The sequence below is a fragment of the Lepisma saccharinum genome, chromosome 13 (assembly GCF_977018435.1).
Source record: "Lepisma saccharinum chromosome 13, izLepSacc3.1, whole genome shotgun sequence".
NCBI classification, from domain to species: domain Eukaryota; kingdom Metazoa; phylum Arthropoda; class Insecta; order Zygentoma; family Lepismatidae; genus Lepisma; species Lepisma saccharinum.
Window position 1 is genome coordinate 4,032,394 of NC_139241.1, and position 72,089 is coordinate 4,104,482.

Consider the following 72,089-nt stretch of genomic DNA (forward strand, 5'->3'; position numbering starts at 1 on the left):
AAAATGATCCGCTAGAGGCGCTGGTGTTGACCCCAGTGCTTGGGGTTCGACTGCTTATAATGGAAGTAAATGGGGTTTTTGCTGCAACGTCTGATTCTTTTCCTTGTAACATTTCTTTGTATCAGAAAATTGTTATCATACTTGGTTCAGTAGTCGCGAAAATATTAAAGAATATTATGAACCGTCGATCATGACCTGTCCTTGAGTTTTTTTTTATTAACAATACGGAAGAAAACATAGGTATGGATTGTAACACGTAACATGACAATTGCTGCGAGAATTAGTATTGTGTATGCATTATCCTGAAAGGTTCATTAATATTGTCATTGTCGCAAATATTATTTTTATGGAAATTCACACAGACAATACTCGTTTATTTTTCAAAGATTGTTTTACATCCACTCGCGGGTTGTCCAACTTACCACCCAAAAACTCGCAAGTGTGAAATATGACACTTTTCGTTTCCCGCTTACTGGAAAAATGTAAACAACGCGTTGGTTGAGTTATATTTTCACCATGTCTGGAAACTGTCGCCACTGTTTTGTGCCTGGTTGTTCTAGTGGATATCGTTCAAGTAAAGAAAAGGGTATTTGTATATTTAGTGTTCCCAAACAAAAAGATAAATTAGCCGAGTGGAATCGTGCAATTCCCAGAGCTGACAAGGAACTCTATGACACAGCTGGTGTTTGTGAATTGCATTTCGATGAACAATACATTATCAGAGATTATGTTCACGTAATAAATGGTAAGGAGGTAAGGTTGCCAAGGATGCTTAACAAAGGATGCAGTGCCTACGAAGTTTCCAAATCTGCCAAATTATTTCACAAAAACTGTTCCTAGAAAGAGAAAATGCAGAGAAATGTGTGGATCAAGTGCAAAAAAGCCAAAGAACAGTTTGACATTTAATGAAAGTTTGTCCATTCCCTCGCTTAAAGAAAACCTCACGGTACCCACAGAATTTTGGGGAAGGCATGTATTTGAAAATTGTGCTCATATTATTGCATTTTTTCTCCTTCATGACACTATTTCAATTTTATTAGTATACGAAAATAAACTTGTGTACACAATCCAACGTTTGACGTCCAGCCTCACATGAGATATGTTGATGCTCGTGTTGCGTTGCACATAAAACGTATTTATGTTACTTTTCTGTGTAAATTAATGCCATTTCGTGACTGCAAATCACTCCAAAAATATAACTGTTTCCATCAATTCACTTACCGCCTTTCTAGAGAAACAAATCTATACAATATATTCCAAAAACTAACTAAGCCGCATTACTTTCATAACAAAATTAGCACCGGGGTCGATCGCACTGCCATCTATTTGCCATCGTCTCGGGGAACCAGTTTCTTGGGTCGTCTTCCACACTACGTTATTCAAGGCGCTGTAGCCTAAGTTAGTAAACAGTAAAAAGTATTAGGTGAGCTACGTCATATCAAGTTCGAATTCTTTGATCTCTTGGGCCACGCTAATCACGGTCAGAGTGATCCGGAAACTGATATTTTCTTTATTTGATCCCCCCCGCTTGATCCACAGGTCATCAAAGTTCCCATCTTCTCTGTTTAGCTTATTACTCCTATCTTTGCAGAAAGATGCCGCTTCGTAAACATTCTGACTTATCGGTTTATCATCATCGTGACAGTCTCAATTGTGTGCTGTTCTTCAATTATATGTTCCGATAACCCAGTTCTTGGTATCCCTTCCTGAATATCTTTATCGTGTTCACCCCATCAGGATTTCATGCTTCTCCCGGTTTGCCCTATGTATTCTTTATTACAAACACACTTTATGCTATAAACCCCTTTTTTGTCATCTTCTTCATTCTCCTTTTCCTTACAGTCTTTCTTTTATTCCGTGAAATACTTCTCTACGTTGCACCGGGTCCTCATCCCACATTTGATACCATATTCTTTGACCACTTTTTCTATCTTTTCGGATACTCCGTTGAAGTAAGGGATGCCTATGTACTTGTACTGCTTTTCTTCTCCATCAATTCCATTCTCTTTCCTCTCCCCCTTCCAATCCTTATCTTTAATTTCCCTGTCTTTTCTACATATTTTGTGGGCTTCTGTACAAATCCTATTTAGGTCATTCTCCTTATATCCGTTCTTTTTTCCCACTTTATAAATACATTCCTCTTCCTATTTCTTTTCATCCTTTTGGTTGCACAATCTTATGCCCCTTATAAAAAAGTTGAGGAACACGTTATTTTTAACCCTTCTAGCATGCTCTGATTTATTGTGGATAAACATATCTCCAGCTAAGGTTTTATGGAATACCCCTGTCTTAATTTTCGTTCCCGTTTTAACGATCCTCAAATCCAAAAATCCAATTTCATTTCCTACCATTTCTTCTTTTGTGAATTCGGTCCTATTGTTCTCCTAGCAACTCGAGCATTTTGTGAGGTCTGTATTCCTCCCGATTACCAAGATATCAGCAACGTATCTTCCGAAGTATTTGGTGTTTCCTCCCACTTGTTCGTAAACTGCCATCTCATGGTAATGCATAAAAATCCCCGATGCTATCCCGGAAATTAGGTTACCCATTGTTAGTCTTTCCTTCTGTCTGTAAACCTCTTTATTGAAACTAAAATAGTTGTACCTAGTGCATAGATCGAACCATGTTATTTTCTTGCTCTTGTATTCGTGTATTGCCAGTTATTTTTTTTTATGCTATTCATATTATCGTGCGAGAGTGATGATAATGTCTCACTGTGCTGTAAGCGCATGTCTGCACTATCTCAAGGAAATGAAAAATACTAATATTTTTACTATATATTTCCGTCCAATGAAAAGTTCCGAAAAATTTGCAGAGCAAAGGCTATCGAAAATACAACATTTCAGGTTGCTAATATTTTTTTACGGGAATGTTTGGAACGTGATTTACAATCCGGATTACTAGGAATTACACCAAAGAAGAGGCGGAAGTAAGGTGCCGTTCTTACATTGATAATTCCAGGTACACGTGAACAGGTCAGTTATATAACAGCGTTCTTGCAAGATGTGTGAAGTAGGGATGGCCAAATCAGGATTTCTTACAAGGGAGTATATGATAGTGAAATGAAGAACACAAAACTTAAAAAAACAGCTTCGATAATATATTCTACTTGAAAAAATGGAAAAATTTATTTAAACCTCTCTCCAATATTCAGATTGTCTCAGAAACCCGGTAGTAAAATTTCTGAATTAAGATTTTAAATTTTCTTGAATGCAGATATTCTTGGCCATCCGTAGTGTGAAAGCGATGTCAGGAAGACGGTTCTGCTTTGTGCAGAAAACGAAACAATTCTTATCACAAGACAACAGGAAATACTTTGTGTCTTGTAATATAAAAGTTGTGGCGATTGGGTGCCAAAACTGGGGGGCAAGAACAATTTACTTTCTATTGTTGCACAATGCATTAAGAGGCCATTGAGAAGTATGAGTTTTGGTTTTAAGTCCACTTTATGCACAGTAAGGCTAATCGGGACTGGACCTACAGTTTAAAGTGGGATCCGAACCACTTGTGCCTCCACCGGGTATCAAACCCGGGACCCCTTGATTACAATCCAATGAAGCTACCACTACTCCATCGGGGAGGCCCATTAAGAGGACTTACTGCAGGAGAAAGAATATAAGAAAAATTGGGGGGAATTCCTCCCTATGTCTCCTTCTAATCGCCGCCACTGTTTGTAAAGCAAGGGCATTTTTTTCCCAAATTCTATATTTGAACAGCAGGATTAAAAATGTAAAGGAGAAATACCATGAAGCAATCCCCATGAAGCTGCTACTTTTATTTTACAAAACATGAAGTACTTCCTGTTAACAATTGGCTCCAAAGCTGCTGTTTATACTGTTTGCTTACTTACATTTTTTCTATCCACAATTACATTCATGTATTCTATGTAAGTTGTATTGTCAAGCTCTTTAATATGAATTTCTCCTCTTAAAACAAGGGTGTTGCAGGCTTTACAATGCTGGAAACACCAGACACTCTGAGAAGTTTCATCCTGATGACGTCACAGAAATCCTGCTGGGGTTGTAAACATGGGGGCTGAAAAAAGGCAGTGTTATGACCAGACCTTCAAGAGCGGGAGAAACTAGCGGTCGACGGACCTTGCTATGTACTATTGTATTATTTACATTCGTTGCAGAATATGAAAGTAATTTCTATGAGAAAAATACTGCATAAAAGAAGAAAGCAGGCAAATACTGGTGTTTTATTTCAGTTAATTTTGTTCAACGGAATTCTGCTTAACAAAAAAAAAATCTACATTTTCCAGTACTGACTTGTTCAAAAAATTCCACACTTAAGGGGGTAAAGAGGAAGAGGGATGCATGCATACGAAAAAACACAAATCACTTACGAGGTGCAAAGCGGAAAACTGAAGACGTGAACCTCGTGAATGTATTCGGAAGGCCTTTGGACAACCAGCCAGCGAATGCTCTCTGCTCAAAGGGGGATAACTTGTAGGTGATAATCCCCCGTATGTAATACAACTGGCCAAAATGCTTACCCATCTTGATGCTGTAAGAGAATCAATTTATAAAAGGTGAGAAAATCTACTTTATCATGTTAAATATACATATTATCTTAAGTTTAATGTATAAGCCCAAACACTAGCAGACACATTTTTTTTGCTTTACAGAAGGGGACTGGATATTACATGATCTTCTAGGGCGTCATTTTACGCTAAAAAATATTTCATAATTACCTTCTGAACATGTTGACCGGCACAATAGAAAAAAAATGCCTTGGGGTCCCAATGCAGCATTACAATCAATGCATGCTACGTGTATATAATTTGGCTCACAGCAAATTTATTGTCTTTCGAGCATTGTTATTGTTCTCTGAGCATTGAGTCCTTTGTTATTTGTAACATTACACTGCTGTATATTGTTGTACCGATATCCTTTCAGGAACTGGCCAGCAATAATTCAAAGCCAAACGCACAATCGAAAAAACTTGAAAACAGTTCACAAGTATTTCTTTTTTTGTTTACTTGTCAGATTTGAGAGAAATTTAAGGCAAAAATAAATATAAAAGAAGTTAATGTACATCTATTCATGTGATCCAATTTTTTAACATTGTTTGTATTAATTGTAACAATTACAGCATCACTAAATTAGATTTTCAGGAACCATCAACAGAATTTTGTCCATGGAGCCCCTCTTCATGTAACATGTATGTTATAGCATTGTGCTGTGATTTGCCTGTGCACCACGAGGCTCCCAAGGTAAACAGACATAGAGATATAAATATGCTTCACAAGGCCACAGGCGTAAAACTAGCATGAGTTGAATACAATGTTAACCTTTGTTTGAAAAGTTGTTCAAAGAGAAAAATGGCAATCAGGGATCTTTTTACGGAGGATTTGCAAATATTACTCTGGTTTTACTGAATTCTTTACTACTTTCATTTAAAAAATTGGTAATGGTTCTGAATGTTTAATTTTTGCAAGTCTTGTATCAGGTGTGCCGGTTAATAATTCTTAATTTTGTCGCTGGATGACGCTTAAAGCAAGGGTTGGTGCACAGTCTCAACTGTTACGTCAGTGTATTGCCAGGACAGTACCTATCAAAATGCCGTGGATGTACAACCGAGTGTGAATGATCGAGATATTAGGTTTGTGTGGGAAACATGTTGACCTTCAAACCAAATAAGGAGCATGTGCGGCACATCCTGCTTTTCTTGTTCAATCAAAAGAAAAATGCGAGTGAAAGCCAGTGTATCCTTGTGGAAACGTACGGTGACAATGTCCTAACGCAAAACGTGTGTGTGCGTTGGTTTCGACAATTCAAAAGTGGTGATTTCGACTTGAAAGACAAAGATCGCCCGGGCCAGCCGAAAAAATTCCAAGACGCTGAATTGCAAGCACTGTTGGACGAAGACGATACACAAATGCAACAACAACGGGCAGAGAAGTTAAATGTTGGTCGCCAACATTTAACTTCTGATGATCTGATCATCTTCATGCCGTGGGAAAGATCCAGATTGGGCGACAAGAGACGGAAAAGTGATTTTGCAGCACAACAACGCCTCATCACATGCAGCAAAAGGCGTCAGAGACACCATTTCTGCACTTGGCTGAGAATTCTTGACCCACCTGCCATACGCACCAGACTTAACCCCTTCGGACAACCACTTGTTTTCATCAGTGTCTCACTCACTTTCCCAGCAACATTCCAACAATTACGAAGATATCGAACAATGGCTTGCTGACTGGATCACCTCAAAATGTGAACGATTTTTCTGGTAGGGCATCCACAATTTGACGGACAGATGGGTAAAATGTATAGTTATCAATGGCGCATACTTTGAATAAAGCATTTGTTACCTTTCTCCCCAGATACACTTGTTTTCTTTCGGATCAATTAAGAATTATTAACCGGCACACCTGGTAGAAGTGCTTTAGAATACTGGGTAACACTTTGATATTGTCCCAATGGATTTCTTCATTTTACACAAGAAACTATTTACGGAAATGAGTTTCTGTAGCATTTATAAGTTCATGGAGGTATTTTCTTTCATCATGGAATCTATTTCACCGGGAAATCATGTATTTTTGTAACAGCAATATATCTCTGATGCACAATTGCCCTTGCTTTCATTAGCTTGCACTAGGTGAACCAAATGTTTGATGACGTAACTCCCTGTCAATATTTCCAACCACGCCGTTTTTTTGCAAGATGACAATTTTAACTATGTTTGCCTAACCTAACCGAACCTTGCCGTGAATGGTTTGTGGGGCTATCCGAGCATGGTTCGTGGGGCTATTCATGAATTGGGGCTATCCGTGAATGGTTTGTGGGGATTTTTCGGTTTGTGGGGCTATCCATGCATGTTTTGTGGGGCTATTCATGAATTGGGGCTATCCGTGAATGATTCGTGGGGATTTTTTAGTTGACAAGGTTGGAAAGACTGCATACCCACTGATGATCTACCACGCTAGTCAAGTTGTCTCGCCATATTGTGTCTTAGGTAAGCGAAAAAAGGAAGAACAATAATTACTCCTCATGTCACAAACTGAAATTAATTTTGTGAAAAAACCAAAATAACACCTTGAAGAATCTTTCGCAATGCAGAATACGTAAGTACGAATGTTAAAAATCACGAAATATACGAGTGAGAGGTGTTGGGACAATATCGAAGTAGTAATGAATACTGGAAACAACTGTGGAAGTTCAATGACTGGACAAACAAATTAGCACAGCTAAAAGCTTCACTAAGTATTATTTACTGGAGAAATTATGATTTAAAATGTAGCTTGCCTGAGAAGTTGATCTTATTTTCTGGTCGACTGGGAATTAAACAATATTTTCTGGTCAACTGGGAATTAAACAATCTGAATTTGGGCCAAAAAATTGTATTTTTGTCAAAATTTCAGGAGGGGCTGTACTCCCATCATCTAGTGTCTCCAAAGAAATATACAAACAAAGCATTTTCATTTCGTCAAATATTGGACCACAAGGGCAATAAATTGTTAGCTTTGACTTGTTGCAATATGTACCCATTTTACCTTAAGTGGCAGAGGGTACAGGAAATTGCATTAGCTGTCTCTGCTACGACTTGTGCAGTGGAAAGGTTATTTAACACCTTAGTGTACAGTGAAGATACAGTTGTAGTAACAATGACTATGGATGTGCTGAAAGGGTGGGGCATGATAGGTGTTCATCAAAAAAGGATTGTCATGGATTTGAGTGCATATTATGGATTGGCTGTAAATCGATTTGTCCAGCAATTAAAATTATTGTATTCTGTCTTACTGGAAATGAAATAAACGTTTGTTCACATGTTAAAATACAGCAAATTTACATTTTAAAAATACATTAATGTATCACATTGTAACTTATCCCCATCTTCACTGAAAAGAAGTTTCAGTACGTCCATCTGAGGTATTTCTAGTTCAAAATATGTCAACAGTTTGTTATATCGGAGACACATTAAAATCGGATACTTTCTGTTTTGCATGGTTCGTACTTACCAATTGTATATTGCGGAACATAGTTCAAGGTGCCATTATGCTTTATACACGTAAACAAACAAAATTTTTTACATAGAGAGTAGTTTTTCTTATTCCATTTTATTTGCTTCCGTAACACACAATATGGCGGGCAGAGGTTGACTAGCATTGTAGGTATCCAGTGTTTCCAACCTCCTTCACCAAAAAATACCTATTATCGTTTTCGTCACGTGTGCAAATTGTACATTATGCACGGGTAACTGACGGATAGCCACCGGAACCATTTCCGATAAGGTTAGGTTAGGTTTGGTTAGACAAGCATAGTTAAAAAAGGGGGGTTGGAAACACTGACAGGGGGTTACGTCATCAAACGCATGCAGCATCCGGTTCACGTAGCGAAAGCAATGGCACTTATGCGTCTGTGAGACATTTCTCCTGAAAAATACATGATTTTCTGGTCAAATAGATTCCATGATGAAAGAAAATACCTCGACAAATGTTGGAAGCCTTAGAGAAATTCATTTACGTAAGTAGTTTCTTCTGTAGAAATGAAGAAATGTGTCTCCGATATAACGAACTGTTACCCAAAATATAGACCAAAATGAAGGATTAAAACATCCACAAACCCAACACTAGGAATGCCTTGGTTCAGATGGTTTTCTCAAACTTTAATACCCATATTGGCCAAAGTTTATTTTCTTTTATTGCGATTTCATCATGCTACGATTGCAATTTTAACATGGTTCGATTTCGATTTACTTCTGTTAACACATACTGCGGAGTTTTCGCAATTACTTAAGATTTTGTTCAATATATGCTTCCGTAGTTAGGTTAGGCAGGCCAGGTTTGGTTCTCTTAGCATTAAAATAAAGTCCCTAAATGCATTCTACTAAGGTTCCGATTGACTTCTACATTAATTCCCACTAGTCTACGATATTTACAATCGCTTGTTAACGGAAAAAACATTGTCCATGGGAAGCGCGCTAAGTTGTCTGTAAAAAAGGTAAAGTGTTCCCCTGTGCATAGCACAACGCCATGAAGGCGTATAGGGGGTGTGGGGGTAACGCCCCACACTTTCTTGATCCGGTCGTGACTGGGGGTGATGTGATCAGCATCACGCCCCTGACCGCCTTTACCCCCCAGGGTTTCCCCCAGGTACCCATGTTATTCGACGCTGGGTGGGCGCCGGGGCCGCTTCCAACGTTAGAAAAGTTGTCTGTAAATTTGAAGAAATCGTTCGTCCGATACGAGAAATTTACCTTGTTATTTTTCAACATAAATAACTTTTCTTGAAATCCAAACAGTGCGCATTACTTTAAGGAAGGTTCTAATTTCGTGTGACAATGATTGCCAAAATTCTACGATTCTTAGTGTTCCTGCTAGAATAATTTGAAAAAAAAATCATAAAATAATTGGAACCGTTACCCCGATATTTAATCTATAAATGTGGCTTCATTGTTACTTGTTCTCAACCTAACAGAAAATCTTGTTATACCTATAATTTAGATATAATTTCTCGTAGAGTTTTAATACGCAGATGGAACCTCGAAAAATGTATCCAAAAAATGCATTCTGCATCCGATTCTGAAGAAGTAATGTTTGGATGAGATTCAAGAAAAGAGGATAAGGAATGCTCAAACTAGTTATAAATCGTTAGTGACCAAACCTAAATGAATAATTTCAAACAATGAATTCAATTATTAGAACTAAAAATATTTATATTAGCTTACAAGGAAGAAATATTATTTCCTAGCCTCAATATCCAATTCTAACTCACCCGCTGCAATACACCACAGATTACTGTTCTATATGAATTTTGTTGAATACCCTGCACGTTTCATGGTTCCCTGTAAATAAGATCATATTGAAAAATTAGAAAATAATGGTAAATAACGTATAAATCCGAAAGTAAAGGAAAGTGTCTTCATTCTAGTAGCTTAGACTACTTGCTGTTTGTGTAAAATTTACTATTTGAGAGTGCAATGCCATCTTTCGCTGTCTGTGGACTATTTACAATACAGTGAGTCCGCCAGTAGAAATCGGCTCATGGTAAGTTTTGTATGACTTACGATGACCGGACCCCTCTCCGATTTTCTTCATATTTGACATACTTACTAATTGAGGCCTGCTAATGACTAATCTGAAGTTAAAATTTGTCGGAAATGTCTAGAAATTGCAAAATACTTGCGAACCATTGACGCTAGCCCCACAAACCATTGGCGCTAGCTCCAGGAACCATTGACGTGTGGTTAGGTTAGGCGAACATACCTAGTTAAAATTTGGCGTCGTGGTAGTATCAAGTATCAGGAATATATATATTTCCTTGTGAAACAAAAAAATTCGCGAAAATCGACGGTTTCCATTCCGAAAACTAACGACTTATTTTCGCTTATTTTGTAATTTCTAGACGTTTCCGACAACTTTTTGATTAGGAGGCCTCAATTAGTGAGTATGCCAAATATGAAGAAAATCGGAGAGGGGTCTTAAGTCGGGAGCGAATTTACAATATAGAGAAAGTCTCCAATTTTTTTAATTTTCGGTTTACTAACTAATTTTGACCTCCTAATCACGAATCTGTTGTTCGAGATACGTCTCTAGGAGTGCATAAGAAGTAAGTATAAGAAGTATGAAGTGAATTAGAGACTTTCTTTATATTGTACATTCTAGCCCTTAAGTCGTTCCAAAATAGTATTAGGGGCAGGTGGCTCCGGCCAGTTTCTAAAATACCTTCAAAAGGGACTCTATATAGAAAGGCGGGTAGCTGGAGTGGAGCGGAGAGGAGGCGGGGCCGCGGTAGCAGTAGGAGGCGGTAGGTTAATTACCCCAGGAGCGGAGCCCGGAATTGGTGGGAAATTTCAACACAGCAACCTCCTTGCAACTTCAAACGGCTGTACAGTCGTAAATACTTATTTCCGCGCTCCAGAATTTTATTTTTTATTCACAATTAGCAGGACATACTCTTTATATATATATATATATATATATATATATGTGTGTGTGTGTGTGTGTGTGTGTGTGTGTGTGTGTGTGTGTATAAGAAAATCTCCTGCGAAATCGAGGGTGTAAGATTTCGACATAGACCCGTCAACAGCTTGTTTGTCGTATTGTTTCAGTCCTTGAAGCTCTCCTTACAGAAGACAAAGAAAATAAACATGGCGATTGCTTTGTAATATTTATGCATACCACTACCACTGAGTAATTTGAATGTGAACAAGTGTTGGGCCAAGTTCCTTTAGTTATATTGCGTTTTCATCATGCTACGAATGCAACTTTTACATGGTTCGATTTCGATTTACTTCTTTTAACACAAACACCGGAGTTTTAGCGATATAAATGCAGTAGGCTATATGCTTTCATAGTTAGGTTAGGCAGACCAGGTTCGGTTCTTAGCATTAAAATAAAGTCTCTAAATGCATTCTACTAAGGTTCCGATTTACTTCTACATTAATTCCCACTACTTTCATTTCAAACTGTTGTTAACTTTTAATTTATCCTCGATTGGTAATGTGGAGAACAGTGTACGTAATAAGTAATAATCCGATTCATCTTCACTCACTATCCTATCTTATATACACTACAGGATACTTCCCTAAAAACACAACAATTACAGACGCCAAGTTGAACACGGAATTGACGCTTGACTTTGTTTCTAAATCCTCCACACCAACAAGGCACATCAACAACCAGTGTTACAAACAACTTAAATATGATTAGTGCTACAACTAGATTGCTTGAGTTGGTGTTGATGCACAGTAAGGCTAATCTGGACTGGACCTACAGTTTAAGGGGTAGAGGGACAATTTGAAATACACCTCTACTACAAAAGCACAGTGTTCAGGGTTCCAGCGCTCCATTGCTACAGAAAGGCATCCCTCGTGCTCTTACCTAGCGTGCTTCATTTCATTCCTACTGCGGGAACGCAATAAATATATATGAACTTTTAAAGTGATAGATGTATATTGCTGAACCCCATACATTCTGGCAACTGCTTCCTTCAGGGCAACAAGGATCTGCCACCTGGACCCACTTCCAATATAATCCCCGGTGGGGTTGTGTTGTCCTGTGTTTCTGTGCTGAATGCCCCTTTACAATTCCAGCTTTTAAGATTCACTGAGTGCATCATCACTATAAACAAGTTTTTCACAAAAAACATGCTCTATTCGTCGACTTTGTGGGCTACGTGTGTAACTCGCCCGCATGCGCTCAACAGTATCTTCACTCACTGGAGGCCAACCCATTGATTTCCCCTTACAGAGGCAGGTATCCTGTAGTTGTAAACTGTGCATACCATTGCCGAATGCGGTTGGCACTTGGTGCATCTTTCTTGAATTTTGTTCTAAAGTGTCGTTGCACTGTTTTGACAGGCTGATATGCATGAAATTCCAGCACAGCATAAGATTTCTCAGCGCCTGTTGCCATCTTGACTCACTGCTCAGTGCTGCGCTCTCCTGACAGAAATCTGAAACGTGCCTCTCTACATTACTGTAAAATTTCATGGCAATATGTCAAATATTATAGCTACAGCAAACTCATGAAACAGCTCCAATCATTTGTAATAAGCCTGTATTTTTCTTCCGAGGATCCTGTCTTCCAATTTGATGGGCCTAAATTGTCTATATGTTGACATGCACATAATTTTACATTTTCTGTATCATTAAATGAAAATAATAAACATGCTGTTATAACTTTTTCACTGTTGCTAGCCAAATTTTAAAATCTGCAGCGATATTCAAACATTGTGTATTATGTGCCATTTTTGCAGACTGGAAAAGTATAGACCAGTATGGGTGATTAAATTCCAGCCAGCTAATATTTAAGCAACATAATTGTTACTTCTTGTTTGTTTCTTTCCAGAACGAAATACATAATTTCAAAACAAGTCAGCAGGAAGATACATGAATGTCACTTCACCAGCCAGTTGTCGCTTTACTTGTAAATAAATTTACTACTTTCTTATAAACATTGGAATCTCCTTTGTGCAAGAAATCCCTGACAGTGTTCAAAAGGTATTTGTGCCATTTTTATTTCTGTAGTGACTAATTTAGTTTTCTGTTTTAGTAAATATGAGATGAGTTGCTTTACAGAATTCATCACACACTTACTCTCTTAACAAGCAGATAAAAGATGAAATTGAATATCTTCTGTTAAGCAACTGTTATACAGATACTAGGGATGAGCTGGTGCAATTTATCGGTATCGACTGATATTGATATCAGCATGGGCGTCCGGAAGGGGGGGCAAGGGGGGGCCGTGGCCCCCCCTGGAAAATGAAAGTCAACCAAAAAATATGTATTTCACACATATAATATCATTTTAGCCACAATAATTTGTGTTAATTATTGCATGAACACCATAAATTCATATTTAAGCAATGTTTTTTAGGGAACAACACTATTTTTGGTGAAATTTTGCCTTCGTTTGCCCCCCTGGAAAAAAATACCTTCCTTGCCCCTCCCTGGAAAAAATCCTGCGGACGTCCATGGATATCAGTATTGCAAAATATCAGTTGAATTGTATATACAAATCCTAGCCAATACTTCCATGTCATTCTGGTCTTTCTGCAAGAATTCCATGTGACACTCACTTTGGTAGAGTCTTAATTATCCTGGAAATTTGAAGATCCCATTTATTTTCCACCAATATTGTATGAAAATCTGTATTTTGTGGTTACATAATAGGTATTTTAATGTTCTCATGTACACCCAGGCCAAGAAGGCTCTGGCATCTGAACCTACGGCCAGTGTCATCCTCTGTGGAGTCGTGTTGTCCTGTGTTTTGCTAATATATGTGCTGAGTGTCCCTTTACATACCCTGTTGCTTGAGTGTCTTCAGGAATCAATGCTAAATTTCAGGCTGCCACAACAAATGCTTTCTCAAGCCTCTCCTCTCTTTCCACTGTGTTCCAATCTTGTCCTCTTCTCCTAACACTGTCCACTATCTGCTCTTTCCACCGACATCTTGGTCTCCCCTTTGGCCTTATTCCCACTCCTCGTGCATTGTAAGCTCTTACTGGCAGTCTTTCTGCATCCATGCTCAACATGTGTTCAAACCATCTTATCTGTGCCTGATCTATCCTGTCCTGAAGCTTCACCACACCCACGGTCTGTCGGATCTCCTCATTCCTTATTCTATCCCTTCTACTCTTCCCCAATATACTCTTTATAAATGTCATCTCCACTGCCTGCATCTTTCTTTTGTCACTCTCTGTCATTGTCCAAGTTTCAGCTCCGTATGTAATTATTGGCACATAGTATGTGTTATATATTACCTTATTGCATTTCATACGTACATCCCTGTTCCATATTAATCTTCGAATGCTTTGTATTCTCCTCAGGAAGTCTAATTAGTGGTGCTATATTCTGTGACCTAATTCTTATGGTTCGGATGGAGTTTTGCCAGATGCCAGCGAGGCCAATTTTGAAATTCCAACTCCTTTCGACAAAGCACTGTGGAAATACTACAACTTCTTGGAATTCGAGCATTCACATGAATCTTTATGTAGTTTGCTTTCACTGTTGTGTAGATATTCACAGTAGTTTAGCTTACGTAGCCACAAAACTCTTGTGAATATGTAAATAACAGTGAAATGAAACCACACGAAGATTCACATGAATGCTGTAGCCAGTCACTTTAAACCAGTGTTTCTCAACCACCAGACCCCGAAATGTTCTCCCGAGGTTTACAACTTTATGCCCGAGCTGGGAACCAGCTGGAAAGATGGCCTTTCGTTCGGGATTTCCACTGCGATAAGGATAACAGAAAATTCTTTGTTCCCAGTCCTAGTGAACGGTCAAACAATCTAACCGGGGGCATGTTGCATCCTGCCTCTAAATATGGAGGTTAATGGATGGCACCATAATCAATTTGCGCATCAATTTTCATGAACAAATATATTTAAGTGGAAATATTTTGATTAATTTGAATTTTTAAGTGTCCTAAATGGAGCATTCTAATGATGATAATCACTAGAAACTGGGTTTTAAAGGGAAGTCCTTTTTAATTTTTCAGCACTGATAATGGAATTAATAACAACAGTGTTGATAATTATCTTCCACCAACAAGATTACATGGTTTTGACTTCCCTTTTTTAAAACTTTTTCCTTTCTGTTCCTTTTATTGACTATTTTTCAGCCTACATTCCTTTTCCCCCCTTTTTTAAAAAATCTTCCTTGATCCCTTTGACAAGATATCAAATATTTTGTAGGACTGTATTTTCTGTAAACAAAACATTCAACAATCATCTATTTGGTGCAGTTTAGAGGAAAGAAGAAGCGCCTTCTACCTTCCCTTCCCTCCATGAGTGTTGCGAGGCCTCCCTGATGGTGCAGTGTTAGCATCGTCGCCTTGTAATCAAGGGGTTCCAGGTTCGATCCCCGGTGGAGGCACATAGTGGTTCAGATCCCACTTTAAACTGTAGGACCAGTCCCAATTAGCCTTACTGTGCATAAAGTGGACTTAAAACATCAACTCAATCAATCAACGAGTGTTGCGAGGATGTTGCAGTGATTTTTGCAACAATGCAACCTGGACTTAAGCAGCAACAAACGCATTGTAAGCAGCACACCTGTTGAAAGTGTACTTATCTGCTAGTGCACCAGCACCGTGAGACAGCAATTAACGCACCATTTCTTGAAAACTACACATGATATTTACATTCTGTATTATTTTTTTTATCTTTATTATACGTATGAAGGCATGACATACTCGAATTACAAAACAATATATCCATTGTTACTATTATTAACATGCGAAGTTTGAAAAACTCCTTATTTTTCCTTCGTTATCCCCGTATTATTATGGCATAGATTTATATAAATGGCTCTAACAACCAAACTACTGCATCTTTTTAAAAATATAGATTCTACATACAAAAATGAGTAGAAAGCAACATTTTAAGCAATGTCCCAACAATTGAGGATTCAGGTGGGATGCAGAGACAAAGGCCCGATTGTCAATAATTTTCCCGGACCACATGTTAGAACATAACATCTATTAACGTGCCATTTCTTGAAAACTATACACTATGTTTCAGTTCTGTCTTTTTTGCTCATTAGTTTATGTCTAACGGTATTATATACTAGAATTACAATTCAGCCATAGTTAGTATTATTAACAAGCGCCTTTTGAAAAAGCCCTTTGTTTCCCTTTTGTTACTATGGAATATATTGAAGATAAAGGTTATAACTCCTTAACCACTGCATTTCTTTGAACAATTTAAAATCTAAATGTAAGAATGAGCAAAACGCAACATTTTAAGTAACATCATGCGAGGGTACGTCCGATAAAGACACAAATCACACATACTTCATTCTACAAAAGTATGTGTAAACAGCTGCAATCCATTTGTTCATAACCGGTAAGCTTTGTAATCCAAGCAGTCTCGATGGCAATGTGGAATGATGACAGTTAACAGCCCTCGGCAACCAAACACACACAGAGGTAGTTGGAAATATCACGCGAAACCTTAAGTCAACATGCATGTGACACACAGATAATTGATGCGACTAAAACAAAAACGACTGATATCATATTCCCTTGAGTTAAACATCAGAGAGATGCAGGTACGAGGGTCACTATTTATATTTTGAGCCTAATAATGAAAAAACAGGAATTTGGCATTGAAAACTGCTTTATTGTTTTTCGAAGTATTCTCTTTTATGGTCAATACACTTTTGCATTCGTTCGAACCATTTGTCAAAGCAGTTTTTGCAATCTTCTTGAGACACCTCCATAATATGGTTTTTGAACGCATCAACGGCAAAAATCGTTGTCCGCAATTTATTCTTGACATTCTGGAACAAGAAGAAGTCATTGGGTGCCAAATCAGGACTGTACGGCGGATGACCCATCAATTCGATTTTTTGACTGTTCATAAAGTTGGTTGTTAGACGAGATGTGTGACAGCTGGCATTGTCTTGATGAAGAATGATCCGACAGCGTTTGTTTGTTTTCCGCATTTGACCGAAGACCTCTGGCAAACAAATTGTTGTGTACCATTCAGAGTTGACCGTTCTACGTTCCTCTAAAGGCACAGTGCCACATGACCAGTTTTCCCGAAAAAACAGGCGACCATTTGTTTCCATGTGCTTCGAGCGCGAACAACTTTTGTTGGATTGGGTTACTCTAGAAACCTCCATACAGTCGACTGATGTTTACGTTCCGGCTCATATGCATATATCCATGATTCGTCATCTGTTACAATCTTATATACGTCTTTTGAAGCACCACGATTGTATTTATTGAGCATTTGTTTGCACCAATTGACGTGAGCGTCTTTTTGGGGTTTTGTCAAATTGTGTGGGATCCAACGAGAACATACCTTTCTCACAGCTAAATGATCATGTAATATTTTATATATGGTGGTGGAACTATTGCCTATGGTTGCCTCAATCTCACATGACGATCTTGCAGTATTAGGTTTTGCACAGCATCAATGTTTTCTTGAACAACAACTGATTTTGGACGACCTTCGCGAATCTCGTCGGTGAGCGAATGGCGGCCACAATTAAATTCATTATACCAGTGTTTCACAGTGGCAAAGGATGGGGCTTCATCGCCAAATGTGGAAGTAAGTTGATCAATGCACTCTTGTCTTGATAATCCACGTCGAAAATCGTAAAAAATCATCACACGAAAATGTTCACGAGTTAATTCCATTTTATTGTTGTCGCGCAATCTCCAAGGCAACATAAACAACACAAATCAAGCTGTTGCCAAAACATTTGAAGTACGTTATGGTCAATAATGCCAGATGATTCAGTGCAAACGTCAAATCGCGCCTAACTTCAATCAGTGTTGCCAAGGCTCAAAATATAAATAGTGACCCTCGTAAAAAGCAATGGTAGAGTGTAGAGTTTAGACTACACACAACACAGGTTGAATTTAAATTGTTAAAACAATATACACTATGTTGCCATTCGTCACCAGACACCCCATACCAGTACGTTAATCTGGTCGCAGCACCACATCCGTATCGTGTAGGGCCACTTTTCGCCGCAATGACGTCCGCAAACCTTCGAGGGAGACTTTCCACCAATTTTCGATATGTGTCGACGGGAACCTTGCCCCATTCCTCCTGCAAAGCGGCAAACAGCTTAGTGGTGTTTTTTGGGAAGCATGGCCTGGCTCTCAAGCGGCGCTCCAACTCGTCCCAAAGGTGTTCAATGGGGTTGATATCTGGACTTTGGGCTGGCCAATCACGTTTTTGCACATCCATGTCCTCGAACCACGTGTTGATAATGCCTGCCGTATGGCATGGAGCACTGTCGTGCTGAAACAGCTATGGGCCAATACCGAATTGTTCCCACAATGTTGGTAGCGCAGAATTGTCCACAACTTTTTGGTACGCATTGGCATTCATGTTTCCCCGAACTAAAACAAGAGGACCAAGACCATAATGAAAAGCAGGACCACACCATGATGCCACCTCCGTCGAATTTCACTGTGGGTACGATACAGTCCTGTAAACAGCGTTCACCGGGCATACGCCATACCCACACACGTCCATCGGACCGCCACATCTGGTAGCGCGATTCATCACTCCATAGGATGGATTTCCATTGTTTGAGAGTACAATGGCAGCATTCCTTGCACCACTCTAACCGACGGGTTGCATTCCGGGCTGTGAAATGAGGCTTGTGAACTGCTACACGACCATGGAAACCAAGTTCGATGATCTCCTGGTGGACAGTACGATCACTTGCAGCACTACTGGAAGCTGGTCAAAACTCCTGTGCCACCATCTGTAATGACACCTTCTGGTTTGACTTCACCACACGTTTCAAGCATCGACGGTCACGATCTGTTAATATATTTGGTTTACTGGGTCTGGGTCGGCATGTCATGAACCCCTCTCGCTTCAACTTCACGATAACATCACTCACTGTCGACCAGGGTATCTGAAATTTGTGGGAAATCTCACGGGTCGAATGCCCAAACCTGTGGGCTCCAATGATCATCCCTCGTTCTGCCTCACTCAGTTCGCGTCGTCTCTCCATATCGACTGCTGTAGCTGGTATGAGTATATTCTCAACCGGCAACGCCTTTTATAGGTTGTATGAAGTGTACAGACAATCCCAAGCACTTTTTGAGGGGTGTCCGGTGACGAATGGCAACATAGTGTATGTGTACCACTTCCGGTTCAAAAGTTGTACTATCCCCAACTCATCTTGCGTTGTAAATGGAACACCCAGTACTCCAGTTGTTGGAGTTTGCAGCCTTATTTTTTTGTGAAATGTCTTGCAAAGGGAAGACATTAGCATACTAATTCAAACAGTGCTTGCATTATATCTGAATTACGGCTTACTTTCCCCAATCAAGAAGCCAAACTAAATGAAAAAAAAATACTCGGGAATAGCAGGAAAAGAAGCCATACAGTGCCTCAATATCTTCTTCAAACCATTAACATTAACAGTTGCTGCCATCTGTTGACCGTTCTGTAACTTCCAACCAACAAGACTTTCTGGAGGTTCACGTGCTTCCTTTTCCACTTGTTTTGAAGGCTTCCCCTGGTTTCTCTTGGCCATTGGCTAGAGTGCCAGAAGAGGTTCACACACCAGATGTGTGCTGGGTTCTCACTGCGTAATCTTTCCTTGCCAACAGCGGGGCAATTGGGAAATTTGAAGCATCGTGAAGATTTTATGAACGAAAAAAACTGCTTTGTAAAATAAGTATCATGAAATGTAATCTTTAATTGTGAAGGTTCCTTTACAATCTTGCACGCACTCGTAACTTTTCCCAAAGGGCTTTTTACACACCCTTTTTTTAACTTTTAAGTAAGGATTTTAAATAAGTTGATATTTCCTGATATACATTGAAGGGTGCCAAATGGTCATACATGCTGAAACACCCAAAAATTTCAATTCATCCATTAATTTATTTGTTAATATTTAATTTCAATAATAATGTATACATTTCAAAAAAATAAAAAGGTATTTGCTAGTAAAATTGTGGGGATTGGGGAATTCACTTTTAAAAAACAATTTGGCAGGCTGCAGTTTCACAAAGATTGAAAACCCTTACTCTACAGTGTTGTGTGCTGTCCGTATATGTGCTGAGCACCCATTTACAACCTCGGCAAGGAGATTTTACAGGGTGACTACTCACCGGGAATTATGCGTGAATTCTGCTTGAATTTTTCTCCGTAGACGTGAAAAATTGCAACTTCTATTAATCCAAATCCTATTCAAATTATACGTGTATTTATTAATACCCTGAGGCAAGTTTTTCAAAGTTAAGTTTTCATTTTTATCTAGGAAGGCAACGAAAGCTGTGTGAAAAATAAAACAATTCTCTCAATCCGTTTACTTTGTTACTGTCCTTTCCAGAACAATCTGACAGATGAAAGATTATTGAAAGATATCTTGAGGTTCATTTGAGTTTGACAATTAACAATTTTTTGTAGATTAGTACATCTCGTAACATTTGTGACTTGTGTTTGTAGATGTACAGTATTTCAAATCCGATTATGTGAAATTGTAAACAGTGGCGCAACCACAGGGGGGCATTGACAGCCAAGTGTACTTGCAGAGGGCAATTACCGCTCACAACTTCACATTTTATGCAAATAAGAATACTTTCGTATAATTTTCTTAGTCTTATAAAGTTCATAACCATAGCAAGGGAGGGGCGGGAGTCAGCCCTGGACGTCAAATGATCTAAATGGAAAAAGTTATAAAATTGATTGATTGTGGTTTTTAATTCCACGTTATGCACAGAAAAGCTAATCGGGACTGGACCTACAGTTTAAAGTGGGATCCGAACCACTGTGCCATGAGCCTCCAACGAGTATCGAACCTGGGACCTATGATCACAAGCTGACAATGTTACGAGTACACCATTGGGGAGGCACAAAAGTTATAAAAGAGAGAATGCATTGGCATCCCATGAAATTAGTTGCACCCTATTAAATCAAAATTGATTTCAGCCTGCAAAAAATGGGACCCAAAAATATTTTTTTTGCTCGCTTCGTTCGCAACATAAGGTTGATTTCTGTAAATTACCAATCAGAGAAATAACACTTGTCTAATTGATTTTGTTTTAAATGAATGAACAATTGTTTTGAGGAAAGGGAGCATGCACATTTGAGAGACAATTTATGTAATTTTTGCTGTTGGCTTATTATGAGATGGATGAATTGGTTGTGTAATGTATTTGAATAATATATGTTGTGTAAGAAACTTTGAATACATACACAATTTAGTGTCCACGTCGCTCCTTTTTGCATATATGTGAAACACATAGGCGAGCATGAAAGTTATGCATGTTAATGTAAAAAAAGAATTATATTTGGAGCATTTACCAAGCATTTTCTCTCTCAAAAATAGTTTGTGTGCTTGTTTTCAATTATTAATGTAAAATTGAACATGTTGAAAAAGTAATTCAAATTGTTTGTTTCAACACAAATGCTTTAGCACCAACTTCTCCCCCTCTTTGCATAATTTACGAGTATAATAACGTCTTTGACACTTCTACTACTACTACTACTACTAATAATAATAATAATAATAACAACAACAACAATGTTAGTCCTGGGTTCAAATCCCAGCTTGGACATGGATGTTTGCGAGTGTGCATTTATCAATTTCATCATATCACTCATCCCTCTTCGCAAATTAGCCAAAAGTGGCACAAGAAGCTAAGTAAAATAAAGCAAATCAATAATAATATTATTACTATTAACACTATTATTATTAGTAGCAGTATTAGTATGTTTATTCTAATACTTGCCCCCAACCCCCTCCCCAGACAAAAATTCTTGGTTGCCCCAATGATTGTAAATATAAACTCAGCACCTTAAATTAAATATTTTAATTATATTACGTATACCTTTTAATTGAATCATAATTTTTGGATGTTGGAATCGCATAGACCCTTTATATTATGAAGCTATTTGTGTGTGGATGTTGAGAGGCAGCAATACGTAAGGTTGAAATGGAGAAAACATCTGCTTGAATTTTTAGAAAGTTTTCCTTGAAAACCGGGAATTATACTGGAATTTTATCATAGTCCTAGAGTAGCCACCCTGTTTTAGTCCTCAGGCACATGTTTTGATTTCAGTTAAGTGTTCCATGTATACAGTCTGTAACAAAACAACTGCACCACTTAACACAATGGAACGCAAACTGTGTTTTAGGTGATATGTAGACAATTATACCACTCAGATTTTATGTGTCTTAATAATTAAAGCCTGGATATTCACCTTTTGTTTTTATTTTTTATTAGTAGTAAAATAATCATTACATGTTGATTTTGAACAAACTGACTTTATTAATAAATCTCCCTTCAACCACAATTTTTGCTAGCAAAACTCAATGTATCTGCTCAAACTATGAACAGGGAATAACCCATTGAACATTAAGAGAAACATGAAAATTATTACAACACAAATGGCACTCAGAACTTGGTATGCCACGGCTGTACGTCAGGAAGAGGCGGCAGCCATTTGCACACAGACGTCAGACACATCTGTGGGCAGAGAGTGGAATGAAAGACAGCAGTGCAAAAATAACAAAGACCAGGTGCATTTTGCCATTGTTTTGCACATTACAATGGCAGTTTAAACATATTTCAATATTACCCTAGAAGTCTTGTTTATTTGGAACAGAGTGTCTACAATTTTGTAAAAACAGAATTCCCTGTCTTTTCAAGGTTTTCCAGATCAATAAAAAAAATTTAAAAAATTCCAGACCAAATCTTTAGTGCAATTTGTGTACTTACACATGTATTTATCTTAGCTAAACAGCACACTCAAAATCCCACTTAACCAAGATAAAAGTAATAACAACAATGGAAACTGAACAGAAACTGACTGTTGGATCATCAAGAGTGAGCTTTTACAAAATACTTGCCACGTACTGACTCACTAATGGTAAAGAATTATTTTGTTAAATAAAAAATCGTAACAATTCCAGCATCAATAATGCATAATTATAGTAAAATTTAGTAATATATGTATTAATCATAATATCAACCAAGGACAACCTAAAAATTGCAACAAGAAAGTGGCAGCAGCGTCAATACCTACTTACAGTAATAGTTTTCTATTTGAAACTAGTTCAAAACGTGACTCTTTTACCTAGAATATTAAATATGCAATTTTTACTGTAACTGCTGGTAATACTCAGTATATCAAACTAAAGTATAGTTTGTCCACAACAAATTTAAAATTTCTTCCTTGTCCTTTTTTTTTATTTGTTCAAATGTCTACGTTAAGTGCACTAGTACATAGATTTTTCCAGAAAAACAGTAAATTTCCCAGACATTTCCACAACTTTTCCAGAAATAGTAAATTCCCTGACTTTTCCAAGTTTTCCACACTGGTTGACACCGTGTAGTGAGTGTCGCTTCGTTCTGTATTCTATTATCTTTCTGAAGTGCAACAGTTACGCAAAGAACCAATTTGGAAACAAAAATCAAAGAACAAGAAGAAACAAAGAAAAATAATGGAACAACAAAATTTATAAAACCGTACAGTTCTTTTGAGCCTTAACTTTGTCCCATCAAAGATTTCTTGACACAAGTCGTATCAATTTTGAAGAATCATATCTCTAATTGTGGTCTCCAAACAGTGCGGGATCTACAAATCTTGGGCCGCCTGCAAAATATTACCAAATATACCTACCTACCTTTACACACACACAACAACTAGAGTGTGCGTCAAATTTCCTGCATATGGCCTTGAACGGCTGAACAGTACCAGCGAATCACAGACGTGCGGCGTTGCCTATTCCCCTCAACAACGCTGTCTCTTTTCCGTGTGAGATTTCGACATGGTACCGCTGCAGTGCACTGCTATTGGCTATCGCCATATGCAGGAGATTTGACGCACACTCTATATATACCATGTATGTTTGTGTGTGTAGTTCTTGATCTCATGTTGACAAAGTCACATATAAGGGCCTAGAGGTTGATTCAAAAGTACCATACTCCCCCTAATAAAAAGTAAAGCAGTTAGGCTGGGTCCAATTTGTCATGATAGAAACAGGTTAGGCTTAGGAGGAACCTCATTGGCGTGTTCCAAGTGGACATCCGCCATATTGAATTCAACTCAAAATTTTTAAAGGGGAAGGGGCTGATGTGATATATATACAGATATATATACAGTGTGTCCGAGAAAAAATATACCAATAAAGAATTTAAATAACTCAACAATCATTAACGATAGAAATGTCAAATAACGTTTATTTGGAAGAGGGAAGAAAGGATTTTTTTTACCACCAGAAGGGAAAAAATCGTAACATAATTAAGCACATGCGCGGCTTTGTTCGTGAGTAGTCTTTACAATGGCGCCATTTACTGTTCGTCAGAAAGTTGAGTGCTGCTTTTGATTTGCAGAATTGAAGTCTCCTGTAACGGTACAAAGAAGATTCCGGCAATAATATGGACAGGAAGCACCAGAACGTCATTACATTGTTAAATGGCATAAACAATTGCTGGAAACAGGGTCTTTGTTGAGGAAGAAAGGTAGTGGTCGGAAGCGTGTGAGCGAGGATAAAGTGGTTGCAGTTCAAGAAGCTTTCCAGAGAAGCCCGCGTAAATCTGAGAGACGTGCTAGTTCTCAACTTCAAATGCCACGTTCTACTGTGAATGATATCGTACATAAAAGGTTAAGGCTTAGAGCCTACAAGTTACAGCTTGTTCAGAAACTAAAGTGCAGTGATAAACCTGCTAGGTTTGATTATGCTAGTGAAGTGCAATCACACATTTAACATTTTCAGATGAGGCTACCTTCCACATTTCCGGAAAAGTGCATAGGCATAACTGTAGAATATGAGGTGAGCAGAATCCCCATGCAGTTTTTGAACATGAACGCGACAGCCCCAAGTTGCATGTGTGGTGTGGTTTGACATGAGATTCCGTAATTGGGTACCTGCAAATGTTGCAACAGTATGCTGTATCTCGTATACCTCATGGGTATGGGGCCCCCCACATTATGCCCGTTGTGTTACTAACTTCCTTAATAACAATTTCGCTTGGATTGGGAGGGGTGGACCCATTAAATGGCCACCACGGTCACCAGACTTGACTCCTTTGGACTTTTTCCTTTGGGGTTATGTGAAGACTATGGTTTACCAAACACCTGTGCAAGACCTCAATGATCTCCGTGAAAGGATTATCGATCCGTCACTCATCAAATGTTGAAGAACAATTGGATGGAGGTTGAGTACCGCCCTTGATGTTTGTCGTGCCACCAAAGGAGCACACATTGAGATCTACTAAGGTGAAATTTTTTTCTTGTTCTTTGGTTAAAAAAAATTCTATTATTTTCTCTTCCAAATAAACGTTATTTGACATTTCTGTCGTTAACGGTTGTTGTTATATTTAAATTCTTTATTGGTAATTTTTTCTCGGACACACTGTATATGACACTGTTTTCTCACACCTGGAAAATGATACATTTGTTACAATCATTCAGTTTTAACTGATAGGTTGAAGAAACCTTAATCACTGCATTTCTTGTTCAATTCTAGTCTGATTGCCACGCGGGAGACCCGGGGTGGATGATCAAAGGTCAGAATTTTTGTAAAAGCTGTCGCAGCGTGGTGCTGATCACATCACCTCCAAAATGGTTGACATTGAAAACATGTGGGGCCCTACCCCACATACACTAAAGGTGCCTTCATGGCACGGTGCCATGCACAGGGAACTTTATCTTTATCTGTATGTATATAGTATTAGTTTCTATACCCCTGAGTAACTACGTTTATTTTCACATATACAAAGCCTCTACCATATCAATGGCTGAGGACCCCCTACAGGCCTATTTGTCTATGCCCCCCCCCCACACACACTGCAGGGTTTTGCGGCTTGTAGATCCGGCACGGTCTCCAAAACAAGAGAGAAGTTTGAAAATAACTGTTGCTCAAACTCTGGAGTGGAAAGTATTTTTTCCTTGTTTTTTGTTAACTCATTTGTTAATTTACATGTTACCAGGATCCTTTTACGCATGGAAAAAAATTGTAGCGAAACTCTTTATGATGGACAGTTCAATCGTGTAACAGTAACACCATCATCACCTTGTAATTAACAGGTGCCAGGTTGAATACCCGGTGATTCGGATTCCCTTTAAACTGTAGGTCCAGTCCCAATTAACCTTTCTTTAAGTGGACTTCAAACCAAAACTGGAGTTTTATTTTTTTTTAAATGTATTTTGAGAAGTGAAATTTTTGGAATCCTCATTCCGTCAAGTACAGTTAAAAGAAGGGGAATAAAATCTAAATTTTACACAAAAACTCTTCTTTGCGGGCTACTGTGGCTGCCGTAATAAGATGAAGCTAAAGTTCCCTGTGCATGTAGCACCGTGCCATGAGGCCACATTTAGGCAATGTGAGGTGGGGCCATTTTCAAGGTGATGTGATCAGCACTGCACTTTGGCTGCCATTACCCCCAGGCAGGCTCGCCCATCCCCCCCCCCCCAAGGCCTATGATGCACTCCCCCCAAAAAGTAGAAAACCCCCACTCCCCCTTTATGCCAAATTATTTACTCAAAATATTTTGGTCAGACAAAATTTGGGGAACAATATAATGCAGACATATTTAAGAAATATATGTTTACTTTAGTTATTGTTTACAATATACATATTTAGATGTATATTGTATATTACTTTGACATTAATAGAAATAACATTTTACATAAGTGATAATAATTTCTGACGTTGCAAAGTTGTTGCAGGGTCATTCCACATGAAATCAACACAAAAAAATAAGATCTTGTCACCCACCATCTCAGATTTCGATGAAATTTTGTATACACCCTTCCTTTATGGTTGAAAGAAACCCCCTAACTGTATTTCACCCTATCTCATTTTACAGCACTTTGAAACGCCATTAAATCAGTGTTGTTAGTCACTCTTGAGACCCTCGAAACAAGATACCCTTGCTTACATTTTATTTCTTTTCTCCTTAACCAATGATCAGATCTCTTTGAAATTTTACAAAAAGTTCAATGAAATACTAAGTATTTCAGACAAAAATACATCAGCACTCAAAACAATTTACAAAAGCCTATCTAAAGACTAATAATTGACTTGTACCCTAATTTTTGTGGTGGGAAAACTAGGTTATGAAAATCTGAATTTTCATCATGTGGGTATGATAGAACCAAAAGCTTGAAAATCATTGCAAAAACATGCTCTTTCCCTACAATTTTTTTCCTTCCTTTTAACAAAAATTTTACATTTTTTGGACATTGTCTAAAATTCCAGGATCAATCCGTACCAAATGGTCACTCGACCATTTTTAAAATTTTTCATTTGTTTAGCATTATAACCCCCTGTACAGTGGGATCCATGAGTATTACCGTGCAAATTGTCCATGACTATTTTCATTAATTTCTCTCTTACATCGTGTGTGTTTTTAAGCACTGGATTTTTATGTATGCTGGCGCAGAAGTTGTCAACAGCTTGTTTCAAGCTTTATTTTAATTCTTCAAGCTCTTATTGGGTCAAATAAAGTGCACGAATATGGTGATGGACAATTTGCACGGTAATACTCATGGATCCCACTTTACAAGGGTAGTTCAAAACAGGCATTATTTTTTTAAAACTACACTTTGTTTGAAAATGGTAGCAATTTTTGTTTCATGACTTGCAACATTTTTGGCCTATGGAGACAGTTGTGATAATTATGACAACTCAGCTAAGAAGAAATATAGATATCTGGGGTAAAAAACATTGTTGTCAGTACATTTCAGGCTACATTTTATGTTCCGTATCTTTTTTCACCACATCTAATGCAAATGGCTGAAATTTAGGGTCAAAACTGACTGATATTCACGTTTGAAGAGAAATCAATGTATGGGATATATATTTTTAATAGGCAAGCAATGAAATATCAGAGCTGTTTTATTTTCTTAGAAGAAAGATGTACATCCAAAGTTTCAGCAGAAAATATTTGACACACAGCCTTGCACACCTTTTTCATTGATAATAGCTACTAAAGGGCTTACTATGCCATTTGTATGTTGCAATTAATTAATACGTACAATAATTGTAACTAATAACGTACATTTGCCTGCTTTTGCCAAACTTATCCCTGATGTAACTTTGTTATCCATGTAATAACAATCTAATTTTTTACAGGTACCTCTTTATCCTGTAAATAACAAATTTTATTAGGTTCCCTACCAGATATTGGTTTGATTTCAGTGTTAAGTCCACTTAATGCATGGAAGGCTAATCGAGACTGGACCTACAGTTTATTGAAGTGGGATCTGGACCAGTATGTGACTCCACTGGGACACCTTTATTACAAAACGACGACGTAACCACTACGCCATCGGGATGACCCTTCCAACCAGACATATAATTTGGGCCCAAATTTTGACAAAATGAGCATTTTCAAATAGCTTTAACTCAACGCGGAAACCAGTAACAGAGGTCAAATATTTTCTGCTAAACCTTTGGATGCATAAATTTCCTCTAAATATATATATATATATATATATATATATATATATATATATATATATATATCCTATACATTGATTTCTCTTCAAAATTGAGTATCAGTCAGTTTTGACTAAATTTGCATTAGATGTGCTGAAGAAAGATACGGAACAAAAAATGTAGCCTGAAATGTAATGACGACAATGTTTTTTACCCAGATTTTTATATTTCTTCTTAGCTGAGTTATCATAATTATCGCAACTGTCTCCATAGGGCAAAAATGTTGCAAGTCATTAAACAAAAATGGCCACCATTTTGAAACAATGTCTAGTTTTAGAAAAATAATGCCTGTTTTGAACAACCCTTGTATGTGGTTACGATGACAAACAAACAAAAAATTTTAAAAATGGTCGAGCAACCAGTATTGGACCATTTGGTATGGATTGACCTGAAATTTTAGGCAATGTCCAAAAAAGGAATAAAAAAACTTTTTTTTTGTAGGGAAAGAGCATGTCTTTGCAATGATTTTCAACATCAAAAGCTTTTGGTTCCATCATACCCACATGATGAAAATTCAGATTTTCATAACCATTTTATAGTGGGTGTTTAGGGACTTTTGACTCACCCTGTACACAATAAATAAGAATTGTTGCTGTAAACCATTGGTGTATAGTTCACCAAATGAGGCAAGAGAAAGATTAAGCGTTACCAGAGTTTCAGCTAAAATATGAGGCATGCAAGGAAAGTAAAGAAACGACTTAGGGAAAATACGTAAAATTTGTGCATGTTGTTATCTTTATCCAGCAATAAATTTGCCAATATCTACAATATCAAAAATTCACAAGCACAATTTTAAGTAAGTAGTTATTTCAAGAAAAATTCAAATCCAACACAACCCAGTTTCATTTGCAACATACAACAATTGAGCATTCACTCTCTCAACTTCTAGTTTTCGGTAGGAAGAAAAAAAAGGAACTAGTTCTTCTCACTACAATAATTTTTAATATACAACACATTTACAATCTGAGATGATGATGATATTTGCACTAATATGATTCATTCTAATTTACTCATCGTTCTCAAAATCTGCTGGATTTTTTCTCTTGAGCTGCTCATGTTCCTTTTCCACTTGATCATAGACGAGATAAGCTCCGATGAGTGCTATGATAAAGAAACAAAAAAAAAAAAAAATTAACAATGCATGTAGGAATATACTCATGTTCAGATAAAGTGCCATATTCTTCAACTGCCCAACCCTAAAAAATGTGTCACTTTAGGTTAACAGGTGGGTACAAACAGAATCTTCACAAAAGCCAGTTTTTTGCAACTCCAATTATGTACTATTTTATAACTGTAATTGTGTACTAATTGCGCCCTATTTCATATCAGCTTGTACTCATGTGATCAGGTGGATGACAATAAATAAATCAATCTCATTTTTCCGTGATATCTCTTTTCTACATTTGCATTTTTCTCACTGGACCATTCTACACCTTGTCAAGCAATTTTAAAATTAATTTCTAGCTTCATCATTTTTAACCCTTTCTGGACGAGACTTTAAATACTGACTTTTCCCCAGGAGACATTTTTGCAGTTTTTCAGAAAATCATACAAAATATTATATGTTGTTAACTGTGTTATTATTTAACATTTTCTTTCTGAAATCTAAATACATCCTCTTTATACATATACCGTACATTTCTGAATTCAAGTGGAGGTTTTTTACCGAAATTTCATGCCCAGAAGTATGGGGTCATCTTGCTTTCGCAGCATATTATGTGAAGATTTTATTTTTTTACTAAACAGAACCACAAGCTTCCATTAAGCTCTCACACTACCCTCTGCCATGCATACTGCTTTAGCCTTGTATGTTCGCATCCGCTTTGAGCATTGTTGCACGATAGCCCATAGTGAGTGTTGTGGTAAACATTTTTTTATCAATTGTTGTGAGATGATGTAGATTCCACTTTTAAACTTGGTAGTAAAGTGTGATATACCGTACTATACGAAGGTGGTACGTTACGCTAAAGGATATATCTGACTTTATTTTTTGTGTACCGGTACTTTTGTCTCCTTCAGTTATTTGTAATAAGGTAACCATTTCTAAGTTTTGAAAATAGTTTTCCTGTAATCCCTTGTTGAGAAATGCAGGGGGGGGGAGTCGTCTTGGTTTCGGAGTCGTCTTGCAATCAGAGATAAACGGTACATAGTACGTTATATTTTGTAAAAATTTTCTTATATTTGTGAAACAAATTTTGGAAAGGAAAAAAAATAACTGTATAAAAGTTACTGAAAATATATTTTCATTAGGTAATCTAGAATGAAATAATTAAAATAACCCTAAAATTTCTATTAGAATCAAAATTGTCACTAACTGCAAAATCCAAACTGGAATCCTTGTTAAACATTTCCACAATTTGCTTTAATAATTTAATGCTATTCTCAAGAATATATAAAAAAAAAGTGCAACATGATTTGACATAAATACAAGTAAAATTCAGCAACTAAGAAAATATAACATCTAGTGGTTGGAATTTGAGAGAGGCGGTGGCAACAGTGTGATAATAGCCCGTCAATCATTCACAATCATGTGTTATAATGAACAACAGGCTGTGTCTGTCGTATTGGACAGAAATTGTACAATGGGCTACTCCCGTCACTCATCCAGAAAGGGTTAAAATAATTTTATCCTTCAAGTGTTCCAAAATTGCACAAACTTTTTTGAGGGCTGTATTTAGCTCTGGTGGCCATTTAGAGTTAACCCTGCATTAGGCACATAATTTTCTGTAACATGCTTAGGCATGAGGGTGGTATCCAACCCTTTAAAGTATGAAATGCACCGAGAACTATACTGAGTTGTGTGCTGATCGTTGTCTTTTTTTCTAAGCTCAGTTGCATTTTTCTACTACACTTCTAAGTGACATAATACAGTATGATTCAGAAAGCTGGACTCAAATTTCGTATGGCTATATATCATGAACTATACATCGTATGTAATTTGTTTGTTCAGAAAACAAAATAATTTTTAACACAAAACAACAGGAAGTGTTTTGTAAAACAAAAGTAGCGGCGCTGCGATTGGGTGCCAAAACTGGGGGGAAAGAACAATTTACTTTCTATTGTTGGACAATGCATTATGAGGCCATTGCGGAGTTTGAGTTTTAAGTCCACTTTATGCACAGTAAGGTTAATCGGGACTGGACCTACAGTTTAAAGTGGGATCCAAAAAACTTGTGCCTCCAACAGGTATCCAACCTGGGACCCCTTGATTACAACCCAATGACATTACCACTACTCCATCGAGGAAGCCATACTGCAGGAGAAAAATCATAAAAAAATGGGGGGGGGATTCCTCCCCAAGTCTCCTTCTAATCGCCACCACTGTTTGTAAAGCAAGAGCATTTTTTCCGAATTCTCTATTTGAATGGCAGGATTTAAAAATGTAAAGGAGAAATACCATGAAGCAATCCCCATTGTCTCCAAAGCTGCTGTTTTTACTATTTTTCCAGTATAAACCATCAGTAAACTTATGCCTTTGCTTACTTACATTTTTCTATCCACAATTACATTTATGTATTATATGTAAGTTGTGTTGTCCTGCTCTTTAACATGTCTTTCTCCTCTTAAAGCAAGCGCAATGTGTGCTTTAGAATGCTGGAAATACCAGACACTCGGAGAAGTTTCATCCTGATGACGTCACAGAAACCCTGCTGGGGTTGTAAACATGGGGGCTGAAAAAAGACAGTGTTATGACCAGACTTTCAAGAGCGGGGGAAACTAGCGGTCGACGGACCTTGCTATGTACTATTGTATTATTTACATTTGTTGCAGAATATAAAATTAATTCTATGCAGAAAATACTACATGAAAGAAGACAGCAGGCAAATACTGGTGTTTTATTTCAGTTAATTTTGTTCAACGGAATTCTGCTTAAAAAAAAAAAAATTACATTTTTCAGTATTGACTTGTTCAGAAAATTCTACACTTAAGAGGCTAAAGAGGAAGAGGGGGTGAATGCATACAAGAAAACACAAATCACTTACGAGGTGCAAAGCGGAAAACTGAAGACGTGAACCTCCTGAATGTATTCGGAAGGCCTTTGGACAACCAGCCAGCAAATGCTCTCTGCTCAAAAGGTGATAACTTGTAGGTGATAATCCCCCGCATGTAATATAACTGGCCAAAATGCTTACCCATCTTGAAGCTGTAAAAGAATCAATTTATAAAAGGTGAGAAACTCTACTGTATCATGTTAAATATATTTTCTTAAGTTTAATATATGTACGCAAACACTAGCGGACACATTTTTTGTTTTTCAGAAGGGGGCTGGATATTACATGGCCTTCTAGGGGGTCGTTTTATGCTAAAAAATATTTCATAATTACCTTCTGAACATGACTGCCAGAATAGAAAAAAATCCCTGGGGTACCAATATTTTTATTCGAGAATATAATAAAAAACGTTGAAAGCAACATGTTTCTTGGTGATAAGATGAAAAATTGTTATTTTTAATTATGTTATGTGCGCGAGTCATATCCAACTCATGCGGCATTAGAATCAATTTTTACTCTGCATGCTGTGCATGTTTAATTTGGCTCACAGCATATTTATTGTCTTTCGAACATTGAGTCTTTTGTTATTTGTAACATGACTCTGCCGTATACTGTTGTATCAATATCATTCACGGAACTGGATCCACGCTTCTTAAATTGTTTGTATTAATTGTAATAACAGCATCACTAAATAAGATTTTCACAAACCATCTGCAGAATTTTGTCCATGTAGGAAGTGAGGAACTTCCAAAAGTGCATTTGTACTTATTTCTAGCTCTCTACTTTTTAGGAGTTTAATGCTCCTTATAAAATTATGAGCGCAATGCAAGTACAATTGCCTAGGTTAGCTACTGTCAAGAGTTGACTGCTCTTGCTTGCTCCAGCAGCATCCCAAACATGATAGTCAAGGGTTTTTCTGCCGCTCGCTGAGGAAGATCGGCGGTCATCCTACAGGCAGATGGGTGAGTAATGGAAGGGGGGAGGTTGCGAAGATCAGCGACAGTCGAGGAACCACCAAGGGTTTCCTCAATCAGCGATGCCAACCTCAGAAAAATGATACTAAACCAAGCACAGTTTGATCTTCGTTGGCACTTAGCATTAGGCACTGTTTTTGGCATAATAGTAAAATCTAGCGTTATTTGCAAAAGCCAGGCCCTGAGAGAGGGAAATCGAATTCAAAGGAATATGTTTTCAGGAAATAAAAATAAAATATGTCCAAATCCAATTTCTGCTTCATCAGCGGACCTTCTTCAAACGAAAGAGAGTATCCGACACAGCGGCAAGCTTCTTTACAATCATGCCACGATCCATCCTCTTATATTTTCTTTATCCTGCCAATTTAGTACATCAGGAGATTTTATGATAGGAAATCGGTAGAAAGTTGGGACTAAACAATTTTCTCAAACCTTTTTTTACCAAGGAAACAAGGAGATAGTTGGCTTCTGTGCTTTCAGTCAGCCTTGAAATTTTGGCTTAGGTGTTTTCACGAAAATCTTTAAAGTTGCCAAATTTAGCTCTTCTCTTCTCACAAATATTCAAGTTTGCAATTTAAGTGTCGTAAAATAACTGTAAAAGTAATTGTTGAAACGTTAATTCTGCTTAAAAAAGTAACTTTGTTACAGTTACAATTCCTCAAAAAACAGTAAAAACTGAGTTACTTGTAACTAGTTACTTCCAAACACTGGAAAGATTATTTAATACTTTGTGTAGAGTGCAGATGCAGTTGTAGTAACAATGACTATGGATGTGCTGATAGGGTGGGGCATGCTAGGTGTTCATCAAAAAAGAATTGTCAAGGATTTGAGTGCATATTATGGAGTGATTATAAATCGATTTGTCCAACAATTAAAATTGTAGTAGTTTTGGAGCGAATGTAGAATATAGAGAATATCTCCAATTTCGTTAATAGGCTATTTGGTACACTAACTAAATTTGGCCTTCTAATCATGAATCTGTTGTTAAAATGCAGGGGTCACGTCTGAAAATCGTGAAAAAAGCTGATGTAACTTGAGAATTTTTTTTAAAAAAGCTGTATCACATTGTTTTACGAACAAAATTTTAACTAAGCTTGCCTAACCTAACCTTACCGGAAATGGTTCGTGGGGCTACCCGTTCATAATGTACCGATCAGAAGGCCAAAATTAGTTAATCTACATTCAACATACTTTCTTACCCTAACCTTATCGAAAAAAGTTTCGTGGGGATATCAGTTAAATATTTTCCCAATGAGCACATATTGTAACAAAATATAAGTTTTGTAGCACTAGCTTCCTCACTGCGCAAGATGCCATTTTTCTAGAACGCTCTAACACAATTGCCAAACCTACCTCTAATCAAAGTCCGCATTCCTCATGCTCTTTTACCTCGCCATTCTTACTGTCATCATCTTCCTCGAAGGAACTGTGTAACAATGCTGTAGACAGCCCAACGAATGCTGAACGTCACTTGTTCATATCATCAAACATGGTTGTTATGTTTATGTATGGAGAATGATTGTGGTAATGAAGAATGTAATTTTGCAACATATATAGATGTAAGTCTACAATTTTTACACGTGACCCCCAAATCTCAACTCCAGATATGTTACCAGGACTGCATATTTAGTGAAAATAAGAAGTAGTAAAGGAATTGGAGACTTCTCTATGTTGTACATTCTCTTGCTGGAAATTAAATGTTTGTTCACATGTTAAAATACAGCAAATTTAAATTTTAAAAATATGTTAATGTATCACATTATAACTTTATATTATTGTGATTCTGGACTAAATTTTACTGAACACATTATTTAAGGGTTATATTAAAAACAGTTTTTCTTTAAATATTTAGACTTTTTTGCTGTTTGCCCCATCCCCTTCTTCACTGGAAAAAAGTTTCAGTACGTCCGTCTTTCGGAGGTATTTTTAGTTCAAAATCTAGACCAACACTAAAAATGCCACGGTTCACAGTTTTCTCAAACTAAAATACCGATGTTTACTCTATAAATGTGGCCTAACTGTTTTCATTAAAACTAAATGCACACAACCATCACTGGAATCTAAATTCTTTAGTTTTGCAGTCCCACTTCTTCTATGAATACGAAGCCAACATAAAATTCGGTATGAATTAAGAATACAGAGAATGTCTCCCATTTCTTTCCTACTTCCTATACTCACTAAATATGCAGTCCTGGTAACGTATCTGTAGTTAAGATTTGGGGGTCACGTGAAAAAATTGTAGACTTACGTCTATATGTGTTGCAAAATTACGTTCTTCGTTACCGCAATCATTCTCCATACATAAACATAACCATGTTTGATGATATGAACAAGTGACATTCAGCATTCGTTGCACTGTCTACAGCATTGCCACACTGTTCCTTCGTTACTTGCACAGCATTAGTTGTTGCTTCGTTACTTGAAGATCATTAATCGTTGAAGCATGGCAATGCAGACTTTGATGAGAGGTAGGTTTGGCAACAGTGTTCGAGTGTTATAGAAAAATGGCATTTTGTGCAGTGAGGAAGCTAGTGCTACAAAACTTATATTTTGTGACATGTGCTCATTGGGAAATGGCTAGACTCTACGTCCTTATTGCCTTTTTGTGGTAACCGATGGGCAGTGATTAGAACATTACATTTTATAAGTACCTTCGCTACAACTACAGCTACTCTTCCAAAATGTAGCTTCGCTACAGCTACATTTACCAGAAAGTAGCTCGCTACGCTATTCCTGTTCGCTACTCGCTACTTCACTACTTTTGCGCTACTTCTGTTATTAAAAACTTAAAAACAACCATATGGCTATTCAAAAGAAGCCCTAGTATGATAGTTGTACGTACTGAAAAATTGATTCTGTTATTTATTACCATGATTCCCTTCATTCTATAATTTTCATAGCAGTGTTACTTCAGTTTCATATTTTTACTAAAGTGTTTGAGAATAAAGTACCTTTGTAAGTGGCATATCAATTCAAGAAACTAGGTCTTACAAGTATCCATGTTGTTTCTTATTGTCATATCAAAAATATTTATGTGACAGACTTATTTTTAAAATTAATTGGAAGAATATCACATGTATCGAAATCAACTATAACGTGTTGTGCAAAATGGGAATAAGATAAAAATGTGATATTTATCAATTTAATCTTCTTAACTTAAACAGAATGATATTTTGGGGATGGTGGATATTTGCTCGAACCTTGAGGATAGCTAAGGGATGCTTCTAATGGTATAAATTAGAAACAGGCGGAGCAATGCTTTACGTAAGTTTTTATGTTGGAAATGCTTCCCCAAAGACATAGTGGAAATTGTAATTGTAACATTGTATTCAAAGGGACCAGGTTCGATACCTGGCGGAGGGCACACGGTGGTTCGTATCAGTCTCGATCAGCTGATCTGTGCATAAAGTGGACTCAAAACAAAACCTAGGAAAGACGACTAGTTGGGAGAATCGGATTCTCCTGCTCCTTCATTCCCCACTCTGCTCATCATTCATCATTCTTCCTCATTCTCACAATTAGCCAAAAGTGGCAGAAAATGGCCATAGATTAGAGCATAACTAAATAAACAATGCATCCTCATTGCCATGATTAGAAAAAGTTACAGAAAAGGGACGCAAACGTAGGAAAAAACATACATTTGAAAACTGTGCATTTTAGCAAAAGAAAATTGTCATTTCTGCAGGAAAGTCAATAACTCGTACGTTCTTTTACAATATGATAAAATATATTGAGGAAACTGATGTGCAAACTCGAGTGTTCTAAACATATTGTCATTTAAAAATTTGCGAACACACATTATGATGAAAATAATTGTAATTCCAGAAACATTATCGTTCTTGTAACAACAATTCCTTGCCGGTGTGATCCTATACACTGACAATGATCAATGCTGTTAACGTACTGAACCATTGATTGCTCGTTTTTGCACCGTAAGTTGTGTTTTACAAAGTAATTATCAATATTTTGCTGTCTGTTATGCCATCAATATCCACAGGATTTGTTCCAGGGGTGGCGGAAACTGCTGCATTTCTTCCTGGTGGTGTAGCAAATGAGGCATGATTCTCCACAAAATAGTGATGCAGATAAAAGAAACAGCTGTTAGCCAGAACATATTCATATATGCCAGTTAGTTATCTGGATTTTAGAATTATTCACTTGCTAATGAAATAAATTACACAGATATTTATAATCTAGATTATCTGTATTTCCATGTAATGGACTTTGTCTTTTTGAATCTCTTGCAAAAGTAAGCAATATTGTTGTTTATTTTTGACGCCGTTGCCACTTTCCAAATTTACCTCAAAATGCTGAGAAAAATGTAGCTGTAGCGAAATTTTCGCTACAAATACAGGAATTTTGTAGCTTCGCTACAGCTACAACTACAATTTAAAATATGTAGTGCCGCTTACAGCTAACGCTACAAATTTTGTAGCTAGTTACAGTAGCGTGCTACTTCCCACCACTGCCGATGGGAGTTAACAACACTGCAGGATCGTCTTTGTGTCCACGTTGTGAATGTGTGTGCTTTGCTCATTTGCGTTCTGCGTGGTGATTGCATGAAGAAGAACAGGTTCCAAAAACTTGTAATGTAAAATATGTTTATCCCCAGTAATAATTTAGTGCATCATTCAAAACCGTGCTTGCAGACAGCCGGCATCTCTTCAGGAAAGTACCTTTTTCTTTTTACACTTTCTGTTCACGGGTAGCCCCACGAACCATTCAAGGGGACGAGGTATGCCTACGAGGTTAGGTTAGGCCTGTAAGGTTAGGTTCCATTAGCACTCATTTCACCCCTAAATAAAATGCTTCATCATCGAAAAATTTCCTCAGTATGTTCGATTACGCATATCCGGACACCATAGGTTTTTATCGATTTCCTCCTCCAGGTAATTTTTCCTCGCTTTGGGATTTACGTTGTTGAATTCCTTATACAATAAGCTTTCCAACAATATATGACACGTATTCCTTAGGAAAAGGACGTAAAGTGGAGTCTTACCAAAGATTTAACTGATATTGACACCAAACTATTCTGGTAAAGTTAGGGTAAGAAAGTATCTTGATTTTCGTTAATGTTTGGTAGATTAACTAAGTTTGGCCTTCTGATCAGTACATTATGAATGGGTAGCCACATGAACCATGCACGTAGCCCCACGTACCATTTCCGATAAAATTAGGTTAGGTTAGCTAAGTTGAAATTTTGGTAAATAATGCTCGGACACCTTTCACTCATTTATTTCCTTAATTTTACCACTGGTACTTACCTATTTTACCTTGCGGAACATTCTTTAAGGTGAAGATATGCCTTCTTCCATAAAATACTGTCAACTTTTCATATTACGATTGATTATTTGTCTTACTTGTTCCGATTCCAGGTACTACTTTACTATACCAGAGACACCTATCAATGATTTATTTTGCAATTTTTTACATTGCTAACGTACTATTCTGCATTGCGGAACATTTATTTAGGTGAAATAATGAATTTCTAACTAAAATAATGGGTAACAGTTTCATGCATCGGAGACACATTTAAATCTGATATTTTGTCTTTCTCGTGGTTTGTACTTACCAATTATGTATTGCGGAACATAGTGGAAGGTGTCAATATGCTTTTTGCACGAAAACAAACACTTTTTCTGCTAAAATAAACCATTTTCCTTAATGCTACGGAAAGCACGTCACGGTGCGATATCGCTTGCTTTGCGAATTGTAACGCTTCTTTTGTTTTCGAATATCAATGTTTCCAACTCTATTGTGCATGAAAGTTGTAAAAAACCGGGGATCAAAAACCATGCACGGGTAGCCCCACAAACCATTGACGCTAGCCCCAAAAACCATCCACGGATAGCCCCACAAACCATTCACGTTAGCCCCAAAAACCATTGACGTTAGCCCCAAAAACCATCCACGGGTAGCCCCACGAACCATTCACACAAGGTTAGGTTAGGCCTGTTAGGTTAGGTTCCATTAGCACCCATTTCACCCCTAAATTCATCGAAAAACCATTTTCCTTTCTCGACAAAAAACCGCGCGTTTCTCGAAGAAAAAAAATCACGTTTCTCGAAAAAAATCACGCGTTTGGAAACCCTGATTCCACTAGCGAGATCGCGTGACTTCCGACGCTAGAGCCATCTGCAGGTACATCTTGGAAACAACGGCATGATGTTGTCGATTTTCACAAAATGCGCAATATTATTACATGAAAAGTGATTATTTATTGTTCTGCTGCATTGTAGGATGAAGTTTTAGGAAGAATATATATCGACGGAGGTTGTAAACCTTGGAGAAACTCATTTCCGTAAGTAGTTTCTTGTGTAAAATTGAAGAAATGTGTCTCCGATGCATGAAACTGTTACCAAATAATGTCTTACTGTTGTTCCTTATTTCCCACAAACCATCCACGGGTAGCCCCCAAAACCATTGACATTAGCCCAAAAATTCACGATAGCCCCACGAACCATCACGGGGACGAGGTATGCCTACTAGGTTAGGTTAGGTTCCATTAGCACTCCTTTCATTCAATTTAGCATATACGGACAATACGGAGCGTATTGTGCTCCCATGCAGAAAGCAAATGGCGGCAGCAGCAATAGCACGTCGGAAATAGATTTTCGTACAAAACCACATGCATTCGCATTAAAATGGATCAAAACTACATTCCCGAACATCAACAACGCTACAGAAAATGATTTGCGTAAGTACTTTCTCCTGTAAATTTGAAGAAATCCGTCTCTGGTATAGTAAACTGTTACCCGATTCCGTAATAGACAATATGGTGTGCACTCGTAATGGATCATCGCGCGTCATGACGCGCCAGCTTGTGTTTTGTCGATTTTCAGTCCGCAAGCAATGTTTCAAACCTTCATGACGGAAAATTACCTACTATTTCAATTTTTTTTTCATGTTTACCTCCACAAAGCATGCACATTAGCCCCAAAAACCATCCACGGGTAGCCCCACAAACCATTGACGTTAGCCTCAAAAACCATCCACGGCTAGCCCCACAAACCATTCACACAAGGTTAGGTTCCATTAGCACTCATTTCACCCCTAAATTCATCGAAAAAAGAAAGCGCGGCGAAAATAGAAATTTTCGTAAAAAGAAGGCACGTTTGGAAACACTTAAGAGATCGCGTGACTTTCAACGCTCTCGCCATCTGCAAGCACACAATGGAAACAATGGCATAATGTGGCAGGCATGCCAATTTCTTACGTAAAATGTGATAAATTCTTGTTCGGCAGAATTAAACTACGAAGGTTTTACTTTCCGTGAAAGAAAATACCTCCAAGAACGTCCAGAATGCTAAAGAAACTCATTTCAGTAAGTACTTTCTCCTGTAAATTTGAAGAAATCCGTCCGGGCTATATCGCACATTTACCGAAATTTTGTTCGTAAAACAATGCAATACAGCTTTTAAAAAAATTATTCTGAACTTAGATCGGTTTTTTTCTCTATTTGCAGACGTGGTAACACTTTACTATACCTGAGACAGATTTCTTCAAATTTACAGGAGAAAGTACTTATGCAAATCATTTTCTGTAGCATTGTTGATGTTCGGGAATGTAATTTTGATTCATTTTAATGCGAATGCATGTGGTTTTGTACGAAAATCTATTTCCGATGCGCTATTGCTGCTGCCGCCATTTGCTTCCTGCATGAGAGCACAATACGCTCTCGTATTGTCCGTATATGCTAAATTGAAGGAAAGGAGTGCTAATGGAACCAAACCTAACAGGCCTAACCTAACCTAGTAGGCATACCTTGTCCCCGTGATGGTTTGTGGGGCTATCGTGAATTTTTGGGCTAACGTCAATGGTTTTTCTGGCTCAAGGAACGATCAACGGTAAGCTATCGCCATGTTGTGTGTGGAAATAAATAAGAAGAGTAAATACTCGTAAATGTAAGAAATATACATTACTTTCCTAACAAATTCAATTATTTCACCTAAATAAGTGTTCCGGAATGCAGAATAGTACGTTACCAATGTAAAAAAGTGCGAAAGAAATGATTCCCAGGTGTCTCAGGTATAGTAAAGTAGTACCGCAGACGTGACTCCCACATTTTAACAACACATTCGTGTTTAGAAGGCCAAATTTAGTTAGTAGGACCAAAAATTAAAATATTCTTAATTCGCTCCAAAAAATCTTGTTATACCTATCTTTTAGATTTAATTTCTGGTGTGACTTTAAATATGCAGATGGAACTTCGAAAAATGTATCCAAAAAATGTCTTCTGCATCTTAATGTTGGGATGAGATTCAAGAAAAAAAGGATAAGGAATGCTCAAACTAGTCATAAATCGTTAGTGGCCAAACCTAAACGAATAATTTCAAAGAATGGATTCAATTATTAGAACTAAAAATATTTATATTTGCTTACAATCAAGAAATATTATTTCCTTGCCTGAATATCCAATTCTAGCTCGCCAGCTGCAAGAACATCACAGATAACTGTTCTATATGACATTCGATGACTACGCTGCACGTTTCATGGTTCCCTGTAAATAAAATCCTTTTGAAAGATTAGAAAATAATGGTAAATAAGTATAAATTCCAAACTAAAAGAAAGTATCTCCATTTCAATAGCTTAGACTACTTGCTGTTTGTGTAAAATTTACTATTTGAGAGTGCAATGCCATCTTTCGCTGTCTGGGAACTATTTGCAATACAGTTAACATGTGTAGTAGCAAAAAGTATTTGTGTAGTAGCCTGTGAGTCCGCCTAAAAAGTTTAAAAGACCATATTATTTGTTATTTTGTGTATTTGAAAGGTCAGAAAGTAGGAATTTGACAGGAAAATGTCAAACGAAAGTAGAAATCGGCTCGTTATGGTAAGTTCTAATATTTGTTTAGTATTTCTATTAATGTAAATCATGTACATTTAAATCGGATATTTTGTGTTTCTCGTGGTTAGTACTCATCAATTATATATTGGGGAACATAGTCGAAGATGCCATTATGCTTTTTGCACGAAAACAAACGCATTTTCTGCTAAAATAAGCCATTTTCCTGAATGCTACGGAAAGCACCTCACGGTGCGATATTACTTGCTTTGCGAATAATAACGCTTCTTTTGTTTTCGAATATCAGTGTTTGTAAATTTCTCGTATGGGACAAACAGCTGAAATTTGCTAGTTTATTTAATTTGAATATTCGTACTTACGTATTCTGCATTGAGAAACATTGCTGAAGGTGGCATTTCACTTATTTCACGGAAATAAGCTCTATTTGCGACATATTGAGTAAGTTTTCTTCCTTTCTTTTTGCCTTCGGTAACACGCAAAATGGCGATCACAGTTTCACTACCGTACTCAGCATGCAGTATTTCCACCCCACTGCACCCAAAAATACCTACGTAGCCCACAAACCATTGACGCATAGCCCCACAAACCATTCATACATAGCCCCACGAACCATTTCCAGTAAGGTTAGGTTAGGAAGGGTCACTATAGGTTACAATAGTTAAAAATTGGTTTCGAAAAAAATATGCGTAGACCCACACACCATTCTCGCATAGCCCCACGAACCATTGACGCATAGCCCCACGAACCATTGAAGCATAGCCCCACGAACCATTCTCGCATAGCCCCACGAACCATTGACGCATAGCCCCACGAACCATTGACACATAGCCCCACAAATCATTTGTGGAAACGTATCTTCTTCAGTTACAAAAACACATGTTTGGAAACACTGACCAGGATTGCGTCATCACACACAGGCTACATCCACCTGGAAGTAAATGGATGCAAGAACTTCCGTGCATCGGTCACACATTTATATCGAAAAATAGATGATTTACCGTCAAAATTCAATGAACGATGCGAGAAAACACTTCCCCGAACTTCCAGAAGTATAAAGAAACTGCATTCGGTAAGTAATTTCTCCTGTAAATTTGATGAAATACGTTTGTCCCTTACGAGAAATTTACCTTATCCTTTCCTTAACAGTTTCAAACATGGGAGACACATTTAAATCGGATAGCCCCACAAACCATTGACGTTAGCCCCAAAAACCATCCACGGGTAGCCCCACAAACCATTGACGTTAGCCCCAAAAACCATCCACGGGTCGCCCCACAAACCATTGCCGTTAGCCCCAAAAACCATCCACGGGTAGCCCCACAAACCATTGACGTTAGCCCCAAAAACCATCCATGGGTAGCTCCACGAACCATTCACACGAGGTTAGGTTAGGTTCCATTAGCACCCATTTCACCCCTAAATTCATCGAAAAACCATTTTCCTTACTCGACAAAAACCGCGCATTTCTCGAAGAAGAAAAAAACGTGCTTTTCTCGAAAAAAATCGCGCATTTGGAAACCCTGATTCCACTAGCGAGATCGCGTGACTTCCGACGCTAGAGCCATCTGCAGGTACATCTTAGAAACAACGGCATGATGTTGTCGATTTTCACAAAATGCACAATATTATTACATGAAAAGTGATTATTTATTGTTCTGCTGCATTGTACGATGACGTTTTAGGAAGAATATATATCGACGAAGGTTGTAAACCTTGGAGAAACTCATTTCCGTAAGTAGTTTCTTGTGTAAAATTGAAGAAATGTGTCTCCGATGCATGAAACTGTTACCATGTTTTGCAAGTAATTTCCATGTGTTCTATACTCACCAGAACATTAAAATCTTATCCACAGATAAAGTAAATCATGTTCGTCAAGTGTTAAGGAAAAATGTGGTTTGCGTATGTTTTGCAAGTAATTTATTAAAATTCCAGTAACCACCAAACGTCTCTAATTCCCTTATTTTCGTATTTTTTACATTGATACTTACGTATTCTGCATTCCTAAGGGTTCTTCAAGTTCGCGTTTCGTTTTTTGCATGCAAATAATCTCAATTTTCGAAATATCGAGTATTTTTATTTTGTTCGCTTTCGCTTGCGTTACACGCGATATGGCGGAGAAATCTTGACTAGCGTAGTCCATGATCAGTGGTTATGCAGTGTTGCAACCTTCTTCATAGAAAAATACCTACTTTCGTGTTACTGATTTTGTATTTTTCCCAGGTTCGAAAACTCCACGAACCATGCACGGATAGATCCACGAAACATTCATAAATAGCCCCACGAACCATCCACGGTAAGGTTAGGTTAGGTTCTGTTAGGTTAGGAAACATAGTTAAATTTGTTTTTCAAAATTAGAAATTTTTTTCGGGTTCGAAAACCCTACGAACCTTTCATAAATAGCCCCAAAACCATTCACGGATAGCCCCACGAACCAATTATAAATAGCCCCACGAACCATTCACGGATAGCCCCACGAACCATTCATAAATAGCCCCATGAACCATTCACTGATAGCCCCACAAACCATTCATAAATAGCCCCACGAACCATTCACGGATAGCCCCACAAACCATTCATAAATAGCCTTAGAGATACTGGGTGAAAGGGGGGGGTATAACCCCCATCAACCTCACATTGAGCATGCCACTGATCCTGTGCACGTCATGTGTCGCAAGTTCGTAATCAGAAATGATGAACAGTAACTCACGTTTATTTACGTTCTAGAACTGTTACACAGTTACAAAACCGCATATTTGGAAACACTGACCGGTTGTTACGTCACGAAACGCTCGCAGATATTTGGTTCACGTATTAGACGGACATCAAGGGAACAGCTTTCGTGCATCGGAGTGATATTAATGTCGAAAATACATGATTTACCGGCAAAAAAATTTCAACGAGGTGAAGACAAACTTCCAAGACCTTCCTAAAGTATAAATAAATCCATTTCGGTAAGTACTTTCTCCTGTAAAATTGAAGAAATACGTTTTGGGGATACAAAAATGTTAAGGGAAAGTGTGGTTTGCGTATGTTTTGCAAGTAATTTCCATGTGTTCTATACTCACCAGAACATTAAAATCTTATCCACAGATAAAGCGAAGTAGAAACGGATGCATAGATATTAACAGCTGATTTGGTCATTTCCTTAGATTTACGCAATGTAACATTCAAGCAACAAAATCTAAAAGTTATAAAATTTAATACAGGAAAATTTGCTGATGAAAGAATTAAGAAAGATTACCAAATTAAACTGTCAAATAGATTTGATGTTTTGCAGGATTTAAATGATGATGAAAATATAATTCAAACAGACGTAAATAAGAATTGGGAGCACATACGTAATGCAATATAATCAGCAGCTAAAGAAAGTATAGGATACCATAAACCAAGAAAAAGTAAGCCATGGTTTGATAATGAATGTCATAATCTAATAGAAATAAGAAATCAGGCTAGACTTAGGTGGTTAAATACCTCTGAGGTAAATGAATTTAGAAAGGGGTGGCAACCTAAAGTAAACTTGATAAAAGATAAAGACGGTGATTTTCTAGCTGACCCAAGCGATATTCAGTACTATTATTGTATGAGGGAAACACCTACGAATCATATATTTCAGACTTCTTTACATTGCTAACGTGTTATTTTCGAATGTGGAACATTTCCTAAAGTGAAATAATGCATATCAATGTCTATTTCTTAGATTTTTTAAGGCCTATGCCCTTTAAATACACCATAACAAACGTGTTTTGTTGCTATAAACCGAGTCTTAATGCACTTTCTGTCCATGGGGAGCATGTGTGCTTGCGTAAGGTAATTTTTAAGTTGTGTTTTCCAACATAAATAAACTTTTTTTTAAATCCAAAGAGTGCTCATTACTTTAAGGAAGGTTCAAATTTCATGTGACAGCGATTGTCAAAATTCTACGATAATTAGTCTTCCTGCTAGGAGAATTTGAAAAATATCATAAAACAATCTGAACCATTACTAGTGTGATAGTAGAAAGTGCTGAAGACCAGAAATTACATGATCAGGTGTTGGGAAGTATTTACCGAAGAAATTTTAATGCTTATAGCCTTAAACTTGACCTGCCTAACCTAACAACGAAAGCATTGAGGAGCGTAATACTCCTTCACACTCATGTGGCATACAGAGAAAAAGTACTTGTCTCCTGCACGAAAATAATTGCACACCGGCGTAAGCTTCATACACATCAGCAACTAAATACACACATCCATGTAGTAGGCCACGCCAGGTTGTAGATCATGCACATGCAGTTTAAAATCTGGTGAAAATAGCTCAGAAGCTAGCTTCACCACCTGGTGAAAATAGTCACTCCGTTTTTTTGTTTTTTTTCCTGCACACCATGGTGTTAGAAAAGTACTCGAAGGTGTTCCCTGCTCCTGCTAATGTATCACCTTATGTAAGTTGGAAGGGGTATTACATTCCTACATGCTTTTGTTGTTAAGTTAGGCATGTCAGGTTTAAGGCTGTTAACATTAAGATTACTTCCGTAAATACTTCCAACACCCGATTATGTGATTTCTGATCTTCAGCACTTTCTGCTATTTTCGCCATGTGGTAGAGCCATGGCACGGCGGCTCTCCCTTTAGAGCAGTTGCTGTATATGTACAGGGTAAGTCAAAATGATGGACCCGATTTCAGACATTTATTCTGTGAAACATAATAAACAAATGTTATTGTGAGACATGTGCTAAGAAAAGTAAACTGTCAAAGTTTTTTTCAAACAAATCACAAGTGTTCTATGTGAGCACCTCGCGTAACACTGCACACATCAAGCCGATAGTCTATCTCCTGCCAAACCTTGTGTAGCATGTTGCGGTCAATATCAGCAATGGCTGCTGTGATGCGGGCACGCAGGTCATCCAGTGTTGTTGGAAGTGGTGGTACGTAAACATGATCCTTGACAAAACCGCACATGAAGAAATCACATGGGTCAAGTCGGGGGAACGAGGTGGCCAATGAAGGAGAGGTCGATCCTCTGGAGATGCACGGCCTATCCAACGTTGTTCCAATGCCCCATTGATGGTCCCAAACGTTGCCATGGTAATGCGCAGGCACACCATCCAATTGGAGAATGAAATCTGTGCTATCCTCTGCAAGCTGTGGAAGGATCCATATTTGCAGCATATCAAGGAAAACAAGTCCTGTCACAGTACTTTCATGGAAGAAAAAAGGGCCCATAAATCTTTTCATGGGAAATGGCACAAAAGCCATTCACTTTGGGAGAATCGCGTTTGTGTTCCACAAATTCATGGGGGTTAGCAGTTCCCCAAATCCTTACGTTGCGTCTATTCACTTTCCCTGAAAGGTGAAAAGTTGCTTCATCACTGTAAATTAACCTCTCAGAGAACCCATCTGTTTCCATTAATGCGAGGAAATCAGCACAGAAGGACGCGCGCAAAGCATAATCAGTGTCTTTTAAGGCTTGAACTAGTTGCAAGCAGTAGGGTTTCATTTGTAAACGTTTCTGCAGAACCCGCCAGACAATTTTCTGTGGAAGTTGAAGTTCTCTCGCTGCCCGGTAGGTGGACTTCTGTGGACTCCGCACAAGACATGTGCACACTCGTTCCACTGTCTCTTCCCCAGTCGACGGATGGCCAGTCGATTTTCGTTTATAGATGCAGCCCGAATCTCTGAAATGTTAATACCACTTACGAATGGCCGGCCTTCCCCATAGGTGGTTCTCTCCGATATTTGGTACGGAAATGCCGTTGCACACTAATCACAGACTTGTTCACATGATAATCAAGCACATAGAAAGATCTCTGTTCTCCAGTCAACGCAATTTTCCTGCTCGCTGCTGACTCCTAGCGGTAGAAAGTGGAAACACTGCGTGGAAACTAAACTTTGAAAGTTAACCTTTCGAAGCGCATGTCTCACAATAACATCTGTTTATTAGATTTCACAGAATAAATTTATGTAATCGGGTCCATCATTTTGACTTACCCTGTATATATAATATAACATTTGTTATTTTAAAGTGGAATTATGCAAGTATCGGTATTGGTGAGAGTATCGGCAAAAAGCACTTGCTTCGCCAAAATATAGTTAAATTAATACATTTACGAACGAGATCAGAATCTCGTAAGCTGGGAGCCAGATCAGGACTGTAAGGTGGATGATCAAACAACTCCCAGCCAAATTCCGTCAAAACAGCTGTTGTGCGCCGAGCCGTATGTGGACGAGCATTGTCATGGAGGAGCACAACACCTGCAGTAAGCATGCCACGCCTCTTGTTTTGAATGGCACGTCGCAATTTCCTTAGTGTTTCACAGTAATGGTCAGCGTTCACCGTTTCACCTCTGGGGAGGAAGTCAATGAGCAAAATGCCCTTCCTGTCCCAAAACACGGTGCACATCACTTTCTGTACCGACAGCGTCTGTTTGAATTTCTTCTTGAACGGAGATCCACTTTGCCGCCAATGCATTGACTGCTGCTTGGTTTCCGGGGTGAAGTGCGAAATCCACGTCTCATCGCCCGTGATGATCCTGTCTAGGAAATCATCGCCGTCATCATGGTACCGTTGCAGGAATGTCAGTGCTGCTCCTGAACGTTTCATTTTGTGTTCGGGTGTCAGGTTTTTCGGCACCCACCTGGCACACAATTTTTTTGAATAGCAGGCGCTGCGTGACAATCTCATGCAACACGGATCGCGATATCTGCGGAAAAAGGCTACTCAACTCCGTAATCTTGAAGCGACGGTTCTCTACGAAGCGCTGCCGCACCAGCTCAACCAGATCATCAGTGATGAGGGACGGACGCCCACTGCGCTCTTCATCATGGACACTTTGAGGACCTTCCGAAAACTGCCGACACCAGCGACGCACCATCTGCTTACTCATAATGTTCGGCCCATAGACCTCGCAGAGCTGACGATGAATGTCAATTGGTGCAATGCTTTGTGCATTCAGGAACTTTATCACTGACCGAACCTCGCATGCGGCGGGAGAAGGAATACGAGCTTCCATTTCGGACCACTGCTGCCTCGCTACTGGCGCCGGGCGGGATCTGTCCGCCTGGCATATGATCGATACGTCTTAGCTCTGCTGCGCATGCGCAATTTACACGGCTCATTATGTTTACTTTCACGGGAAAAAAAATAGGGAAACTTACTTTCTGGATGCACCTCGTACTTGGTGCCATAATTTTGCCATAAACAGAGAGATAAAGTTTGTTACTACGATGCACACAAAATGACCAAAGGTCAAGAATAGCAAATATTGCAAATGTAATTAGGTGCTTCTGTATTTCTAGTATTTGCAATTTTGTGCAGCCAACGCTAAAGGTATTAGCGTTGTGTTTATTCATTCTCTTTTCTGCAATGCAAGTTTTGAATTGAATTAAAACTAAAATACTAATAAGTAGACAATAAACTCTTCCATCATCCAAATTCAGTGAAATATTACATATGAAATTAGAAGTAGCTTTTGACCAGTTAATGAGGCAAATATATATTGTTTCAGCTTGCAAGTGACGTGAGAACTGGGGATAGCTGTAGAACGTTTGTGTTCCATGAAGAAGGTCACACCTTAGGAAATGCTCTTCGCTCCATCATCTTGAGATAGTAAGTACTTCAACTATTCTTTGTGTTATGTGCTAAACATGTGTATGTGAGGGCGACCTCCATGGTGGAGTGGTCAGCATATTGTTCTGCGGTGCCAGGTGTCTGGGGTTTAAATCTCAGCCCGTGCATGGGCATGGCACCTAAATTTGTATATTCAGTTCTAATTTTTGTTCTTTCTTTCTTTTCAAGTTTGCTTACAGAGATTTATATTGTCTTTTTTATATATATAACGAGTACAGTATGTGTTTTCTGTATCACGTGTATCATTAAATCAGGATAATAGAGATCTATTACATACAGAGAACAGATTTATATGTATTAAAAAGTGTAAGATATGTAAATATATTTAATTATTCAAAATACGGAATTAAACATGGACTTACAATTGTCAAGAATGGCAATTTTCATTAAACAAACTTCAGACCTACATGAATAAAATATATTAACCTTGCATGGCATTAACTGTAATGCAACATGCAAGCACAAAAAATTGTTTACCAAAATTTCTTCTAAGTGCTGAATCGCTAATTTCGTATTGTTTCTGAAGACAGATTTATATTATACTGCAGGAGGCCTTATAAAGAGCGCTTCGCGGGCTGACAGTAGACGTCGCTCGCACACTGTTGCCGATACTCTCGTGTCGTCTGCTCCTCACCTGAACAAACAGGCCGAGGTAGCAAGAGGCAGAGGTCATCCTTCCAGAAGGGTGCAGCGAGCTAGCTGTGGCAAACGGGCTCGCTCATTCACGGACCTGATTGGTTCTTGCAAACACCCCCCCCCCATATTGTCGTCTTCTGCAATCCTGCGAAGCAATCTTTTTAAGGTCTCATGGAGTATAGGGCTGAGCTGATTCCACTTTTAACCGATACCTATACTCCCACCAATTCTGATACTTGCATAATTCCACTTTAAAATAACAAATGTTATATTATATTTTATATATATATATATATATATATATATATATATATATATATATATACACACACACACACACACACACACACACAGCGACTGCTCTAAAGCGAGAGCCGCCGTACCATGGCTCTACCCTAAGAAAAAGCAAAAGCACTTGCTTCGCCAAAATATAGTTAAATTAATACATTTACGAACGAGGAGATCAGAATCTCGTAAGCTTTCGAGCGTACGGCCGTATCCCCACCTGTTCTCTCACTTGCTCTGGGCCAGCATAGTCTGGCCTGTACGCAGAGGCATGCGCGTAGGCATGAAAAAGTCTCAGCAGTTAACGACCGAGAAGGTGTTAGCCCAGTGGTAGCCATAAGACAGACAACCAGCTGTGCCCCTTTCGGCTGGCACGACGTGAGAGTTTTCACATTATGTTGACATAGTTGCAAACTTCAGAGGGAAGTAACTAATCCTGACCGATTTGTAATACTCGTTGGAGAAGTAATTCGCGAGATAGATACTTTCCTGCCTACTTGGCAGAACAAACTTAATATCTTCCACAAATTTATATAACAATTTAGATAGAGTCTAAGGAGCCACTTTTTTTGTTATCGATTTCTTCCATAAGAAAAGATATACCCCTTGCTCTCGGGCACACAAACACTCACGTGTTGCAACTGACGTTGACAATATTGAATACATTTTCTGTAAAAAAGAATTGTCTAAATGTGAAAGGGAATTCGCATTATCAGGGGATTTTTTACTTTAATATTTGTAAAAAATCACACGGAAGATCTATGAGTACAAGAATTTTACTTGGAGATATAATTGAATTCGGAATTTCATGAAAGCCGAGTGTATTGGGAAGTGGGATTTAAATCTTCAATCAGTTACGCAAATGTTCTCCTTTTGCTGCATCAGGAGCAACACCTGTGCTACAAGTGCACGTCTGTATGTAGAGCAAATGATGAAATTTAACATGTTATCACCAGGTAGCTACGAAAAATTCTGCAATTACTCTAAGGCAAAGTGACCGGTTTAGAACCAACCGTATTTTACTATATCATATTAGTTCAATATATTGACAGTGGTGGTAATTAGGGATGGGTTGCAGTCCCCCCCACCTATACACACTTTTTGTCCCCGTACTATATCATTTTAATGCTAAACCTTGTCTAACAGTGGATTTGATCCAAAATCATCTGCCCGAATTCCATTTTGAATACTCTTCTCTGTAATTGCAGTCAGTAGAATGTAAACTATCCTTGCCCCCCTCCCTTCCTGCACTGTTAAGATACCTAATCACCGCCACTGTGTGCATACATTTTTAAACAACAAAAACAACATGTAAGTAACAAATGCCACATGAACGAAACACTGCATAAAACAATGTATTACATTCTCACCAATATCATAATCGCACTATGATGCCAGGGGTCTCCGATTCGAACCTCGGCCTGGACATGGATGTTTGTGAGTGTTCATTCATCAATTTTATCGTATCATCACTCATTCCTATCTTCGTAAATTAGCCAAAAGTGATGTAAAAAAATCAAATCAATCAACCAATATCATAGGAAATGGAACACTTAAATTTAGAGAAACACATAACTCTGACCTCAACCCCTGACTCAAAAGGCACGAAACAAAAAACAATCTCTAGACGAAATTATAAGCTATGAATTTGGTTCAGTGACTTTAGGACGTAAATTACATAGTTTCTTACATATTTGCTGTTTTTTGTGTCAGAAACCGAAACAGAGCCGCGGTGGCTCAGTCGGTAACGCGTCTGACTACCATGCTAAAGGTCCCGGGTTCGATCCCCGGCCGGTTCAAATCCGGGAACTTTTCTAACGATGGAAGCGGCCCCGACGCCCACCCAGCGTCGAATGACATGGGTACCTGGGGGAAACCCTGGGGGGTAAAGGCGGTCAGGGGCGTGATGCTGATCACATCACCCCTACTCACGACCGGATCAAGAAAGTGTGGTGCGTTACCCCCACACCCCATATACACCTACATGGCATGGTGCTATGCACAGGGGAGCACTTTACCTTTTTTTTTTTTTTTAGAAACCAACTTTTATGTTAATTCTAAAAATTAAGGAAAATATTTGACTTTTTCTAATTCAATTAAGATTTATGGTAGCTCTATCAAACTTAAACCATAATTTAGCAAATTTTCTGTTCTTTCAATTTGGTTATCTTCACTTTTTGTGTACAATGCACCGTTTTCGAGATTTTAATTTTTAAGTTGAATTTTTGTCTGTATTTTCCAAGATGGTGGATTTTCCCCAAACATTTGGATGGCAGATTTTTAATATATTATTTACTGTACCATTCCGTCCAATCTGGCACAAAAACTTTGTGTTGCAGTTTTTTCTGGGTGAAACCGTATATTTCCTCTACTACAAGTACACTACTTGACTCCAAATCAACGAACTAGACGAGTCGGTGTTGCACTGTGTAACCAACTAGACACTTCAGTGCAAAGAGAGTCAAAAAGTGCAGCACACTAGACGGGGCTATTAGCACGAAAGTGGAATATATTCCAGAAAATGTTTAAAAAAATGGACATTATACATAAAAATAACTAAAATATGTAAAATTATAATTACTTTTAACCAGTATGAGAAATCTAAAATTCATGGAAATTTTTATGCCCATATATTTTTTTTTTTTTTCAGTCCTGAGGTGCAGTTTTGCGGCTACACCATCCCCCACCCAGCCGAGAATTCCATGCACCTCAGAATCCAAACGAACGGAGTCCCTGCTCTTGAAATCTTAACCAGGGGCCTAGAAGATCTGGAAGCTGCATGCGATCACACTTTAACCGTATTTCAGGTACTATTTTTTGTAACTAATTCAGTTTCATAGGAACCTTATAACTGCAACCTCAGTATAATTACAAACAGTTTATCATTTGACATATTTAGACACTAATTACTGTTGAAGATGGGAAGTTATTGCGCTGCGAACAAAAAGAATAATTATACATGAATTATTTAAAATTGTAGCATATTTAGTTTGTAGTATTGCATGTATGAGGGGCAGTCAAATGAAAACCGAACACCCGCTACAAAGTGACAATGAAGTTACTTTTATTTAAAAGTAATTGCCACAAGTGTTAAGACATTTATCTCACTGGGAGACGAGATGATTAAATCCAGTCTTGTAGAAAGACGTAGGTCGCTGACAGATCCACAACCTCACCTACTGTTGCACTTCCTCGTCCGAATGAAACCGACGTCCACGAATGTCTTTCTTCAGGTCACCAAAAGTGTGGAAGTCACAAGGGGAAATATCGGGGCTGTACGGAGGATGTTCAAGTGTTTCCCAGCCAAATGTCTGAAGCTTATCCCTCACCAGATTGGCAGTATGGGGACAAGCATTATCATGCAAAAGGATGATTCCATCCGACACCATTCCAGGGCATTTTGACTTTATGGCTTTTGACATTTTCGGAACTGCAGGTGATCTTTGATAATGGCATGTACAAAGCCATGACTAATGCCAACCTGAACATGAATTTCTTCCTCTGTGATTCGTTGGTCTTCCCGTATCAGACCATCGATCCTCGCAATCACATCAGGCGTAACGGCTCGATGGGCCTGTCCTGGGCACGGATCGCCATGCAGTGATGTGCATCCTTCGCGGAAGCTCTTCTGCCACTCGTGCACACTTGTCAGGGATATGCAGTGTTCGCCATACACTGCAGGCATGCGACGATGAATTTTGTGTGTTCCCGCACCCTCAGCCACCAAGAAACGAACCAAACCTCTCTGTTCTTTTTTGCTTGCCTCCATTTCCAATGCTGGACAAACACACTTTTCACTACGCTCACCTCCTGAGCAATGATGAAGCAACTGTGTGGACCTGTGCATTTTCACTATGCATTTCTCCTACCCTACAGATGATAGTATCGATACATAACAACAGTGTTGCCAACTTTTGCGAGTATGTGTTTTATGGTGGGTGTTCGGTTTTCATTTGACTGCCCCTCATATATACAACACTGATTTTATTTTAAGCTAATTAAGACAAAACAGGTGAAACGGGTGCTTGCAATAAGGCATCCAAATGTCAACCTCACTTCCAAATAGCACAGCAATATATATCTATCATTTTAATACATTTCCCATAGTACCATAATACAGTTGTAGCCGTTGTAGTTCAGTCGTTAGGGCATCTGACTACCATGTGAGAGACCCGGATTCGATCCCCGGCATGGGAGAACCGGGATTTTTTCCACCTGTTCAAGGGCTCCGGCACCGACTAAGCTTCATATAAAGTGGAGCAAACTCTTGGGGGTAAGGGTGGCCAGGGGCGTGATGAAGAAACTGTGGGGCCCTAACTCCGCACCCTATATATGCTTGCCTTCATGGTGTGGTGCAAAGCACAGGGGAGCACTTTACCTTTTTACCATAATACAGCTAATGTAAAGCAAGATGGTGGTAATTGATAGACAGCATAATGCCATTTACAACAAAATAATACAATATTGTTCACTTCGTCTTTTTATAATCGCATCAGGTAAATATCCACCATTCTGTGTTGTGCTTATACTCTGGAGTCAAATCTACATGCTGATATGCACATAATTTTTCATTTTCTGTATCAGTACAGAAGGTTGTTCACTTTATATCAGACCATTTTTGACGGGTACTCACCTTAAGAGATACCGCGCCTCCACCACCGATCATGTTCTGTTGGACCCCCAGCATTGTGGACTATCACCCGGCATCGCAGCAAGCTCCGGCGCAGGACAGGCATGGGAATTCTGTCCCACTCCTCCCTGCAAGCTTTCCATGGTCCATCCAGGGTGCGTGGGCGGCGATGTTGAAGACGTTGTTTTAACAGTCCAAATGCGCAAAAATCCATTGGACTGGCATCTGGGCTTTTCACAGGAATGTCTTCAAACGGAATGACATGAATTCCTAATTCCTCTGCCATTTCCTGATAAAAACGTAGTGATGTTCTGGTGGTATGACTCGAAGCCTTGTCCATATGGATCATCACTTGGTTCGTGTCCATTCCATACAATTGTGGGATGTCTCTCCGATAGATAGGTGTCAGAATGGAGTCTTGGAAGTATCTGGCATTCACCTTCACGTTTTTGTCCACCTTGCCTATCAACAACTTACCCTCATATCCCAATCCCGTCACAACCATAAAGCCACGAGGGAAACTTTCCCTGCACTGACGAACAAAGTTGCTGCGCTCCTTGCCGTCAATGTCACGGTATGTGATCGCCCGAATGTGACCACCAGCAGTGAGATGGACATATGATTCATCCATTGTGACAACTTTCTTCCATTTGGAACCCGCCAGGTACTTTTCATAGAGTTTCCTGCACTTCGTCTTACGTTCGGCAATGTGACGTGGTAGAAGGTGGTGTACATGGGCCTTCCACACACACTTCAACCTCAAGCGCTTGCGAATTGTTTTGTTCACAGTTGACTGTGCGAGTTGAAATCTGTGGGCCATATCACTTTGAGTCGGAGGATTTTTTTTGGCACGCCAATCGACGGATCCCCCTTCGCACTACGGGTGACACTTTGCGCCATTTGATAACATTCACTACCAACACTGACGCACCTACAAGGTCAGACACAACACTGCTCCTGCCAGCAGACCCATAGTTCAAGCATGATACGCCAGGTGGCAGCACCGAATCGAAAATGGTCGTATATAAAGCGAACAACCTCTGTAAATGAAAATAATAAACATGCTGTTATAACTTTTTCACTGTTGCTAGCCAAATTTTAAAATCTGCAGCAATATTCAAACATTGTGTATTATGTACCACTTTTGCAGACTGGAAAATTATAGACCAGTATGGGTGATTGAATTCCAGCGAGATAATATTAAGCAACATAATTGTTACTTCTTGTTTGTTTCTTTGCAGAAAGAAATACATAATTTCAAAGCAAGTCAGCAGGAAAATACGTGAATGTCACTTCACCAGCCAGTTGTCGCTTTACTTGTAAATAAATTTACTACTTTCTTATAAACAATGGAATCTCTTTTCTGTATGAAATCCCTGACAGTGTTCAAAAGGTATTTATGATATGTCATTTTTCTTTATGTAGTGACTAATTACGAGGGTAAGTCAATATATAAGTCGCAAAATAGAATAGAAAGAAAAGTTGTGGTTTATTTTTCAACGTAATCTCCATGAACATTTAGGCACTTGTCCCAGCGTTTCGCAAGTCCCTCAAAGCCAGCAGCAAAGAAGGTTTGTGGTTGGTGCCGTAGCCAGTTGGTAACCTCCCGACGGACCTCCTCCATATCCTGGAAACGGTGACCACCCGCGTCATTCTTCAGTGGGCTGAAGAGATAAAAGTCGGATGGTGCCAAATCCAGACTGTAGGCTGGATGTTCCAGTCGTTCTCAACCTAGGGACCGTACATGAGCCACTGTGGTATTGGCACTGTGTGGACGAGCGTTGTCATCCAACAGAAGAACTCCATGTCTCAAAGCACCTGGATGTTTGCTGCAGTGAGGGTGTGACCCTGGGGCAGAAATTCCACGAGTAGGATGCCTTTACTGTCCCAAAACACTGTGACCATGACCTTCCGTGCTGATTGGGTAACCTTAAACTTCCTACATACCTGCCATCTTACCCACTTGGCACTCGAATGACTCACCGCCGCTCGAGAATGTGACTACTAGCATCGTATACGATACACGGTGGTGCTGCCACCTACACCGACAGTTGCGGAAAGAATCGGTGCAATGAATGATATTTATAAAACAATTTCACATTGAAGCAATTCGAAGATATTTCATTTTGCAACTTACATATTGACTTCCCCTCGTGCTTTTTCTTTTTTTAAGTAAAGATGAGATTAGTTGCTTTACAGAATTCATCACACACTTACTCTCTTGACTTCTTAACAAGCAGAGAAAATAAATTGAATATCTTTTGTTAAAAAACTGTTACACAGATACTAGGGATGAGCTGGTGCCAATTTATTGGTATCGGCTGATACCACTGGATTCAGTATTTCAAAATATCAGTTGAATTTTATTTACCGATCCTAGCCAATACTTTCCTGGCATTTTGGTCTTTCTGCAAGAATTCCATGTGACACTCACTTTGGTGGAGTCTTAATTATCCTGGAAATTTGAAGATCCCATTTATATTCCACCAATATTGTATGAAAATCTGTATTTTGTGGTTACATAATAGGTATTTTAATAGGAATTGTAGCTTTTCTGGCGATGGGATTCAAACCAGTGTTCTCAGGTTACCAGCCAGGTTAAGTCGATGTTGGTTTCCAACGTTTCGAGCACATACATTGTTCTCATCATCAAGGAATATAAAAATGGAGACTAGTGTGGGGGTAAATATATGAGTTTTATGGGGTGGAGTTTGGACTCTTGTCTTCTTATGGACCAGAGCTTTGTTTTTATGGAGGAATGAGTTCCAGGTGTGATTGAGCTGAAGTCCCTGTTGAAATTGGTGCTTTCCCGTGATATGGCTATGGCTTCTTTTACTCGTCGGTCCCAGTAACCGGAACATTTTGCTATTATTTTGATGTCCGCAAATAAAACCCTGTCCCTCTCTGTGATGTTGTGTTCTGCAAGTCCTGACTTTTCTGGTTGGAATAATCTGATGTTGCGCTCATGTTCATTACGTCGCTGTTCAACGGTGCATCCTGTATGGCCTATATATGGTGTCCCACACTCGCATGGTTTACGGTATACTCCTGGAATCTGGAGCTTCAGGTTATCCTTGACTGAACAGAGAAGAGCCTTGGTCTTGAGTGGTGGTCTGTGGATGGTCTTTACTCCATGTCTTGCGAGAATTCTAATTCCCCAGAGGTGCGCCCAATAAAAGGTAAAACTGTTGTAGTGGGACGTTCTCTTGTTGCTGTTAGCAGGGTTTATGTGACGAAGGGACCACACCCCCATGTTCGGCTGGTCTGGGTGTTGATGAATCAGCCCTTGAAGGGCAACACTGTTGTCCAGAGTTGGTTTCCGCTGAGATGTCACTACCCTGTTGATGTCACTGATGTATCCATTCTGTTGTAGCGTGGTTCTAAGATAGTTGAATTCTGAATGTAGGTTTTCTTTGTCCGAAATGGTTACTGTTCTGTGGGCTAGTGTGTTGAGAACCGCAAGACGTTGAGCATTGTGGTGGAAACTATGGGCATGAAGGTAGAAGTCTATGTGAGGGGGTTTTCTATATACACTTGGTTGAAGCAAAGGCCAACTTCTTCTGAAGAGCCTTCTACTGTTCCAACCCACCACCGGACTCGCCAAGCATATCAAATTCCACAACCATAAAATTGAGAAAGTACATGTCAAATACAAAGCACACACTCTGATAGACACAAACATTAAAGAAACACACGCCCTCATGCACTACAACCATGAACTGAACATAGATAGTGTTCAGGCACACCACGCCTGGCTTCCATTACTGCAGCAATTAACACCAGTGAACAGCAGACGACATATACGCAGACATACAGGTGACAGCAGCACACACAGCTGTGATTTAGGAAAAAAAACAACAGAAACACGCCAAGCAACAACACAACGAATTCCAACGAGGATGGTGGCAATGGCTGCCGAAATTAATAGAAAATAATGTAAAACAGCTTCGTGGAAAACAGTGCCTAAATTATCTATTACCGTGTCTCTCATTCCCATAGTATGAATTCAGAACCTTCGTATGGAAAGGAATTACGGGAATCTGTATGGAACGAACGTAAATTACTTGCGCGTCAGTTGGACATAAAATTCCTAAAAGCTTGAAAACAGTGCGATGTTTTTCCTAAGTTTATCCAGTGGAAATTGCGTGTGAACAACTATAAAATTAAAAACTTGATCCATAATGCACAAAAACGTGCTCTATCAACCGTTATATCTGACAAACATACAGAAATTTGCCGACTATCACACACATGTGAACAGCAAAGGAACAGGCTAAAGGAACAGGCTAAAATCCATACTACCACCTGCAAGGTGGGAACATTCAAACAGAAACATTAAGTACAGGGTGGGAAATAACATTTTGCTAGGGGTCTGCAGGAAAAAGTAACAACAATTAAGAAATTATGGTAATACCAAATGTTTTCTACGACAATTGTGGTTACAAAAACTAAATTAAAAGTTAGTTCACGACAAAGCCCCTTGCTTCAAGGCAAATGCTAAAACCAAGACCTTCTTCGGCGAAGTGGCATTGACTTCTTCAGCAGTTCTGAATGGCCAGGTGCATCACCGGATCTGAATGCAGCGGAGCACTTTTTGGCTATTCTGAAGGACGCAGTTGAGTCCTTGATGATAGTGGAACGCCGACCGGACCGCTATTCCCGGCCAACACTCCTTGCACATCTGGAACAAGTCCTCCGTGACATAAAATGGAATACGGACTGTTTGCGAATCTTCTGAGCTCCTACCCTGATCGTCTTCGTGCTGTGAGAGAAGCAAACGGCGGACATACTAACTTTTAATTTTGTTTTTGTAACCACAATTGTCGTAGTAAACATTTGGTATTACCATAATTTCTTAATTGTTGTTACTTTTTACTGTGGACCCGTAGCAAAAGGTTATTTCCCACCCTGTACATGCTACAAACTGTGCAAAATCCAAAAATCAGTGCTCTCAGCAACAAACTCCACTTCCTAGGAGCAAAGTGTCCAAGTGAAAGTGCGACCGACCCAGATGGCAGACAAAGGAAAAACATCGTTAATCTATCAAATCTCAACATCCCCAACAGTTTCAAGGATCTCACCTTCCGTGACAAATTAAATGTGCAGCATCAAAAGAAACCAACCCTCGACCTTATATGTGCAGCCGAAAAAGCAGCCTGTTTCTCTCTCAAACCTCAGGATTCTGACAGCATTCGAATAACAACAGCCGGTATCTTGCAACAAGAGACCACCAATAACAAAACAAGAAAACCCAACCCAGTGCATCAGAAAATGAAGTCTGTTCTATCCGATTTTAGCAAGTGGCTTAACGCTAATGATTGCTGGTGCCTAAAATCTGACAAAACAAACCAATTTGTAATAATGCAAAAGGGCAACTACACACAAAAAAAAAAAATGATGGGAAACCTAAACAGTGACTCCTACAGTACCATCGCAAAGGACCCCACAGACAGATACAGCAAAATAGTGAAACGTGCAGCGAAAAGCAGTGCTATACTTAGACAGGAAGACCACAAATTTCTCCTCAACCCCACCGCTCAGCCGCCATTGCTTATGGCATCCCCAAAACACACAAACCAGGAATTCCCATGTGCCTCATAATAGCTGGTTTCAACCACCCTGCCATACATCTTACCAACTGGCTCAAAAACAAAATATCTCAATTCAACCACAAGCTCTCATATGTATTTCGCAACAGTGCTGATGCCAAAAACCTGATAACATCCATAGTGCAAGCAGATAGTGCTAAAATCACAAGCATCGACATAGTGGACATGTATAATTCAATACCCATAAACCTAGCCGTAGCACCAGTTGAAAGGTGGCTGACCATAAACGAAGTCCCAGCACAGGAAGTAGTCGAAACTGCCAATTTGCTAGAAGTGTGCTTAAGACACAATTATTTTCAATTTGAAAATCATTTCTATGAGCAATCTGAAGGCCTTGCCATGGGAAACCCACTATCAGCTCTCATAGCAAACACAGTAATGCATTTGGCTGAAAAAAAAGCATACTCCAAACTCCGGAACTCAAATTCATCAGATATGGACGATACGCTGATGACACCATAGTCATATACAAAAAAAACAGAAGAGATGAACCTGTTGTTGGAAAAACTACATAGCATCCACACCAGACTAAAATTCACCATAGAACATGAAAAGCAGGGCAACATCAATTTCTTGGACCTCACCATCAGTCGCGGGGGAAACAAATTCACAACCACAGTTTTCAGAAAACCAAATGCAGGCAACCAATATATCCATGCACTGTCCAACCATCCACCCAAGCAAAAGCCCAGCGTATGGCTAAACTTCTTCCGAAGAGCCTTCACCTACTGTTCCAGAGAAGAAGACCTGAGGGATGAGATAGCAACCATCACGGAACTGGCACTAAAACATGGATATACTGAATGTCAACTCTCCACATGGTGTAGCAAAGCTGAAATCCAAGTCAGACAACCTGCACCATCAACACGACCTGCTCCACCTTCGCAATGAGATCCCAGTAAGAAAACCAAGTGGTTTGCCTTTCCCTACCATCCTACCACATCCAACCACCTTACCAAAGCCCTCTGCGCCTACAACATCCAATAGCACACACACCAACCTCCAAAATAGCTGACCAACTAAACAAACACAAACGGTACTTCCTCTCCCCCCCCCCCTTAACAATCCAGGCATCCATGATGCTGAATGCGAGTGCAAGGCTCATTACATCGGCAGATCCATCAGGCTCATCAGTGAGAGAATTCAGCAGCACCTATCAAACGCAAAAACTGCCGAACCCACCACCGGACTTGCCAAGCATATCAAATTCCACAACCATAAAATTGAGAAAGTACATGTCAAATACAAAGCACACACTTTGATAGACACAAAAATCAAAGAAACACACGCCATCATGCACTACAACCATGAACTGAATGTAGATAGTGGTCAGGCACACCACGCCTGGCTTCCGTTACTGCAGCAATTAACACCGGTGAACAGCAGACGACATATATGCAGACATACAGGCGACAGCAGCACACCTAGCTGTGATTTAGGAAAAAAAAGAAAACGTGCCAAGCAACAACACAATGAATTCCAACAAGGATGGTGGCAGTGGCTGTCGAAATTAATAGAAAATAATGTAAAAGAGCTTTGTGCAAAACGTGAGTACCTTAATTATCTATTACCACATCTCTCATTCCCATAGTATGAATGAATCTTTATGTGGTTTGCTTTCACTGTTGTGTAGACATTCACAGTAGTTTAGCTTACGTAGCCACAAAACTCTTGTGGATATGTAAATAACAGTGAAATGAAACCACACGAAGATTCACATGAATGCTGTAGCCAGTCACTTTAAACCAGTGTTTCTCAACCATCAGGCCACGAAATGTTCTCCCGAGGTTTACAACTTTATGCCCGAGCTGGGAACCAGCTGGAAAGATGGCCTTTCGTTCGGGTTTCCCACTGCGATAACAGAAAATTCTTCCTTCCCAGTCCTAGTGAGCAATGAAACAATATAACAGGGGGCAAGTTGCATCGTGCCTTCAAATATGGAGGTTAATGGATGGCACCATAATCAATTCAATTTGTGCAGCAATTTTCATTAACAAATATATTTAAGTGGAAATATTTTGATTAATTGGAATTTTTCAGTGTCCTAAATGGAACATTCTAATGATGATAATCACTAGAGACTGGATTTTAAAGAGAAGTCCGTCATTATTTTTCAGCACTGATCATGGAATAAATAACAACAGTGTTGATAATTATCTTGCACCAACAAGATTACATGGTTTTGACTTCCCTTTTTTAAAACTTTTTTCTTTCTGGTCCTTTTATTGACTATTTTTCATAAAAATAACATGTAACATCGTGCTATGGAGTACTGATTCATTCATTCCTTTATTTTGAACCTAACAGCTTTTATGCAGTTTTTTATCCATTACAGTACACATATAAAATGTACATAATTGATTAATCAACAAGTACTTATAATCAAGTAGTTGCCATGGTAGTCAGGCTACTTTAGTATGGGACACATGACTTTGCCATCAACAGCAGGTAAGGGTATTTCTTTACGAGTATTCTTTCATCTTATAATTATATTATCAGAAAGCTGAACCAAGTAAGAAAAATACAAAAAGAAAAAAAGTGACAATGCGCAGGTAAAACATTTTCAGTTTTGTGGTTTATGCATGCATTTCCTTCAGGTGCAAACCATTTCCTTTGCCGTTTGCTGAATTACAAGGGGACCAAATTACCTTATGATTTGAAACACACAGTAGATGTAATATGTGGAAAATTCAGTGTGTATGCAGGCTTGACCAGGACTCAAACCCAGGTCTCTGGCATACACTGTCTAGGGGGCGTTTCCAGAAATAAAATTTGGGATCGGTCCAACCAGGGATGCCCTTTCCCAAGGGCAATGGCATGTCCCCCCTGATCTTGTCATAAGCCCCATAAAGTATTTAATTATGACAGTGTGTTTCCTATTACTGAAATTTCCTCTTTTTTAAAAAAAGAAAAGCTTTACTGAACACTTCACTTGATTTCGAATTTATCTACATGCTGAGAAGCATTTTTTGGCAGGAGAACTTTCAATGATGACAAAACATTGTGAGTACTGAGAAATCTCTGTTTGTCAGATTACTTATTAAGTCATGACAAGAAGGAAAATATTCCTGTGAGAACAGTGGCGACTCGTGGCTTTTTCGGAGTGTAGGAAGAATTTATGGTAAACCGAGGAAGGTTTGAAAAATGCGTTCAATTACATTCACACGTATCGCTTGTACTATCCTTTGCATTTAGAATGTTAGCTGCAGGCCTATGCTCAAGGTACGGCAAGGGGCCCTTGCTCCTCACTTCGAACTATGAAATATTTCAATGTGAACCTATAAAAACAGACGAAAATAACATTAACGATATATCAGATTTTTCAAGAATTTCGATTTTCTTCTCCCTCCCTGTCAGCGAGTTCTGCTTAATCTTCGAAATTATGCTAAATGTTTCTAAATTGTGCTAGGATTTATTATTAATTACTTTTTTTTTCGGATAATTGTAATTCTGCATCTAGTTTTCTAGTTTTGAACTTGCGTTACTTATTCTTAACAGTTATACAAGGGTCGTTCAAGGTTGACCGGGACTTTTATTTCTGCAGAGGACATAGGTAGCAGAAGAAACACCAAACTATGTCAGTTTTTCAAAGTATTCTCCGTGCGCGCCGAGGCACCGTTGCCATTGTTCTGGCAGCTCCCGAATTCCTTTGGCGTAGAAAGAACTTGGTTGTTGTCGTAGCCACTGGAGGACATCGCTCCGCAGTGCTTCGTCTGTCGTGAATTTCTTCCTTCCCAGATGGTCTTTAAGGGGTGCAAACAAATGATAATCACTGGGGGCTAAATCCAGACTGTAGGAGGGATGGGGCAGAACTTCCCAGCGCTTGTCGGCCAGAGTTGTTGTTGTCACATTGGCCGTGTGAGGGTGGGCATTGTCATGGAGAAGAATGACATTTCCAGACAACATCCCAGGTCTTTTCTTGCGAATGGACTTTCGTACAGCACCACTCAACAATATGGAGTATTACTGGGCATTAATCGTGCTCCCTTTGTCCAGAAAATCCACATGTCCCAGAAGACACTTGCCATGATCTTTCCAGCGGACGGCTGCGTTTTGCTTTTCTTGGGGGGCGGGGAACCTTTATGCCGCCACTCCATGCTGCGTCTTTTGGTCTCTGGGGTTGAATTGTCCAATCATGTTTCATCACACGTGATGATGGATTGCAACAATTCATCACCTTCTGCTCGAAACCGATTCAGAAGCTGTTCACAGACCGTCCTCCATGTCCACTTCTGATCGAATGTCAGCTGGCGGGGAACCCACCTTGCACAGATTTTGCGGAAGCGTAAGTGGTCGTGAATGATTGTCTCAACACTCCCGACACTGATATTCACCTCGGCAGCAATATCCCGCACTGTTACTCGCCGGTTCTCAAGAATCATTTGCTCAACATGTGCGATATTCACTGGTGTGACTGCAGTCGGGCAAATGTGTCCATGCGCTTCATTTGTCACCAGCTCCCGTCCTTCGCGAAACTGCTCACACATTCATACACTCTTGTCCGCGACATCGTTTGTTCACCATACTGTGCTTGCAATCGTCAGAAAATCTCAGCTGGTTTCACTTTCTCCTTCACGAGAAATTTGATTACACACCGCTGCTCCACAGCCACAGACACACTGCTTGCCGCCATGTTCGCTGCGACTGCTGCTCATGCGCGAAATACGTCATGCCGGGCGCTAGTTACTCGCGAAGGAATACATTACGTCACCCGCACGTTTCATCATGATCCGGCTATTCATCGATTTTTTACGTACGAAATTCCTGGTCAACCTTGAACAACCCTTGTATAATAGTATAAATTTCCCCCCAAAATCGTTTACAATTGAGCAACAAACAACATGAGTTCAACATAGAACTTAAAAATGTTTCAGAAAATTGTTTACCTCCAAATTTCCACCGATTTCCTACCACAAAATCTCCTGACAAACTAAATCTGGCAGGATGAAGAAAATATAGAAGATGGATCGTGGCATGGTTGTAAAAAGCTTGTCGCAGGATCGGCATACTCCCTTTCGTTTGAAACATGTCTGCTGGTGAAGTAGAAATAAGATTTGGACATATTATTATTTCTATTACCTGAAAAGATATTCCATTGAATTCGATTTTTCCTCTCCCAGTGACTGGCGTTTCCAGATTTTACCATTATGCCAAAAGCAGGGTGCCAAGTGCCAACAAATATCAAGCTGTGCTTGGTTTAGTACCATTTTGCTGGGGTTGGCATCGCTGATTGGGGAAAACCTTCCTGCTTCCTAGGTCCTCGCCGATCTTTGCAACCTTGCCGCCCCTCCATTAACTGCCCCTTCCACCCCTCACCCAAATGTCTGTAGGATGACTGCCGTGGTTCCTCAGCGAGCGAGAGAAAGCCTGTGGCCATCGTCTTTCGGCTGCTGCTGGTGCGTGCGAAAGCAATCAACTCTTGACAGTAGCTAATCTAGTCAATTGTACATACATTGCGCTCATAATTTTATAATGCATTAAGCTCCTAAAAAGTAGAGAACTCAAAATAAGTACAAATGAACTGAAATGAACTGTAGGAAGTTCCTCACTTCCTACATGGAGGAATCTCTGAAGCTGTTGTGTGGCATCTCGTGCATAAGAGCAGGGACTAAATTGTGATGAGGATTCTGAATACTTTCGACGGCTGTACAGAAAAACTGGAAAAGCTTTCCCCAGATAAAGTGCAATTAAGAAAGTCCCCTTTTCAACTACAGCTAAAAGATCACTTGGACAGGTCCACATAATTAATACGAGGGTCACTATTTATATTTTGAGCCTAATAATGAAAAAACAGGAATTTGGCATTGAAAACTGCTTTATTGTTTTTCGAAGTATTCTCCTTTATGGTCAATACACTTTTGCATTCGTTCGAACCATTTGTCAAAGCAGTTTTTCCAATCTTCTTGAGACACCTCCATAATATGGTTTTTGAACGCATCAACGGCGTCTTCCGCCGACGAAAATCGTTGTCCACGCAATTTATTCTTGACATTCGGGAACAAGAATAAGTCATTGGGTGCCAAATCAGGACTGTATGGTGGATGACCCATCAATTCGATTCTTTGACTGTTCATAAAGTCGGTTGTTAGACAAGATGTGTGACAGCTGGCATTGTCTTGACGAAGAATGATCCGACGGCATTTGTTTGTTTTCCGTATTTGACCGTAGACCTCTGGCAAACAAATTGTTGTGTACCATTCAGAGTTGACCGTTCTACGTTCCTCTAAAGGCACAGTTGCCACATGACCAGTTTTCCCGAAAAAATAACAGGCGACCATTTGTTTCGATGTGCTTCGAGCGCGAACAACTTTTGTTGGATTGGGTTCATCTTGAAACACCCATACAGTCGACTGCTGTTTACGTTCTGGCTCATATGCATATATCCATGATTCGTCACCTGTTACAATCTTATATACGTCTTTTGAAGCACCACGATTGTATTTATTGAGCATTTGTTTGCACCAATTGACGCGTCTTTTTGAGTTTTTGTCAAATTGTGTGGGATCCAACGAGAACATACCTTTCTCACAGCTAAATGATCATGTAATATTTTATATATGCTGGTGGAACTAATGCCTATGGTTGCCTCAATCTCACAGTATGTCACATGACGATCTTGCAGTATTAGGTTTTGCACAGCATCAATGTTTTCTTGAGCAACAACCGATTTTGGACGACCTTCGCAAATCTCGTCGGTGAGCGAATGGCGGCCACGATTAAATTTGTTATACCAGCGTTTCACAGTGGCAAAGGATGGGGCTTCATCGCCAAATGTGGAAGTAAGTTGATCGATGCACTCTTGTCTTGATAATCCATGTCGAAAATCGTAAAAAATCATCGCACGAAAATGTTCACGAGTTAATTCCATTGTATTGTTGTCGCGCAATCTCCAAGGCAACGTAAACAACACAAATGAAGCTATTGACAAAACATTTGAAGTACGTTATGGTCAATAATGACAGACGATTCTGTGCAAACGTCAAATCGCACCTAACTTCAATCAGTGTTGCCAAGGCTCAAAATATAAATAGTGACCCTCGTAAGGTTGAAAAATGCGAAGTTAACCATGTTTTTCTAAAAATGATGTTTCACACACAATACTTTTTTTTTGGCTTTTTTAAATACTGTGGGGTACATAATGCAATATATTGTTTTTAGTATTTCACCACTGCATGTATTATTCTGAAGGGAAAAAAACACAAACTTCACTTACTGTACAACAACAGTTTCTTACGGTGGAGTTAGACATGGCTGAAGCCAGGATTAAATTTATCATATGACTGGCACACTGCACACGCATTCATTTTGGGTACTGTTATTTTATTCGTCAATGCATACCATTAAATCTGCCGCTCCTATTACTATGAAATTTTTCATGTCAAAAACAAGTTTGCGACTCCAAGACGAACTGAAGTCAGACTTTCAGCTGACATGTCACTACCCAGGCAGGCTTGTAGCCAGAATTTTATTTCAGCAGGGGCTCATCACATCATCAGGAGCTGCTATGTAGTGGGGGGTAGAAGTATATTACAACTTATTATACAAGATGTTTAATCCTGCTATGAATGTAAAATTAATTAGCATTATACAGTATTTAAATTAATTTTTGCAGGATTTCAGGGTGCTTCAGCCCCCCTTTCCCTCCCCTGGCTAGGCACTGGCCCTCATGGGCTGTTACACCACTTTTTCTTATTATTATTGTTATTTTGCCATTAAAAAAAAAGTAACATTCTCAGCGAATGGTTCTTTGTGGTACTTACATTCAAATACTTAGCTTACATAACCCCATTGCTAAAACAAGTGTTGGAACATAATAGCAAGTTTTTTTTTTTTTTTTTTTTTTTTTTTTTGAACTACGTAACCATGAGCTATTTAACTGTTTTTAACTAGACATTGCATGATTCTAGATACATAACAGGTCTATTGGTTAGAATTCTTCTATTCACTTTGCCTTATTGTGGGGGGGGGTCATAGGGCTCATCTCATCCTTGAAGATGAGAGCAATGTATGTGCTCAAAACGTTGGAAGCTAACGCCGATCTAACCTGGATGGTAACCCGAGAACACCTGTTCGAATCACGTTGCCTGGAAAGCTGCAATTCATAAACACACTGCTCTTACTGTATTCTGCTTCGTATGTTATACTTACATGTAGAGCAGGCATGCCCAACGCATCGATCGCGGGACTTTTTTGGTCGATCGCAGTTATCTATTGTAATTATACGAATATGTGTTATTTGAATTCAACTTCTATAATGTATAATGGATTGATCCATTTTTAATGCAAATTCTTTCCCTTTTTTTTTTTTAAGTGGCACAGTTTTAAACCCCATCGTCTTTTGTTCCCTTACCGGCGCCAGCGGGTATGACTCAGCCGTGCAGGCAAAGATTCACGCTGACTGCCAGTTGGCACGGGAAAGCGAGTACCTTTTTTGTAAAGGTAAAAGACAAATGTTGTTGTTTAATTTGTAACGCCTCAATATCATTGCCAAGAAAGGGCAATTAGACCCTCAATAAATACGATGCCAATTTTCTGCCCAAAACTGACATTTGTAAAGCTAAACTGAAAGAACTTAAATCAAATTCAGTTGCTCAACAACAATTTATGATGAAACCAACCTCATAATCTATCAAAGCTACCCTTTGTTCCTTCAAAATTAGCCACCTGATAGTTGAAAATTGCAGATCGTTTACCGAAGGGGAATTCGTAAAAGAGTGTGTTCTGGAAATAGCCGATAATGTTTTTGAGGGACATAAGAACCAGAAAGAGATCTCAGCTGCTGTTAAAGATGTTCAATTATCAAGAAACACCGTCGTGCGATGAATTGAGAAAATGAGTCAAAACATAAGTGATTCATAGCTCACTGTCTGTTGCGACAATAAAAAGTAGATCACTACTTCGTTGAAGTTGGACATGCCCGCTGTAGAGGAACCCCTGTGCATGTGCACACATGCCATGAAGGCATATGGAGTGATGTGGGGGTAGAGCTCCACATATTCTTGATCTCTTCCATAGTTGGAATGATGTGATCGGCATCATGCCCGGCTGCCTTTACCCCCCAGGGTTGGCCCCACGTGCCCATTATACGAGGCTGGGTGGGCCTCAGAGCCATGCAGAAACCGGGTAATGTGTGGAAAAATTCCTGGTCTACATCACCTGCTCTGGGTCTTCCACGTGGTAACCAGATGGTCCACCAACATATTTTCAGATGGTTATAAATGATAAACAAAAACAGGAACAAAATATCATTAGTAGAAACAAATGTCCTGGCTAGAAAGAAGAGTTTACATGTGCCAGGATATACAGGGTGTTTATGTACAATGCCAAAAAATTTTCGCAAGTGTAGAGGGCATAAAGACAAATAATTTGCCTTAATATTTTACTCAGGCTGCACTTTGATGCTGCAATTTTTTTATATATATGCAGCCGTGTATCACACATTCACTGTTGTCATTTACTTTTCGGTTTCTAAAATGTTTCACAGGCTTATGAATCACCCTGCATATGTTACATATCCTATTTCATGTTTTGCATCATGAAGTTTTGTCCAGAGGTATAATTACTATTTTCACTTTCTTTGTTCCCAATGTGAACAATTGATATTTCCACTTTCTATGATTTCGCTGTGAACAATTGCCATTTTCTAGATTAATTAAAGGACAAGGACGCGCGAGAGGCGAGTGAATGATGGAGTACTGTCTTGCAGAGGGAGCTACTTATTTCGTATGGCATGCCCAGAAGTTTCATTTGTAATGGAAGCGGCCCATACCACTTACGTAGTCTGAAAAACTAAATATGCCGACCAAGGCAGTAATTTATTTTATTAAAAACATAAACTAAACGTAACGTTTCAACCTTCTAGCAAGGTCTTCTTCAGACTCTGTATCAAGTACAAAAGTAACAAGATACAAAAACAGGGCATTATATGTACACAAACATTACTCCCTCCAGACTATTTAGAAAGTTGTTTGGAACTTTCTAGCAGGTGACTTTCACTTGCCAACTTTACTTTCACCTAAAAGGCTAAACACAATTACTTCCATATAGAAAGTGGTTGGACTTTTAATCTCACGCTCTTTTCCCTTCATTTTTCTTCCTTCTCCTCTCCTCTTTCTCTCTTGTCCTTTCCTCTCTTTCTAACATTTTCTTCCATTCTTTGTTTAACTTCAGTCCCCCATTCCAGTTCATTGTGTCTTCTTCACCTTTCTTCTCTATTTCCTTGGCTTCCTTCCATTTTCTCACTAGCATTCTCTTCTCCCTTCCTATCTGCTTAGCCTCATCCCACTCTATGTCATGTCCTGTTTCTCTCGTTTGTTTAAATATTGCATTTCTCTCTCTCTTAAGTCGTACATCATCCCTATGTTGTTTCAACCGGTCTTTCAGCCTTTTTTTCGTTTCTCCTATGTACACACTCTGACATTCTTTACATTTCACTTCATAGATAATCCCTTCCTCTTCCTCTTTAGGTGAAAGTAAAGTTGGCAAGTGAAAGTCACCTGCTAGAAAGTTCCAAACAACTTTCTAAGTAGTCTGGAGGGAGTAATGTTTGTGTATATATAATGCCCTGTTTTTGTATCTTGTTACTTTTGTACTTGATACAGAGTCTGAAGAAGACCTTGCTAGAAGGTTGAAACGTTACGTTTAGTTTATGTTTTTAATAAAATAAATTACTGCCTTGGTCAGCATATTTAGTTTTTCATAATCATGGAAACAAGGCTTAATGGTGTTACGTAGTCTGTTCTTAACACTTTAAAATTTGTCATTTTACAATGGAAAATATACCTCAGTGCCAACCATGAGCCTGTCATACATATGGGATGAAAATTGTTGTTTTTCGAAAGGAAAGAAGTTTGTCTTGATGTCCTCTACACACTGTAAAAGTTTGTTGGTGGTCTATGGTGACAGCGTGTGTATGTTCCCCAGCATTTACTGTTTACTTATGTACTCACTTTTTCTGCAAAAATTCCTTTTGTTGTTCTATTAATTTGCTACTGTCACTATCCTGATTGTAACTTGCTGCACTGTTTTATTGTTTTTAGTTAGTTGATTGCAGTTAGGTGCACTGTTGTCTGCTCTTCCTTGGTGTTAACTATCATAGTACAGTGTGCGTGTCCTCTGTCGATGTTTAATTCATGTGGAAGTGTGTCATGTCATGTGAAGGTG

General features: G+C 38.9%; 3 protein-coding genes across 5 annotated transcripts in view; 1 reads left to right on the forward strand and 2 right to left on the reverse strand.

Moving 5' to 3' along the window:
- LOC145996856 (cytochrome b-c1 complex subunit 8-like) overlaps nt 1-9,814 on the reverse strand; it is an 11,442-nt gene extending 1,628 nt beyond the window's left edge. The window contains exons 1-2 of one of the 3 annotated variants that reach the window (XM_083133391.1): nt 9,723-9,814; nt 4,349-4,509 (exon numbers count right to left, since the gene is read on the reverse strand). In XM_083133391.1, coding sequence (XP_082989517.1) covers nt 4,349-4,502 — 154 coding nt within the window. In that variant the 5' untranslated portion in view covers nt 4,503-4,509; nt 9,723-9,814. Of the gene's footprint in view, nt 1-4,348; nt 4,510-9,440; nt 9,555-9,675 lie in introns of those variants that run through there. The other 2 variants (XM_083133390.1, XM_083133389.1) reach the window with 2 other exon arrangements.
- A 19,357-nt stretch (nt 9,815-29,171) lies between these two features.
- LOC145996858 (cytochrome b-c1 complex subunit 8-like) lies at nt 29,172-41,896 on the reverse strand. The gene is made up of 3 exons (XM_083133392.1): nt 41,741-41,896; nt 32,376-32,536; nt 29,172-29,493 (listed from the first exon to the last, which is right to left on the reverse strand). The coding sequence occupies exons 2-3, from the start codon at nt 32,527-32,529 to the stop codon at nt 29,399-29,401; spliced, it is 249 nt and encodes an 82-aa protein (XP_082989518.1). The 5' UTR covers nt 32,530-32,536; nt 41,741-41,896; the 3' UTR covers nt 29,172-29,398.
- Nucleotides 41,897-42,070: 174 nt separating this feature from the next.
- Polr1D (RNA polymerases I and III subunit AC2 l(2)37Cg) lies at nt 42,071-56,667 on the forward strand. The gene is made up of 4 exons (XM_083133809.1): nt 42,071-42,190; nt 49,645-49,745; nt 53,338-53,494; nt 56,559-56,667. The coding sequence occupies exons 1-4, from the start codon at nt 42,158-42,160 to the stop codon at nt 56,601-56,603; spliced, it is 336 nt and encodes a 111-aa protein (XP_082989935.1). The 5' UTR covers nt 42,071-42,157; the 3' UTR covers nt 56,604-56,667.
- The last annotated feature ends 15,422 nt before the right edge of the window (nt 56,668-72,089 follow it).

What these genes read in the sequence shown, in the direction of transcription:
- Polr1D (XM_083133809.1), top strand. Translation starts at nt 42,158, where the DNA reads ATGTCAAACGAAAGTAGAAATCGGCTCGTTATG. An exon ending in GTAGAAATCGGCTCGTTATG is followed by an intron (nt 42,191 to 49,644) that starts GTAAGTTCTAAT and finishes ATATTGTTTCAG; the next exon opens with CTTGCAAGTGACGTGAGAAC. An exon ending in CGCTCCATCATCTTGAGATA is followed by an intron (nt 49,746 to 53,337) that starts GTAAGTACTTCA and finishes TTTTTTTTTCAG; the next exon opens with TCCTGAGGTGCAGTTTTGCG.
- LOC145996858 (XM_083133392.1), bottom strand. Translation starts at nt 32,529, where the DNA reads ATGGGTAAGCATTTTGGCCAGTTATATTACATGCGGGGGATTATCACC. An exon ending in AGTTTTCCGCTTTGCACCTC is followed by an intron (nt 29,494 to 32,375) that starts GTAAGTGATTTG and finishes TCTTTATCATAG; the next exon opens with CACTCATCGGAGCTTATCTC.